General features: G+C 34.6%; 1 pseudogene across 1 annotated transcript; it reads left to right on the top strand.

Moving 5' to 3' along the window:
* The first annotated feature begins 39702 nt into the window (after positions 1–39702).
* LOC309823199 (large ribosomal subunit protein uL1m-like) lies at positions 39703–40245 on the top strand (annotated as a pseudogene). The gene has a single exon. The product of its transcript is annotated as a large ribosomal subunit protein uL1m-like (transcript).
* The last annotated feature ends 31844 nt before the right edge of the window (positions 40246–72089 follow it).

The raw sequence follows: 72089 nt of genomic DNA, 5'->3' as shown, positions 1-72089 counted from the left end.
AATTAATTCAAAATCAAATATTAAGGGAGATTTTCATTTTCCACAGACTCTTTAATGTAAGAGCTTTCTGATTTACTAGTTCATGAAATATTCACCATTAATAGCAAATTCAGAGACCATTCTAGAAGGTTAAACACTTCATTTGATTATTGGTAGCAGTCAGTACAGCAAGCATTAAGTTAAGCCTGGGTTCAACATCATTACTTTTATTTCCACAACATTAAAGAGTCAATTATTGAAAATACCTTGAAAATAATGTTACTTGTGGATAAAAATTCCTCATTGAATAGGCAAAGGACTTTGAAAGAGAAACTCTAAAAGCCAGGTATGCAACTATAATTTAAATTTAATTGAAAGAATATGCTAGTGCAGTCCTAGATGATATAGAATGTCTTATTATGTTTGAACCAAATATGAAACCCAGCTGGGGAAGAAAGTGAATGGGGGAAGTAAAAGTGTGAATCACCTACAAGCAGGCCTGATGTTTTTTTAGACAACCTATATCTTTTCCTAGATATCCCTTCTATCTGCTGACAGGTTTCTGTCTTGCTAAATCTGAGACGTAAACTGGGTTTCCTATTAACAGAGTTTTTCCAAGACATTATTCTATCATGAAATAGTAATGAATATGGTGTTTAGGAAATCTATTAGTAGGACATGCAAATAGAGTAGATATTTTCTTGTTTATATAGCTAATAATTTAGGAAAGAAACTGAAATTTGTATCCAAATTTCACCCTGTTATTTTCCTAATTCCCTACCTTGCTCTCTTACATTTGTAAAGAGCCAGTCAGTGAGTTGATTTGCAGTGTGATGGCATCGTAGTGTTCTCCTGTGTTTGAAGATGGCAGTCTTGCATCAAGTTTGAAGCACACTTTGATCTCATTAACGATAGGATTTGTGTAGCCTTGTTGGAAATATTAATAAAAACTGCACAGATTGCTTAAAGTTAATTGGTGAAACACTTCAAAATGCTGTGCCGTCTCTATAGAATGACTAGATCAAACTTGGAAAGCCAAAATTGGAACTTTCAATTCACTCTAACGGAGTCTAGCTATATATGTATTCTGACTTCAGAATTCATTGCAAACTGATTTTTCAAATGTCTTAAAAATACTGTCCAACTTAGGTCCCTTTTTGTTACCTCTTTATGTATATTTTCACCAAAAGCCTTGCAAATGCTTTCAAAAACTCACAGAAGTGCCTGGATAAAAAATAACTTTATTTTCAGCTCAGTTACTCATTTTTATTGGGCACATTTCCACTTCCAACATATCTCTAAGCACTATCTACCTGAGGATTCAACTACTTCACCTCAGACAAAAAAACAAAAATACCCTTGATAAGAAACTAAAGCACACAAGAAAACTAATTCATTCAATCTAGCCAACAAATTTGCAACGAGAACCTGTCCTGTAATAGGCCCTGTATGTGAGCCAAGGATGCGGGAATGAACAGAGGAGAGAAATTACTTGCTCCTGCGGAGTTGTCTTGTTTTTTCAGTTCAATCATCTGAGTTGGAAGTGATCTCAATAGGGGCAGGTGTGAGAAACTGCTACTCATTAAAAAAAAAATCCATGGGGAAGATCCAATTTAAAAGATAAAATTGTTCATTTTTCCACTCTTCCTTTAATTTAAATTCATATTACTTCCGTGAAATAATCCATTTTCATTAATTCAAAGAGTAACACAGAGATCATCTAATTAATATGAATTATTAATTGCATGTGATTTATATTTATATATGAATATATAATGTAAATATGTATGCTATGTTATATAAATATGCTTTTTACTATATATAATAAAATATATATTATGTACTATTTATATTTAATATTTATACAATATGTTTATAATATATTATGTAGTTATTATATATTTAATATATACTATTTACAATATAAATATATATGCATATTTATTTATATGTTTTATATTTAGATTCTGCTTTGCCTCAGGGGTCAAGCCAAGAAGACAATTAGACAAATGTTCTAAGATACAAATGCAACAATTTTTGAAATTTAGCTATTTCACAGATTCTTGAAACACAGGAAGTGAATACTTGTTCAAAACAAACATGTGGAACAAACTATCTACCATATTTAAAGTAGGATGGCTTGTAGATGACAACAAATAGGAAAAGATCAGCTTTGGGGCTAAACCTGCCAATTCAGATTCTTCTAGAGTTTGTAAAATGTATTTCCCTATAAGCATTGCCTGTTCTATCAAATACTCCAAAAATAGTGCTGTAATGATTAAAAATTAAAAAGCAGTCTACCAACTTCAGTGTATTTATTCAAAAGAATTAAAGTCAGGATCTTCAAGAGGTATCTGCACTCCCATGTTCATTGCAGCATTATTTACAATAGCCAAGACGTGAAAACAATCCAGATGTCCATCAACAGATAAATGGATTTTTAAAAGGTGGTTATACATACAGTGGAATATTATTCAGTCTTAAAATAAAAAGAAAAAAATCCTGTGCTACATGACAACATGGATGAACCTAGAGGATACTACCCTAAGTGATATAAGTCAGTCACAGAAGAACAAACACTGCTAAGTGGAAGGTGGAATGGTGGTTGCCAGGGCCTGGAGGAATGGGGGATATGAGGACATGTTGTTCAATGGGTAAAAAAAATCCTGTAATGCAGGATGAATAAGTTCTAGAGACCAGCTAAACAACGTAGCGCCTGTAGTTAACAGTACTGTATTGTGAACTTACAAATTTAAGAGGATACATCTCATGCTGTACTCTTACCACTACATCAATCAAAGGGTCACAAGGAAACTTTTAGAGGTGTTACCTCTGGCTATCACTTTGTAGTAATGGTTTTACTGGCATTTACTGGTTTATATGTCTAAACTCATCAAATGGTGAATACTAAATGTGCAGTTTTTAATATATCAATTATACCTCAATAAAGCTGTTCAAATTTTTAAAGGAAAAATAGGTAATCTTCACTAAGGTTTTAATAATGAATCACTTTACATATATTTGTAATGAACAACAAAGCAACATATCTTGTGCTCATTTTAATAGAGAGCATGAATATCAATTTATTAAAAAAAAACAAAAATTCTGTTAGAAATGTCATGCTTATTTTAGCCTGAGACTAGGAATTCAACTCAATGTGAACAAATCTAGCTATAGACCCATGGCTGCTGTCAGCCAGCACAGCAGTGTTGTCTCTCCTTGACCCTGAGTAGCATAATCAATCACCCACTCAAATGGACAAGCTCAAAAATCAACAGATGCTCTATCCAAAAAGTAAAGATCACACTAGGATTCAGCCTGTTGTTCTTCTTTTTTTCTGATGCTTAGGGGAATTAAAAAAAAAAAAAAACAATGAAAAAGAAAACAAGAAAAGGAAAGAAAATCTAAGTGAACAGTATCTAGTACCATTTATTCTCTGCAATTTACTCAACTTTGGAAACAGCTGCAGGCTTCTAACTTTGTTAGTGTTAACTGTATTTCAGTTTCACTACTCATTTATTGTCTACTTGCCCCTTTGGAATTAACAAATTTTCTACTTCCTTTAAAAAAGCCCAATGTATTATTGATGGAGTACTCTCTCTCTAATGTGGTAAAAAATACCCCAGACACAAAGATATATTTAACAGTATATTTACTCTCATGGGGAAGACAATTATTTTGATTTTGTATTCATTGCATACATTTTCCAACTAAATCTAAAAGGCTGTATAGCTTTTCTACACAAGCAGTATCTAAAGTTCTTCTAAAGCTACGTGTGTTTCAATGTTGAAACTTTTTTGCAGAATATTCACATTTCAAAAGGCAAATGTGAGTTCTATCCTATTAGGTTTAAATACTGGTAGTTGTGGTGAAGTCCCACTACACACTAGTTACTGTGCTCTTGGGGTCAGGAATCTACAAAACTCTTCAATGCCACATGCAACTTGAATGATCTTAGGCAAGTCTTTAATTTGTCTAAGCTTCAGTTATATAACGTATAAAATGATTTTAAATTCTTGGTGTTAGCTCGCTAAAGTTGCTGCCAGTAAAGTCTAAGCAAAGTGCCATATAATTAATAAACATTAGCTAACATTCTTTATTCACTGCTATTATTATTCCACTTATTGTGGTGATAACTTGTTCTTTGGTTTGAAATAAAATTTAAATAAGATTGCTCCCTGGTGAATATGTAAATTTAACATTTTATTCTCCATTAAGGAAATAGCTAAGTAACTTCCTGCCTTCACATTTCTACAAATAAGTGGCAAAAGACGATATTGGAAGTTGGTGGTGTTCTTTTTGGTAACTGTAGATTTATGAGCAAAGATCTCTACTCTTTCTTTCTAGAAGCATCCCCTTCTGGTTCCCTCCATTCCTCCTCTCTATGTAGAGGTTGTCTAAGATCTTGGTCCTGACAGGCTTAGACACTTCTCATAGAGTCTCTGAAAGAAAATAAGATAAGCCTGTAAAAGCTGACCTAAGAAAAAACATACACTGACCTTCTCTTGATGTAGTTTGCTTTATTTCCTGCACATAAAAAAAACTGAAAAGAGCATTTGTAACTCATTGTGAATTAAAATTTTCTAATAGTTTCTGTGACATTGTTCAGTTTTTATATAGCAATTACATCATAACATGGCAATAAAATATTTAATGGTATATAATATGAAGAAAATATTTAATAAATGTTAAAAAGAGCAACATAGGACCTAATCTATTTAAGGGTAGTATAACAAAGGACTTTATAGAATAGTGAGGTTTCTGACACCACAATTACAAAACAAGATGTTTTGTTGTTGTTTCATGACTTAGTCAGAAATGACATTCAGATATCTGTCAGTGAATGAAAAGGATGAATGAAAGTAAAATTTTAATTGTGTTTTTTTAAATTCTAATTTTTATTTTATTGTGGTAGGAACACTTGAGATGAGATCTCTACCCTCTTAACAAAGTTTTAAGTGTACAAAGCAAGATCGTTAACTACAGGCCCAATGTTGTACAGCAGAGTTTCACATTTATCTTGCATTAAAGAAATTTACACCCACTGAGTAACACCCTCCCCTTCCCCTAATTCCTGCTCCTGGCAACCACAGTTCTGCTCTCTGCTTCTAAAAAATTGACTATTTTAGATACCTTATATCAGTGAAATCAAACAGGATCTGTCCTTCTGTGACTGGCTTATTTCACTTAGGATAATGTCTTCCAGGTTCATTCATGTTGTCATATTTCACAGGATTTTCTTCTTTATATAAGCCTTAAAAATATTTCATTGTATGTATATACCACATTTTCTTTTCTTTTTTTTTTTTTAAAGAAGATGTTGGAGGTAGGAGTTTATTAATTAATTAATTTATTTTTGCTGTGTTGGGTCTTCGTTTCTGTGCGAGGGCTTTCTCTAGTTGTGGCAAGCGGGAGCCACTCTTCATGGTGGTGCACGGGTCTCTCACTATCGCGGCCTCTCTTGTTGCGGAGCACAGGCTCCAGACGCGCAGGCTCAGTAGTTGTGGCTCATGGGCCTAGTTGTTCCACGGCATGTGGGATCCTCCCAGACCAGGGCTCGAACCCGTGTCCCCTGCATTATCAGGCAGATTCTCAACCACTATGCCACCAGGGAAGCCCTATCACCTTTTCTTTATCCCTTCATCTGTCGATGGACATTTTAGTTGTTTCCATGGCTTGGTTATTGTGAACAGTGCAGAAATAACCACAGAAGTGCAGATATTTCTTCAAGATCTTGATTTCAATTCTTCTGGACAAATACCCAGAAGCTAGATTGCTGGATCATATAATAATTGTATTTCGAATTTACTGAGGAACTTCCATATTGTATTCTGTAGCAGCTGCACCATTTTGCATTCTGAACCAACAGTAAGCAAGGGTTCCAATTGCTCCACCTTGCCAGAAACTTGTTCTCTCTCTCTTTCTTTTTCTCTTTTTTTTTTATATATGGAGATTTTGTTAAAAACAAGAATTTCATATGAGACAGAGAGAGAGAGAAAGAAAGAAGGAAGGAAAGAAAAAGAAAGAAAGGAAGGAAGAAAGAAAGAAAGAGAAAGAAAGAAGAAAGAAAGAAAGAAAGAAAGAAAGAAAGAAAGAAAGAAAGAAAGAAAGAAAGAAAGAAAGAAAGAAAGAAAGAAAGAAAGAAAGAAAGAGAAAAAGGGGAAAAAAGGAAGAAAGAAATCCAAATTCAGTCTGTGGTGGTGTACCTGGGGGCACTAAGTTAGAGTTCTGTCACCAAGTGATGAAGGGGGGTGAAGTCGTGAGTGTCTTCTCCATCGCTACCACTTATTATTCTGTAAAAATAGCTTGAACATCTGAGTTTAACTGTAAAACAATAGCCTCCAAAATCCTAGTTGTTCAAGCAGACAAAAATGTTTTTAATTACACTTTATACCATTCCCCTTCAGACTTAATCAATATGCATTTTGACATAAATATGTTATTCTCCTTATATAAAGTAATATATTTTTATTAAATTAATATATTTTGTATACAACATTATACATGACATTACGATGTCACTTGTGTATCACAAACCAGTGACAGAGCAATGAATGTTTCTGCTGAACACAACTCTGTAAAAGATAAAAACACAAAAATCTTTCTGTATTAAGGCAACTTAGCACTGCTGAGGCAAAGAAAATTGGAGGAGGTAAATGAAAAGAAAAAGCAAATCCCATGGACCTGTGAGCTAATATTTTTATGTATATTTTCCTTCAGGGCCTTGGCTGATTCTAGACTCAGGACAAGCATCTGACGATCAGGTCAGTGACGGAATAGTAAGAAACTACTAGTGAGATACCCAAACTCTGTCGGATTTCGTCAAGACATCTGCTGAATTCTGAACCTGCACAAGCCAGAAGGCTAATTATCCAAGCAATTAGGAGTTTTGGGCAACTCTATGCTACTGAGAAGATAAAGATTAAGATTTTGGAACGGCCAAGAGGAGAGGCCATGGTGAACACTTAAAACTCTGGTTGAGCATCCCTGCAGGACAGTGCCCTCAGAGCATAATGGTGGAACTGCAAACCAGCTGCTCTTCTGCCCCATTGCTAATTGGTTTTAAGTAATCAGGTCCACCTCTATCAGTTTACTAAAGGAAAGTGTAAGTCTTCTGTGATAGTTCTCAATTGCTTCATAACAAATTACCACGCATTTACTGTTTTGAAACATTATCACAGTTCTGTTCTGTAGATCAGAAGTCTGAAATGGCATGGCTGGGCTCTCTGCTTGTGTCAAAAGCCTGAAGGCATAGTGTCAGCCTGCCTGAGTTCTTTTCTGGAGGCTCATTCTTATTGGCAGAATTTAGTTCTTGCATTTTTAAGACCGAGATGCCAGTTTTCCAGTTTTCTTACTGGCTGACCACCAGGGTCCACTCTCAGCTGCGAGAGGCCAGGTTCATGGTACTTGTCCCACTTCGTTCAAGTCAACAATGGTATATTTAGTCCTTCTTATGCTTTGAAACTCTGACTTTCTTATCTGCAACCAGCCTGGTAAATTCTGTTTTTAAAGGGTTCATGTGATTATGTCAGACTTACCTAGAGAATCTCCCTGTCTTAAGGTCAATTATGCCATCTAACAAAATCTAATGAATTGAAGTAAAATCCATTATATCTATTGTTCCAAGGATTATGCAAGGCATGTATGTACACCAGGAACATGAATCTTGGAGACATCTTAGAATTCTGCCTAACACAGGCCACATTCTGGCCTGCAATGATACTTGTGCCTCCCAAATGCAAAATACTTTTACCACAAAACCCCTTCCTATTACAACAATAGTTCAAAGTCCTAAATCTTTTCATCTCAACGGTCTGAAATTTCATCATCTAAATCATTTAAATCAGAGTACATCAGACTTCAGGGTGGAATCCATTGTGTATAACTCTTGGGACACAAGTCTTCTCCATCTATGTATCTATGAAACTAAACAGACAACTTATCTGTCCCTTGGCATCTTCTCTCTGAAGAGAAATCTCATGCAAAATTTTTCTATGCTTTTTGTACAGGGTTGCAACATTTCATCAAAAATAATCTGTTATGATAAGAAAAAGGATCATATGATCAAAAACCAGTCCTCAGATGATCAAATATGAGTTATCTGGCAAGAACTTTGAAATATTTATAATATATGTTATGTATAATGCATAATCATATATATGCCAAATGAGAGAAAATGGTTAAAATAAACAAAACATGGGAAATTTTCATCAGAGAATTGAAATATACTTGACAAATCAAATGAAATAATAGTAATGTAATGAATAAAATATTGGGAATTCAGATCTCAATAGATGAGTTTAACAATGAGCTAAAGTCATCACAACAAAGAATTTTTCGATTGGAAATAGCAATTGAAAATATTCAGATAGAATCACAAAGATCTGTGTATTTGAACAGTTTCTGCTTAGTGACTATTAGGAATGGTTCTGCACATGCTTTTTTGGAACTATGTGCACATCTCTGTTGACTACAGAGACGTTAGTGGAATTTCTTGTTCAGGCTTAGAAAATATTGCCAACAGTTTTGCAAAGTGGTTGTACAAGTTGACACGCTCATTAGGAAGGTATGGAAGCTCCATTTACTCCATATCCTCTCCCTCACTTGGCATTGTCAGGCTCTCCCCAGTCAGACACATGCCAAGATTTTCTTTCTCTCTCTCTCTTTCTTCCTTCCCTTCTTTCTCTCTCTCTCTTTCTTTCTTTCTTTCTTTTTCTTTCTTTCTTTCCCTTTCTTTCTTTCTTTCTTTCTTTCTTTCTTTCTTTCTTTCTTTCTTTCTTTCTTTCTTTCTTTCTTTCTTTCTTTCTTTCTTTCTTTCTTTCTTTCTTTCATTTTGACACTGGTATGGCCTTGTACTTTTATCCCATTGTGAATTTAATTAGAATTTCTTTGATGAGTCATGACCTTACCTTTCACATAATTATGAAAATGTTCATTTCTTATAACTTTTTAAGAAATAGAATCCCTTTATCACATTGAGAAAGTTCTTTTCTCTTCGTATTTTACCTGTCTTTAAGCAACAGTGCTGTTAACTGTTAGTTTTTTCATCATAAAAATGATTTTCTCCTTTATTATGTGAATGCTGTGAACAACATTGACTTTTGAATGTCAAACCACCCTTACTTTCATGATATATTTTCTTAACTCCACATATATGTGTATTTGAAATATTATGTACATTATATATGTATATGATATCATATGTATACATGTATATCATATTTATATATGATGTAGGCACACACATATGTATGGGTTAGATTTGCTAATATTTTTAGGATTTTCATACCTAATTGAAGTTAAACACATTATTGAGATTTACGGAGGAAATTGTCAGAAGAACTACAGCCAGAAAGGATTAAAATATCTTCTGGGCATGGCGGGATTGAAATGAGGGGAAGCTGCTAGTTTCCATGACAAGTACTTATAAAGTCCTTTATAAAATAAATGTTAACACCTATTAGAAACATTTTTGAATAAGCTTTAATCAAATCACATATTTAAACTTTTGTCTGGATTTAAATGCACAGTTAGGTAATATCTTCTTGATTAACTAAGAGTCTTCTTGATTCTTAAACTGAAATTAAGAATGATCAGAGTTATAAGCTGCTTGGTTTTTACTGTGTAAAAGCCAATTATATAGTGCATTTTCTATTAAAATTTCTAATAAAATTAATACATTTTAAAACCAATGTTTTTGCTACAGAAAGAAAAAGAGTGTTTCCAAGAACAATAGATCTTCATAACTCTATGCTGTATTGGAAAGTATACTGGATTAATATTCTATGTCCCGAATCTGGTACTTATTATCTGTAAGTTGTTTTGGAAGTAACAACATTCCAGATCCTCAGTCCACCTAAAAAATAAAACAGTAATGCTTTGCCTACTTATCTTTATAGTACAGTTGACAATAAGTTAAACACAGCATCTGGCATATAATATAGATTCAATAATTACTTATATTTGAAAACAATCAGTGAACGAAGAGATGATTTAAATGAAAGTAACCAGGTTAACAGTAAAATGTTATAGAAGGTTAAGATATTTCTAATGTCAGCTATGAAGTAACAAAAGTTATTTACATATTAGTAAATGATCAGCCATATTTTTTTTTTCTCAACGAATGGGATAAAAAGGTAAATATATATAAATCCAACCTTAAATATTTTGAGACTAGAGCTAAAATGTATTCACATATAAAATTCAACCAACAAATATTTCTTTAAAATTTTGGTTACAGTGTTTCTAACTTTAAAAAAGAAAATCAAATCTGTTGTTTATTTATAAATGAGCTTTCATGCATAGATAAAAAACAAATTCAATATTAAAATACTTGGGGAGAAAAAAATAGCATAAGTTAAGCTATGTATTTTCTAAATACTTCCATATACCTATAACTGAAATTTATTCTTATAACAGTCCCATGATATAAAGTCAGTGAATTATGTTTTAAATTTTATAATGGGTCAGGTAAGAAAATAAATGAAGTTATCTCACTAATTGGTACTGAGATCAGCTAGGCTGACTACTTCCTAAAGTGTGAAGGTGTAACAAAAATAATAATAATAATTGACACTTTAGAGTGTTTTAGAACTCCCAGTCTTTTTCAAGTGTGTTATTCCATTTATATAACTATAATGACTAGTTAATCTGCTGTGTTTTTTACCAGAGAAATCATTTAACCACCAATTCTATATTGTGTAAAGGAAAAATTGGGTCAAAATAAACTCAGTGGGAAGTGGGTACTGTTAGTCTAAATAAGTCCCCCATTAATGGATATGATTCTTATAAACTCTCACACACTGAGTAGTATCAATACATTATACCTTTCAAATTATTAAAGGAAACATGTTTAAAAAGTGTGTTACACTGTCATAAGCTCTCATGCTTAGAAACAAAGACAACATCTTGCATGAATGCCAGGCAAAACTCAGATAATCTAAGAAATTTTGATTTGAAAATAATCATATAGCCTAGGGGGAAAAATATTGAATGGGAGGAGGGAGTTGGGGAACTTCACCAGTCTCAGTTACAATAAACTCCCAGAATCAATAATTAACTTCTGTGACTTGTGATCTATTGACTTCTCTTGGAACAAATGTCATTAATTTCAAGTCATTTCTTTCAGGCTTGGAAATATAAACATTTTCTGTGTTGTTTTATGAAGGGCAGAGTATGTCTTTCCTATTTGGCAGAATTTTTTAAAATTTTCACAAAATAGCAAATTGTCGCAAAATAGCAAAATCATGAAGAAACAGGCCAAAAGAAACAAGTTTTGCATATGTAATGACAAAATTAAGAGGGCAGAAATATATTTGCCAAGACATTTCAATCAAGGCCTTTCAGACATTTTTATTTAAAATATGCATGCATGCTTCATTTATGCATGTATGGCATGGAGAAATGACCATCTCTTGATTTTCTTTCATCATACTTAAGCCTTTTAAGAACTAAACAGATTCATAAATATTATGCTAAGTGAGAGAATGCTAACAGTGAGCATGACTGCCAACTCTTTGTCACCAATGATGATAGATTTAATTTAGTTATGATCGGTAAGTTCTAGATCATTTTAGCATGATAGTTCCTTTCCTCTTATTGCTTGAAAATTGTTTTTCCTGTGTTTGAGCCAATTCCCTAGTTTTGAACAGAGTGAAGATATTTGCTAGAATCAGCCATGCTCATGGACTCTAATTGTACTACTTACTCATCAGTTACTAAAACCTTAATTTTGAATTGTTCAATATCATCATCTGAAACTTGGATTTTCTGTTAAATATTATGCTTTTGAAAAAACACTTTAAATACTTCAAGCTAGTTTGATTAAGTACATTTTGATATGAAGAAATAAAAATTTTGTGCTTAATAAACTATATATTTTGGTTCATCAAGATCTGAAATCATCACCAATACTTCCTTTACTATTATCAGTTACAGATATGTAAACCACTGCTAATACAATGTGTGTATAGATTGCCATGTATATTCAACTTTGTGAAAAATATGAATTAATAGCATTATTAATATATAAAATAATCCACTTAGTTAAAATTAATAATAAGATATTTCAGAGGCAAGTTCCAGGATTTAATAATATGATGTCTCTCTAGGAAAAAAATTACTCATTTTGTACATAAAAATAAGTGACTGAAATGTATACATAACTAACAATATCTTTTTTAGTTGTATTAGGCTGAGTTTCCCTTTGTATCCAGTTTATTAGTTACCTCTCTCACAACACTGGTAACTACACTGAAGGAATTTGTAAGGATCTTAACAAATTCTCAGAGAAAGTTTCTCAGAATGATATGTTAGACACTGTCTAAAGGAAGGTAATTTATTAGTTCTTTCAGACTTAAAGCATTTATTATTAGTGTCCTTTTTATCTGTAGTTAGTTTTTATCTATTATTTTAAATGAGTAGGGTTTCTTCCTATTTCTTTTTAATAATAGAACTGAAAATTGACTATATAATATGTTTAGCATTATCAAAATAAATGGCAGGATAAATGGAGAGCTATAGAGATGGATTGATGGATGGATGGATGGATGTGATAGGGACAGAGTAAAGGGACAAAGTAAGTGATTAAATAGATAATCCCACTAAGGGACTGTAAGTAAAGAAAAAAATATGGGAGACCACTGTAAGTTAATGATCACTCAAGAAAGCAAGTTTGCTTAACCACAAAACCAAGCAAGCTTGCTTACCAATAAAAGCATGCAATAGAGGCATGAGACATGATCCAAAACAATGAAAAAGAAATCATGGAACAAGACCCACATCCTGCCCTTTGAGTTCAGTAAGTTAATGATTCCTAGGACATGCTCCTCTGCACACACTAAAAATAAAAAAATATATATAGGGAAAAGATAATATTATACTAAGTTTACCATTTTTAGCATATGTTGCTGCCTTTTTGCTCATTTCCACTGCACTATGAAAGTCCAGGCTTGATCATGTAGGGACAAGAAAACTCCTCCGCCTGACATGGAGGAAGACGTGATAATGGAAGCTTGACATATACTCAAAAATGAGGAAGAAGATGGTCTTCTCCTCCTCCCTATTTTTCCTTTGGTTATAAAACTGTAGCCCACTAAGCACTCTCAGCATGGCATCCTCTCACCCACCTGTTTATAAACCTCACAAGCATCATATTCTAATAAATCACTTCTTATCTATCACCTTGCCTGTCGCTGCATTTTTTCTGTGCTGAGACAAAAAGCACCAGAGCTTCTTGGAGCCCCTCAAGATGCATTTCTGCAGTTTCAGATGGATGGAGGGAATGAGAAAGAGACCTCTCTAGAGAGGGAGAGAGAGATAGAGAAAGAAAGAATTAATAAAGGAGTTTCCATAATACCCATAATTTTCTCTTTTGCAGATTAAAGTGTATTTAATTATTTTTCCTCATAAAACCTCTGTTGTTTTGTAACTTTGGGAGATTCCCAGGTGAAATCTGAAACTGGCCCTCATAAGAAGACTACAGAAAGAGACCAAAGAAGGAGGCAGACCACCCCAGATTGGTAGGTGGCAGTTTTACTAAGCAAGAAATTTCACACATGAGCCTTGTCTTGGGGGACTGCAAGAGGATTAGATCTCTGCACCCATCCTCTAAAATTTAAAAAAAAAATTATAGAGACCTTTATGAGGATTATATTCTGCACAGCCCAGATGGCCTCAACAACACCTTGCTCTCTCAAGGCTACACAACTTTGGAACCGCTCCGGCTACAGGAAGGTGGGCAAACATACACCCAAAGAACAGGGGAGTAGGTGAGGAGTCTCTGATTGCCCAGGTCAACGGGTGGTCATGATCATATACTCCCTGATGACCTCTTCCAACACCATCCTTATGGTATTTTTTTAAGATACTTTTGAAAACCTATTTGGAAATTGTGGCTAAAGTACAAGGGTATAAATTATTTTTAAAAGGTTTTAAGCTAAGCAAAGTTACAAATGAAAGCTACAAACAAAGTCCCTTCTGTCTCTAGCAATGCCCAAATTTCCTATGCCAGGATGGACCTGAGGATAACAAATAAAAGACCAATATCAGACAGCATCTCTTCAGGCCTTATTCCATGGAGGAATTCTCAGGGGGCCTCAAAAATTATTGGGGTTTAATTTTAAATGTAGCCAGATCAGGCTACACTTAGCAGGATCATCCACACTAGATGCAGTGCTGACCTCTGTATGGAGTGGTTAGTACTGCTGTTATTTCTCACTGTAACTTGACCCCATGGATCTCATTCTGTTTGATCATCTGAACTTTCTGAGCAACTCCATACCTGTCTCCACCGGATATGAACTCTGCCATAGCTAGACCTGGAATTTCCATTCTTTTCTTCTCTGGGTCTTAATCTGTTTACAGAAATCAGAGAGAAGAAGATATAAATAGATGTAAAAAGACACACACATAAAAAAATTTTAAGGGTAGAAGTGTTTCCAAACACATGTCCATGTGCCTGACACACAGTGAGCTAAACCAATGAAGAAACATTGGAGTTTGGAGCAGAGACAGGGCCATGCACGGAAATATGCGTGGCTTGTGCTCAAAAAAAACAGAACTCCCTGAAGGGTTTCAGCAAAGTATTTTTAATGGTCAGGTGAGGGAGGAGGTCACAGGGTATGTGACCAGCTCCTGCATAATTCTCTGATTGGTTGATGGTGAGGTAACAGGGTGGTTAACATCTTAGGTGCCAGAAGTTCTGGGGGCTACATGTTCATGATCATCAGGTAGTTAATTTCTTCCATTTGGTGGTGGTTTTAGCACCTGAAAAACTCAGGAAATATGTATCAGATACTATTATCTCAGTACTTCAGAGAGGAGCTGCAGCAGAGGATATAGGGTGGCGTCTGTCCTGGGAAGGTCCCATGGGGTCCTGCTCGGTTACAGGAGTAGTGTGTTCAAACATAAATCAGAGATGACATGGGATAAATTCAAGGTAAATAACAATAGTATGGTAATTTGGATTAACAATTTCTTCAGAACCAGCAACCAATCCTTTTTCACTCTTTCCACTCCCATCAACAAATTTGTGTTCCTGAGAACAGCATGAATACTGAAATTCTAATGTTTTGGCCCCTGAATATTCACTACTTCCTGGTTTACCAAACTCATCATGGTGCCCCTTCTGATTGCCCCTAAATCTGTGGCCACTTAAATAATAGTCTAGGTTTATGTCAGTGTTCAAGAGGCATGAACCATTTCTATGCTGTTTCATTAGGGAGTAGTGAAGCACACATATATATTTTAAATATTTTCTTATTTTAAGAGCATTCTTAAATCATGTCAAAACTTTATTGAATGGCTTATGTAAGTCAGACACTGTGAAAATCACTTTCACTTTTATTATCTTTCATTCCTTATAGCAAACCTCTTACAAAGGTTTTTATTATCCTTGTTTTATGGATGGGGAAACAGAGAGGCATAGAATTTATTTAACACAGCAAGTATTTTACCTATGAACTCTGACTTTAAATACAATTCTTGAAGACATTCCATCCATAATATGTCAGTGACATTCAATCATAATTTTATAGTACATAAAGTTTGTAACCTGTATTAAGCAAAATGAAAATGCAGACTTTTAGTGTTTTATTAAATTATTTTCCTGAGTCCCATGAAAATAATTTAGTTTACCTTAATTTTTAAATTTTTGGTGTTGAAGTTAATATAGCCATGTGATAAATAGATGAATAATTCAAATTCCAATGATGACGATTATCCATTAGACATTATCTTATCTGCATTGCTGTGGATACTTTTTATTATGTACAATTACAAAATTTTTAAACCTTTCCAATTTCCTTTCAAATGCATGAAATTTGTCCTTGCTTCAAATTTCAGTTTTCATTTTCATCGTTCCTATGACTAGAATTTTGATTATATTAACCTATTTGTAGTCTACAATTGAATGCAAACATTAAAATTAATGAGAAGAGTTTGAGAAAAATTAATGGTTATCAATGTGCCTGCCAACTAGCTTAAGAAATATAACATTTCCAATCCACTGAATATTTTCTATATGTTCTCTATGTATTTTCTATATATTCTATATTCTTATACAACCCCAATTGCCTAAATAGCCACTCCTCTGAATTTATGTTAACCTTAAATTGCTTTTATTTATATTTTTTCCATATATATACATATTTCTATGTATATGAAAATATATATTATATTTATATTATATATAAATAATATATATGTACTACACACACATATACATGCATACATACACACACACACCAAGACAATATTGAAAGTTTTATTACTCATAATGAGGTTTTCTGAAGAGAATAAATAGGTCTGAAAATGACTTGAGGACACAAAGAGCAGGGAATGGTTTTAGCTATTATTATGGTTGGGGTGGAGCCAGGGTGAGACTTCCTGTTCAGACCAGCAGCTTACATGATTTGAACCTCTTATCAGTGCTGAAGGAGGAAGCAATTGGTCTTTATTTTGAGGTTGCCCAGAAATAAGAAGTTGAAAAGTAAAACAAATGTGTGCCTTGGTCATGACCAATGATATCTTGAACTCCAAAGCAGATAAGGGGTGTCTTGATGAAACCTTGTATTGTGGCTTTAGTGTAGGCAGAGATATGTATGATTGTGCTTTATATTTTGGGTATGTGTGAAATAAGATATTTCCAATGTTCTTTATTCCAGATGGGGCAACCCTGGATAAGGAATTGCTGTTTTGGCTATTGGCCAGATCAGATGGCCATACAATTGGAAATGGTCCAAGAGTCTGTAAAATTGTGCAGATGGGGCTGTTGTTGCTCAAGCCATCCATTACTAAGAATGGCTGTCCAAAGTTTGGCCAATTGTGCTGACCCATCTGTCTTGCTCTCAATCAGAAATACCATGGTTAATCAGAGGATGGGAGAAACTCCCCTTTTAGGGCCCTAGCACATGTAATGGTGGTGCTACCATTCATAAATTATATGAATTCCCTTTGCTGTTCTGTTAGTTAATCCCAAAGGACTCTCATGTAGCCAAGAGATTTGGTAGAGGAATGATTTCATCCAGCAACATGGCATCTAAAAGGGACTAAGTATGGGCAGGCCATCCCTCTTGCATAGCAGATATACTAAAGGGCTCAGTGTTGGTTCTATCCTATTAACACTGTTCTCATTTAGTAAGGGGCCAAGTTTATGGAGTGCTTCCTCCATGACCTAAGTTATAATGGACAGCTGGATATAGAAGGTTCCATGTCTAGTGCCTGTGAAAACTTCTATTTCAATAATACCCATGTGTATGTCCAGCAATTATTGCCCTAAAGGCAGGTAACATGCAGCCAAGAAGAGCAGTTTCTTGCATTAGGAAGCCCATGGATATTTTCTGGCCATAATAGGTGGCTCAAGGAGTCTAGGAGGTATACAAGGAACTTCCTATATGCTGTAGAGTGAAAGAGTCTCTGGGGGGGCACTGTTTGAAGTATCTATTATATTGTAATTTGGACAGACTCTAGAGTTTTTGTTGGAAGGAGGGCCATTCAAAGATGGTCAAATTATGAATAAGGGCATTTCTGGGCTTTAGCAAAATTTTAAATAAGGAATATGTTTTTTTTAAAACCCCAGAAACCCTAAAAGATATTGAGTTCATTTTAATACTGTGGGTGCCAGTTCAGCAGTTATTTCTTAACAAGTCAGGATGAAACGTCTCATCAACTGACCAAATGATGTCACAAAATGTATTGAAGTAGTGGGGACCAGTACATTATGTGTGGCAGTAGCCTGTTCTTTTTTAGAGCTCCTTTGTGAGTATTTGGATGTCCTGACTTGGTATGTCAAATGAACGTACTCACAGAAAAATGTTACTGCTGTGATGATATATCTGTGTTCCTGGAGAAAGTTGGATGCAGTTGAGCCTTTGTCTGCAAATACTGTGTGTGATGGAACAGCTATTACACCCCATGGGTTGACAGATAAAGGTGTACCATGTCTTTTTGAAGGTGAAGGCACACTATACTTGAAAGGCATAGGTCCTGAATGCAATATAGCTGAATCTATGATGGCAAGGTATCCACCCGTTGCTGATTAAATGGTGTCAGTAATTGCTTTTTTTTTTTTAACATCTTTATTGAAGTATAACTGCTTTCAAATGGTGTGTTAGTTTCTCCTGTATAACAAAGTGAATCAGCTATATGCATACATACATCCCCATATCTCATCCCTCTTGCATCTCCCTTCCATGCTCCCTATCCCACCCCTCTAGATGGTCACAAAGCACTGAGCTGATCTTCTTGAGCTGTGCGGCTGCTTCCCGATAGCTATCTATTTTACATTTGGTAGTGTAGATATGTCCATGCCACTCTCTCAATTTGTCCAGCTTAGCCTTCCCCCTCCCTGTGCCCTCAAGTCCATTCTGTGTGTCTGCATTTTGATTCCAGTCCTGCCCCTAGGTTCTTCAGAACAGTGTCTTTTTTTATTAGATTCCATATATATGTGTTAGCATACAGTATTTGTTTTTCTCTTTCTCACTTACTTCACTCTGTATGACAGTCTCTAGGTCCATCCACCTCACTACAAATAACTCCATTTCATTTATTTTATGACTGAGTAATATTCCATTGTATATATGTGCCACATCTTCTTTATCCATTCATCTGTTGATGGACACGTTGCTTCCATGTCCTGGATATTGTAAATAGTGCTGCAATGAACATTGTGGTACATGACTCTTTTTGAATTATGGTTTTCTCATGGTATATGCCCAGTTGTGGGAGTGCTGGGTCATATGGTAGCTCTATTTTTAGGTTTCTGAGGAACCTCCATACTGTTCTCCATAGTGGCTGTATCAATTTACATTCCCACCAACAGTGCAAGAGTGTTCCCTTTTCTCCACACCCTCTCCAGCACTTATAGTTTGTAGAGTTTTTGATGATGGACATTCTGACCAGTGTGAGGGGATACCTCATTGTAGTTTTGATTTGCATTTCTGTAATGATTAGTGATGTTGAGCATCCTTGCATGTGTTTGTTGGCAATCTGTATATCTTCTTTGGAGAATAATCTGTTTAGGTCTTTTGCCCATTTTTGGATTGGGTGTTTTTTTTTGTTTTTGTTTTTTTTTGATATTGAGCTGCATGAGCTGCTTATATATTTTGGAGATTAATCCTTTCTCAGTTGCTTCATTTGCAAATATTTTCTCCCATTCTGAAGGCTGTCTTTTTGTCTTTTTTATAGTTTCCTTTGCTGTGCAAAAGCTTTTAAGTTTCATTAGGTCCCATTAGTTTATTTTTGTTTTTATTTCCATTTCCCTAGGAGGTGGATGAAAAAGGATCTTGCTTTGATTTATGCCATGGAGTGTTGTGCCTATGCTTTCCTCTAAGAGTTTTATGGTGTGTGGCCTTACATTTAGGTCTTTAATCCATTTTGAGTTTATTTTTCTATATGGTGTTAGGGAGTGTTCTAGTTTCATTCTTTTATGTGTAGCTGTCCAGTTTTCCCAGCACCACTTATTTAAGAGGCTGTCTTTTCTCCACTGTATATTCTTGCCTCCTTTTTCAAAGATAAGGTGACCATATGTGCATGGGTTTATCTCCAGGCTTTCTATCCTCTTCCATTGATCTATGTTTCTGTTTTTTGTGCCAGTACCATACTGTCTTGATTATTGTAGCTTTGTAGTATAGTCTGAAGTCAGGGAGCCTGATTCCTCCACCTCCGTTTTGCGTTCTCAAGATTGATTTTGCTATTCGGGGTCCTTTGTGTTTTCATACAAATTGTGAATTTTTTTTCTTGTAGTCCTGTGAAAAATGCCATTGGTAGTTTGATAGGGATTGCATTGAATCTGTAGATGGTTTTGGGTAGTATAATCATTTTCACAATGTTGATTCTTCCAATCCAAGAACATTGTATATCTCTCTATCTCTTTGTATCATCTTTAATTTCTTCATCAGTGTCTTATAGTTTTCTGCATACAGGTCTTTTGTTTCCTTAGCTAGGTTATTCCTAGGTTTTTTTTTTTTTTTTTTCTTTTGGTTGCAATGGTAAATGGAAGTGTTTCCTTAATTTCTCTTTCAGATATTTCATCATTAGTGTGTAGGAATGCAAGAGATTTCTGAGCATTAATTTCGTATCCTGCTACTTTACCAAATTCACTGATTAGCTCTAGTAGTTTTCTGGTAGCATGTTTAGGATTCTCTATGTATAGTATCATGTCATCTGCAAACAGTGACAGTTTTACTTCTTCTTTTCCAATTTGGACTCCTTTTATTTCTTTTTCTTTTCTGAATGCTGTGGCCAAAACTTCCAAAACTATGTTGAATAATAGTGGTGACAGTGGGCAACCTTGTCTTGTTCCTTATCTTAGTGGAAATGGTTTCAATTTGTCACCATTGAGAACGATATTGTCTGTGGGTTTGTCATATATGGCCTTTGTAATGTTGAGGTAAGTTCTCTCTATGCCTACTTTCTGGAAGGTTTTTATCATAAATGGGTGTTGAATTTTGTTGAAAGCTTTTTCTGCATCTATTGATATTATCATATTTTTTTGTCCTTCAATTTGTTAATATGGTTTATCACATTGATTGATTTGCATATTTTTAAGAACCCTTGCCTTCCTGGGATAAACCCCACTTAATCATGGTATATGGTCCTTTTAATGTGCTGTTGGGTTCTGTTTGCTAGTATTTTGTTGAGCATTTTTTGCATCTACGTTCATCAGTGATATTGGCCTGTAGTTTTCTTTCTTTGTGACATCTTTGTCTGGTTTTGGTATCAGGGTAATGGTGGCCTCATAGTGTTTGGGAGTGTTCCTCCCTCTGCTATATTTTGGAAAACTTTGAGAGGGATAGGTGTTAGCTCTTCTCAGTAATCTCTCATGATCCTTTGCATTTCTACTGTGTCATTGTTACTTCTCCTTTTTCATTTCTAATTCTATTGATTTGTCTTCTCCCTTTTCTTCTTGATGAGTCTGGCTAATGGTTTATCAATTTCGTTTATCTTCTCAAAGAACCAGCTTTCAGTTTTATTGATTTTTGCTCTTGTTTCCTTCCTTTCTTTTTTCATTTATTTCTGATCTGATCTTTATGATTTCTTACCTTCTGCTAACTTTGTTTTTTTTTTGTGCTTCTTTCTCTAATTGCTTTAATTTTAAGGTAATTCTTAATTCTAGTTTAATTTAATGTAATCTATTACTACTTAGTTACTCTTCATAACTGTTTGATTTAATTTTTTGCTTGGTGAGTCAGAGTGCCTTTGTCTATGACAGAATATTTTATGACTATGATGAATTTAGGCAAAACAAGAGTTCTCATGGTTAAGGTGGAGTATACCTGTTTTCCTCTATTTTACCTTTGGTAACTCCTCTCAGATTAAAGAGGAAACTTTGTTTAAAACATTGGGATTCAGGGACTTCCCTGGTGGCACAGTGGTTAAGAATCTGCCTGCCAATGCAGGGGACATGGGTTTGATCCTTGGTCTGGGAAGATCTCACATGCCACGGAGCAACTAAGCCTGTGTGCCACACCTACTGAGCAACAAGAGAAGCCACCACAATCAGAAGCCGGCACACTGTAATGAAGACCCAATGCAGCCTAAATAAAGAAATTATTTATTTTTAAAATTTTTGAGATTCACAGAATAAACTATAATTTATGCCCTAATATTAATTAAGGCCATGAAGTTTTGCAACCTGGTAAATTTCAACACAATTTAAAATTAATTCACGGGCTTCTCTGGTGGCGCAGTGGTTGAGAGCCCACCTGCCGATGCAGGGGATGAGGGTTCGTGCCCCAGTCCGGGAGGGTCCCACATGCCATGGAGCGGCTGGGCCCGTGAGCCATGGCCGCTGAGCCTGCGCGTCCGGAGCCTGTGCTCTGCAACGGGAGAGACCGCAGCAGTGGGAGGCCTGCGTACCACAAAAAAAAAAAAGAAAAAAAAAATTAATTCACAACCTATGTTTGTGAACTATGTTGTAGAGGCAGCAAAACCATCAGTGCCATTTTATTTTTCTTTTTATATAAATTATTTTAGTAAATTTTGAATCTCGCATCGAAATTAGAAAATTGCAGACATATGACTCAGTTTTCCGTTTCTTCACCCTGTATCTAGTTTCTTTATATATATTTTTTAATAGTTCTGTATATAATGCAGGGAGTTTAGATGAGTCTTCTTCACTCTGCTTATATGTATATCTTTCCTCCTCCAGAGAATCTCAAGTAATTATTATAAAATTTAAGAGCTTCTTCTATAGTAATTGTAGCTTTACTGAGTTTAGGGATTTAGGATTAAGTCAAGTTTGAATTCATACTTTGGCTGTGCCAGGATGGTGTCTTGGATTTCTTTCTTGTAACCAGAAGGATCATGATCTTCTGGTAAAAGAGGAATAGGTAACACTTACAGAAAAGACATTTTTTAAATTTATTTATTTATTTATTTATTTTAGTGTCTTAGCAAGCCACCTGCTTTTAGAAATGTAAAAATTAGTACACCACATAGTGACTACCCTTCCTCCATAGGAGTTGGCACCCAGTGGGTCTTGCAGGGTTGTCAGTCTTCCTGTGTGCTCTACAGGATGGAAGTCTTAACCTGGCTGGGACATCAATCCAACAGTCACATGGATAGAGTATTTCTCTGGAGCCTAGTTTCAGTTACTGCTTATGATGGAATTGAGAAATGTTTCAGTCTGAGATATTAATAAATCCACATTGAGGCACTTGCCCCAGCGTCAGTGTAAAGAGACCCCTAATCCTTTAATGCTGTTCTTAAAAACTAGTATCAAGGGCTTCCCTGGTGGCACAGTGGTTGAGAGTCCACCTGCCAATGCAGGGGACACGGGTTCGTGCCCCGGTCCGGGAAGATCCCACATGCTGCTGAGTGGCTGGGCCCATAAGCCATGGCTGCTGAGCCTGTGCGTCCAGAGCCTGTGCTCCACAGCGGGAGAGGCCACAACAGTGAGAGTCCCGTGTACGACAAAAACAAAACAAAACAAAATGAAACTAGCATCAAGACTTCTGATTTAGATAAGCTACATCTGTAACAAGCTTGATGGACCTAAGTAAATTCAGCACAAAACAGCATAGTTCAAAGTGCAAAACAACTCAAAAATAAAATACTCTAGACAGCAGGAAATACAGCCAGCTAGCAAATCAAAGCAAGAGAAGAGAGACTCCCAGTGGTGGTGATCATCTATACATGGCTTTCTGAGGCAATTATCTTGTAGTTGTCACATGGAGGCAAGATGGAAACTCCCACCTAAAATCTAGTACAGATATTGAGATGCCACACTTGGACTAAGAGGTTTGAAAAGGTTTATACTCAAATAAGGTTTTCTGAAAGAGTAAGGCAGCTAACACATGGGTCCAGAAATATGTTGAAAGAACAAGGAGGGAGAACTGGCTTTGTCTGTTACTATGGTTAAAGGCTGGATTTGCCTGTATGAGGCAAATGAGTGTTTCCATGACTGATCTGGGGTTTGCAGGTTCTAGTACCATTTTCAATATTTGTGTCCCCCCTGCTCCCCTCCCAACCACCACCAAGAAATTCTCAGACACTATTTAGGGGTCCTACAATTCAACTCAATTCTGATACTATCTGCCCAGAGGTAGCATCAGATTCCACAGATTGAGGGCTTAATCCCACAAGACAGCTCCCCCCCATTCAGAGCCCATCACAAGTTTAGTTTGTGACCTTTCTTCTGACCAATGAGCTGTAAGTCAGAGGTCCCCACCACCCCCTCCTTTGGTTTGATTCACTTGCTAGTGTGCCTCACAGAATTCAGGAAGATGGTTTACTCATTAGATTCCTGATTCATTACAAAGGATATCAAAAGATGTGAATCAACAGCCAGATGAAGAGGTATATAAGGTGAGGTCCTGAACAGAGGAGCTTCTGTCTTCATGGAATTTGGGGCCTGGTATGGTAGCACGTGGAAGCAGTCTGCTTTTCCGACCTGGAAACTCTTTGAACCCCATTCTTTTCTGTTTTTACAGAGGCTTCATTATATAAGCATGATTGATTGAATCATAAGCCCTGGCAGTTGATTCAGCCTCCAGACCCTCCTCTGTCCCCAGAGGTTAAGGGGATGAGATTAAAAGTTCAAATCCTCTAATCACATGATTGGTTCTCCTGGTAACAAGCCGAAACCTTTAACTGTGGTTCCAAAGTCACTTCATTAACATAACAAAAGACACCTTAATTATTCTCGCCACTGGAGATTCCAAGGGTTTTAGGAGCTGTGTGCCATAAGACAAAATATATATTTCCTATTATAAATTACAGTATTACAAAGCTGAACTTCCCACTGGCACCAAAGGAGGGAGAACCTGGGCTTTTTTATTGATTTGTTCAGATTTGGTCAAGAAGGGTGAGGGAGGAGCTGTCAGCACTCAAATGTCAAAAATGGAATCAAAAAAAAAAAAAAAAAGGAATCAGACTCCTTAATACCTTTTTAAAAATTATCAGGTTTAGGGCTTCCCTGGTGGCACAGTGGTTAAGAATCCGCCTGCCAAGGCAGGGGACACAGGTTCGAGCCCTGGTCCAGGAAGATCCCACATGCTGCAGAGCAACTAGGCCTGTGTACCACAACTACTGAGCCTGCGCTCTACAGCCTGCACTCTAGAGCTTGTGATCCACAACTACTGAAGCCCTCGTGCCTAGAGCCCATGCTCCGCAACAAGAGAGGCCACCACAATGAGAAGCCTGCACACTACAATGAAGAGTAGCCCCTGCTCGCCGCAACTAGAGGAAGCGTACACTCATCAACGAAGACCCAACACAGCCAAAAATATACAAATAAAATAGATAAATTTATAAAAAAAGAATTATCAGGTTTATTAATTTATTTTAATTGCCATATAACATTCTTTTGAACAAATGTAACATGATTTATCCATTCTATTATTGATATAAGTTAGAGTTGTTTCACTTTTCTTAAGAAAATCAGCTGCTGTAAGAATTTCTGAAATGCTGCTCCTCCAGCTCTCTAGGCAATCACGTTCCAGCAACTTTGCATATGCTCTTTCCTCTGCCTGGAATCCTGGTTCACAGACATGCATAGCTGCCTCATTCACCTCATTCAGATCTTTTCTCAAACTGCCATTTCTAAAGAAAACGTCTCATCAATTTCCACTATTGATGTACCCTTTTTTGCTTTTTCTTATCAACATCAGAATTATTTTACCTACTCGGTTTAATATTTGTCTCTTCCCACTTGAATGTAGGCTCCATGAATGCAGGGAACTTTGTTTTGTTCACTGTTACATCTTCAATATCTTGATCAGTGCCTGGTGCAATGTAGAAATTCAAACAATTTTCAGGGAATGAAAATATATTTTTGTGTAAATGAGCAAGAGTTTCTCAAGACATATACCTAACAAAGAAGTTTCTGGGTAGTAGTGTATAGTCATGTTTATCTTAATAGGTAATGCTAGTTTTAAAAAGTTGTACCAAATAAGAGCTCCGAACGCTCACAAATACAGGTTAATGACCATTTTTCCCCTTTTTTATCCTCTTTATCTCCTCCTCCTCCTCTTCTTTCTTCTCACTCTTTTTCTTGTTATCATTTGTCAATCTGAAGATTGCAAAATTATATCTTTGTGGTTTTAATTTGTATTTTCCTAAAAATCAATATGGTTCCTTGCTAATAAAAGTATAGTTCATATGTTTTGCCTTTTTTTTTTCCAGATATTTTTCATCTCAGTGCATTATAATTGTTATATATTCTGGACATTAAATTTGTAGCTATAATTATTATTGGAAATATGTATTATACATTTCTTTTAAGTCTTATAATTTTCACCTTAAAGATTTTAAACAACTTCAGATTTATTTCTAAATATATCACATTCTATCAATATTTTAAATGGAATATTTTTAAAAGGACATTTTAAATATTCATTGTTAGTATATAATATGCACTTTTTTACACTGATTTTATATAAAACATTGATAAACATTTTTATTATAATAAATTAATATAACTATATTGTTACATTAACTTTGGATATGGCAGTCTGATTTTCTTCTTTGCAAAGCATATGTTCTATTCTTTAACTTTCTGATATTGATGCACTGGTTACTATCTCTGGTTCAGTGTTGGATAGAAGTCATAATAGTAGGCAACATACCACTGAGTATAATGTCTATTGTGCTTTTGGTTTATTATTTTTATTGTTGAACAGATTTAGGAAATTCCTCTCTATTTCTGTTTCATAGGAACTTTAATCAGATGTGTCTAATTAGGTACATCAGATTATTTTTTCTACATGCATTTTTATGATCATATAAGATTCAATAAAATAAATATAAAAATGTAAACCATAATAGAATATCATCAAATCTGAATCAGAAACTTTGTTGTCCAATTTTTCTTTTCTAATAATCTTCCCTCTTCAACAACCCTTCATGACATGTGTTCATCAGGACTCCTGGCTTCATTGAGAGATACTGATACCTTCTTGGGAGCATTAAACATTCTTTTGTTAGCTTATTACATCTGACTTTCCTTGATGTAATGATAATTGTCTTTGGTTATTTAGTTTTCTATTACTTGTTTTTCAAGACCTTCTGTGCCTTCTGTGACAGTGTGAAAGGTTGTTTGGATGAAGCTAGTATTTTTAGAGTATTTCTGTAGGTAATACTTGAGACATATTGTAATAGTAGTGTACACATCTATATTTGTGTCTACGTGAAAACTTTCTAGGAAATATTTTTCCCAAACAATATTATATTATTGACAACAAGGAAAACATGATGAGTGAATGATTATTAAATCCTTTACTTCACTGTATTCTTAATAGAGGAGTTTCCTGAAATATAATTACGGATAGGCAGAGTCTGTTCACTGAATGTGTGGAATGTGCTAACAGACAATCTGATAATTATGTCTTCAATCATTTGTCTCCCTCCATGGTCTTTACACATATTTTATCAGAATTCCCTTTTCCATCCCTTGTCTATAGATCTCACACATTACATGGTTTCATAGTTTTCTAGTACCTTTTAGCTTAAGTTCAATGTCATTTTCAGGTATGTGAAAGACAGTCCAATCTAAAATGATGCTTTAATCTTGTATTCAATTTTAAGTTTCTTCCATCCTCTAGGTTAAGCCTGGCCCATGACCTGTATGGGGAGGTCATCAAGGAGATGTGGTCACTGCTCATCTTTGGTTTACCCTCTCTCCTTCCTATCCTGCTACTCTGGATACTCAAGGCTTGAGGAAAGGAAAGGGATTGGTAGAGAAAAGTAACAGTGTCCTTTACTTGGTTGTAGGTTCTCTGATCTGTCAGAGGACTCCCTCAGAGAATAGGCTCAAATTTGAATCCTTTGTTATGTGCTCTTTGGAGAAGAAGGTGAAAAGTAGACACTAGTCTCTACTTTCCCTGAATTCCTGAAAACTCATGATGGTTTCCCAAAGTTTTTGAGTACCCTGCTAAATGCCTGAGTTCATATAACCATACAGACAACACATGTCGTGTTTAACTCAGCAACTTCCAGATAGGGAAAGAGAGAGATGCTTTTCCCATTTTCTTGTAAAAATTTGCAAACATGTCTCCTCAAGGACTAAAAATGGGAGGATTCTTCACAAAATCTTCCATTGTAATGAACGTTTACCTTTCTTTTTGTAAAGGCTAAACATAAGTGACTAATGTGGTCACTTCTTAATAAGACCTTAATTGTATTTCTGGGTTTTTTGTTTGTTTGGTTGTTTTTCTGTTTTGTTTTTGTTTTTGTTTTTTTGTGGTATGCGGACCTCTCACTGTTGTGGCCTCTCCCGTTGTGGAGCCCAGGCTCCGGACGTGCAGGCTCAGCGGCCATGGCTCAAGGGCGCAGCCGCTCCACGGTGTGTGGGATCTTCCTGGACCGGGACACGAACCCGTGTCCCCTGCATCGGCAGGTGGACTCTCAACCACTGCGCCACCAGGGAAGCCCTGTTTTTTTGTTAAATAATATGGGAGTTACTTGTTTCCTTTCTTCTCTGCTTTAGGATTTAGGCAAAATCCTGGAAGACCAAAAAGCAAAACAAAACAAAACAGCAACAACAGATTTCTATTCCAAATTCTGTTTTATAGCTATGGAGGGTGTGTGTAGACTAGTTTTGCTGGGTATTTAATTTCTTTAGTAATTCAAGTGTCTACCTCAAGGAAAAAAAAAACCTTTCCTTTTCCAGGTGTGGGTACAAATGAAAAAGAAAGGTAAGATAAACAAAGTTCATGAAAATTTCATTTTTACTATCCCAAACATATAGTGAAAATTATAACTTATAAAGAGTAAAGCACTGTGAGAAATATTGCATCTGTATTGCTTATTTTTTAACCTGATGGCCAAAAATAAAATGCTAGGATTTGTTTCCACAAGAAAATAGTAACCTTACCAAAATGAACTGTACTATAAGTTATGTAAATACTGAGATATAGAGGCAAACAAATAGATATAATTTTATATTATTGAGTAACTTGCAAAGATGAGTGTGGTCATATTATACTTGTGTTGTACAACTGGGGATTTTTTGGAACTCCAGAGAAAAAACTTTGATTGTTATTGATCATTCCTATTATCCTCCAGCCATTATTGGAAAATTTTAACTATTAAGTGCTGGGGCCATAAAGTTAGTTATCACTAAGCTCGAAAGTGTTATGTTTTATATTTGTGAGTTACTTTCTCAAATTAGGACAAAAACTCTGCAACTGATTTCATGAACACATGCTCTTTTCCCCTTCTTTCTTCTAGCATCAATGCTTCTGTGTTGCAGTTAATTTAATTAGTGCTTTAGTGAATTGCTCTCCATGTCAACTTGGACAATTTCTTCCCTATATGTTTTTATTTCTAATTGTAATTTGGCTTAGACTTTATAGACATTATATGGAAATTTCCAGCTAACTACATGACACCATGTTTTTTGGGGAAGGAAGAAAACAACAAATGAAAGAAAAAAAATCATTAATCCCTGTAGATAATTTACTTTATATAAAAGTTTTTTTAAATGGTTTTCCCACTGCCTATGTGTGAAACTAGCATCATTACATCAGTCTGTTTCAATCATTGTGTCTGTGTCTGTGAATCAATAATTATTCAATTACTTTAAATAATTTTGAAAGAATCTCTCATTTGGGACTATCAGGAAGCTAATTTTATAGAAATTGAACTGACAAAATATTTTGTCCCTTCCTACCTGATGTATAAGTAAAAAAAAAAAATCAATAAAAATAAATTGAAATGTGTTTTCAATTCAAACAGTCATATTATTATTCCAGCTGCTGCAGTACAGAAGATTATTTTACATAGAAGCAACTGTGCCTGTATGTGTGTTTGTATACTGCATCCATATGTAAATAGGAAGGAAACAATGACTAACACAGATCCTACAAGCTGATGATGTCTTTCCTCCATAAGCTCTTTGGTTGCAAATACTATTTATCATTTTGTTTTACAAGAATCAAGGAACATTTGGAAATCTTAAAATGAATAGTAAATTTGGATTTAACAGATTTGCAACATATGTAATGTATGCACATTTACCATCACCCATATAACATTGACTAAGAAGTTAATGGGCAATACTGACCAAACCTAATGCTTCAGGAAGAACCTTTTAAAGTTTAACAGACATTGTCATGACACTTCACACAAGGAGATATATTTCCAGCTCTGTCTTTAGTCAGGAGGTTACACTTCCTGCTCAAGAAATTTAGAATATCTTTACCATCACCTCATCCTATAGAGTGAAGACACATACAGAGCCATCTTGCATGCAACAACCATCCCCAAGTTTAATGAACAAAGACTGAGCATCATTTGTAACTGAGCAGAGCAGACTGCTTTATGTGACAACCTGGCCAAGTCAGAATATATACTTACCCACAAGTTAAAACGTATCAGGTTTCATTTAATAAAAAGGACCTGGGACATTAATTAGAGCTCTTCGGTGTTTTGTAGTTCTGAGGACCTAGTTGTGAAGATCACATAATGGATCTGAAGTCACACTGACTAGATAAGGATATGATAGTCAAGATGGAAACAGAGGGGCAAAGGAATAGGAGGAGAAGAGGAATTGACATATGATTACAGAGATCCCAATTTTATTTTTATTTCAAGGATTAATACATTATGAAAAATAACTAATGAAAAAAATAAGGTCATGATTGAGCTGTTGTGATTCATGGCAAAACAATCATGACAATCTAAAAATAGAAGAAATATCATTGGTAATAATATATTATTATTATATTACTATAGTAAGAAGTACATGGTAAAATGAAAAATCTTAGCATAGTTGGAGAATAGATACCTACAAGCAATTATTTCCTAGGGTATTAGGTCATTAAAAGAAAGGGGATGTGATTAAGCTAATAAACACATATCATTGAAAAAAAAGTCAAAGTCTCTCTCTCTTTTTTTTTAGTTTAATGAATTTTACTAAAATTTCATGATTTGGCAGGTGAGAAAAATCCAAACTCACCATTAAGGGCCTACTGAAAAACACACCTGCCTCATCCTTTCAGCAAAGGTGCATCATTATCACACGGCTCCTATGCAAATTTTGAAACTGGAGAGGGGTAATAACCTTATTAGTATATCAAAATCTTGAAGCCATTCAAAGTTCTGCAATTAGAGACAAAGGAAATACTAAATAAGTTTTTTAATACTTTTTTTACATGCACTATAAAATAGAAAATATATGACAGAATATCCTGGATAGAGAGAAAAGTCTGTTTTATCTGAAAATTCAACAACATAAACATTCTGTAAAACATGAAAATAATATGAATTTGTTTTTTTTATCTCTTGATTTATCCTGAGTTAATTGTAATCAACAAGTATTGTACTTTACATAATTACAAATAAACATTTTGTCTTCCTCTTCCTAAGAAAGATTGGAAGACTGTTTCAGTTCCTTAGTGGAAAAAGCATACAGACATTGCAGGCCGGTGTATGTTGATGTGCCTATGAAAGACATGGGATGACTTGTTCAGTCTTTTCATACATACAAGTTATACTACCTCTATTAGGCTTTAGATAGAGAATTTATGTACAAATATATGGCATATACATAATGCATATAATCATATCTATGTATTAAAATAAATGCAGATCCTACTACATATGAAACACTAGGATTAGTGTTTTAAATACTATATTAAAAAGTCTAATCTGCATAGCAATCTAAGCAGTCTAAGATGAATGATATTATACTACTGGTTTATGTTTTTCAAAATGTCTCTAGAAGTTTGGACATGGTAAAAAATATCACAGGCATCAGAACATAAACTTAGTGGAAATCAAACCCAGCAATTTATGAGTTCAATTTTATATTTTCCCTAGTATTATTTAGAATATCTATAGGTGTTATTGTTCTTTCTCATTGTCAATATCCTTAAGTGTTAAAATATGATTTTATCAGTTTATGAATAACATATAATTATAACCCCACTGTTTTAGATATTTAATGTAAAATCTGGCATTGAACAATTCATTCCGTCATTTGCTAAGAGGCTATTGTATTTCAGGATTACAGCAAAAGAAAAATGTATGAATGTGTTCATATGTAATATATAATAAATATACATTATATAAAGATAAAGCCAAAAGTTAAGTCAAAAATTGTCTAGTCCAATAGTAAAATGCATGTAATCAATAAAATTACTACATGTATAACTTACATATAATGTGTCTCTCTATATATATGTATCTATCTATTTATCTATCTATATATGTCTTTAATATTTTTTTAAGAAAAATATTGTTTAGCAGTTATAGAAAAAATTTGCTTGTCTGGAAATATATTTTGGGGGAATACCTTTGATGTTCTTTCAAAGTAGACCCTCAAAAAATTGACAACATACTATAAAAATTCTGAGCTGTAAAGTTCATTTTACAATACTTTGAAATGTATCACCACTTATCTTCATGCCAAGTGACCATTTAGAAATTACAAGTTTCATTCTTTTTCTCCAAAATAAATAAATAGAATTATAGAACATTACATAGAATTATTTTACTTATTCAGATAAGTAGAGATTCATCAGAGTGGGAACTAAGAATTTAAATTTATATACATAATTATTCTACTGGACTTACTGACATTGTCAATAGCTTTAAAAAATCCATTGAAAAACTAGTGTTCAGTAGAAATATTGACAACAAAGAATACTTTTTTTAAAATTTTATTTATTTATTTTTAGTTGTGCTGGGTCTTCATTGCTGCGCGTGGGCTTTCTTTAATTGTGGCGAGCCGGGGCTACTCTTTGTTGCGGTGCGCAGGCTTCTTATTGCAGTGGCTTCTCTTGTTGTGGAGCACAGGCTCTAGGTGTGCGGGCTTCAGTAGTTGTGGCTTGCAGGCTCAGTAGTTGTGGCTCGTGGGCTCTAGAGCACAGGCTCAGTAGTTGTGGCACACAGACTTAGTTGCTCTTTGGCATGTGGGTTCTTCCCGGACCGGGGCTTGAACCCATGTCCCCTGTACTGGCAGGTGGATTCCTAACCACTGTGCCACCAAGGGAGTCCCAAGAATAATTATTTTAAAGAGTACATTCATGAACATTTTGAATGTTATGAAACAAGATAGAGAACTAAATAATGTAAAAGCACTTCTGAAAGTCATTAAAATGAAGAGGTTTCCTAGTGAAATTTGTTGGAACCAAGATTGAGTAAAATTCTTAATGTAATTTATTTTCATTTTATTATTACAAAATATTAACTTGTTTTTTGTCTACTAAAAATAATATTGGTCTCTAGACTACTGTTAAGAGATGGTCTACCCTAACATGATAAAGGCTGAAGCTTCATTAAAGCTCTGAAATTTCATAATTTAGAGAAAGAGATATTTTTGTTGGGGTGAATAGGGTATGACTATATTTTTCCAAAACCTTTTTAATACTGTTAATCTCAATGAAAAAAGTAATACTATATATTTCATTTTAAAACGTTTTGCATTAAAGTTAAATTTAGTACTAGTCACAAGAAGAATCAAATATTTATACTAAAGAGAATTTAATATGGTAAAATAAATTGAATTTTAAATTGTATCCAGTTATAATATGGAACATTATTCATTTTTAGAGATTCTTATAAAAATCAATTAAGAAATGAAAATATAAAATGCTAATGCACTTAGATGTAATATCTCATTTCAACTCAAATATTTGACTCTGTGAATATTGTATACATACACACAAAATTTGTGTTTTCATTTTTCTGAGGGTATTGCAATTATGAAATTATATATATATATTACACACACACAAATACACATATCCATGTGTGTATTTTTAATATAAATATGTGTGTATAAATGTAACCACAGAAAAATTATCTTAAGTATATTATATACAGAATAGATGTGAGGATGAAATCCACATATAATTCTTAAATATTTTTATCTGTTGCTTTAAATTTTCTCTGCAAGTAAATTTTTAAAAAGTTATTTTATCTTTAATAATTACCACCATTTTATTACAGTATGAACTTGTTTGAATAAGACATCTCAATACCCTTTCTTGAATGTGTGTATTCCTATGAGCAGACAGCCACTTTTACATCACCCCCAATAAGTTTCTGCTCATGTGGAATATTCAGACATCTCTCCACTTTTTTTATGAGTTCCCAAATGGCAACTACTATAATCATATTCCCCCAGATCCAGTTGTCACCTGCCATATATTTTTTCTCTGCCTCAAGACTCCCCTTAGTCAATGCATCACTTGTAAAACTATGCAAAGGAACCTCACCATTGCTAAGGCCAGTAGACAATTTTCCTTGACACTTCTGATTTGAAATCACTAAGAACTTTCTTTCAAAACCCTGCAAGCAAAAACTGGATAACTTGATATAAACATTAGAAAAATCACCACAACAGATCATGTATGGACAGCCTCAGTGCCTACTATTCATGGGTTGCTCATAAAATTCACTGGAATACGAGATGCCATTGCCAGACATTTGATCTGTAAACCAGGAAATTTATCAGATTGCCACTACTATCCTCAGTCCACCACTGAAAGATGCTTAGAGTCCAATATCTAAAAATTTTCTAGACTGACTGCCATGTGAACTAAAAACTGAGTTTTCTACAACCATGAATTTTAATTTTTTCTTTTGTTTCCATAGAAATGGCCCTCATTAAATGCCTGATTGGTAGCACCATAAAAAGGCCTAATTTAGATACCCTCACCCTACTTTCATTTACAGCACTTCCCCTTGAAATAAGACACTACTGTTTAACTCAACTGACCTATTCTCAAGACTAAGACTGTTTCAGTGAGGTTTGGAACAATCCATCAACTCTGTTTCTGGATGGCAAAATTTCTTGGGGAAATTTCAAAAGTGGAGTGGGGGGCAGGAATGAAGGATAGCAGAGTATGCCACCCTCAGAAATGCTACTTTGGCATGAAGATTATTTTGAGCTAAAGGTACATGAAAAACAGCAGATAAAAGAAGAATGTTTTGACCTCCCCTTTCCCTTCTGAAAACAGAAGACAAAACTCCCACGTGAAAGAAATCTTCCCTATACCAGGAGGAAAGAAACATCCGTAGTATCAGAGATGGAACTCAAATCCCAGAGAATTTTTCTGGTGAATTAGAAGCTAAGATGAGCATAGGATAATCTGATATTATCATCTTCTGTACCGTAGGAAACTGTGAGCCTGATTATTGAAGTAGTTTATGAACTTCCATATGAAACATCCTTACAGTATCGATTTACTTACCTCTCTCCTGTTCTCTCTCTCTGTTACTCACTATTTAAAAAAAAAAAATTTAACTTATCTTAAGTTATCCATGTCAGTGTTGCATGCTGAGATCATCAGTGGGAAATACCCAGAAGTTTCTCAGTTTCCCAGCACCATCTAGTAGAGTTTTTAAGGCTCATCCCTTCAGTGTTACAATCTAAAAACATCTTTTTGTCTGTAGGATCCTTGCTCCACTAATGACTGTGTGTCCCTCTCTTTTCCTCTATTAAAGCCTTTCATACTACAACAAATAGGAGTTCTATTTTCTTGTCTAATCCCTAATAAATACCCAAGGCTATTCAATTGTTTCAGTAAGAAATAAATGGCAGCTGAATGTATGGAAGTGATGCTAACTAAAATATAACAGCATAAATTTGAAGATAGGAAATTGAATTGACAAGAATTGCTGGTTTATTTCTATAACCAGACCACTTTCTCTGGGACTATGCTTGGTTTACCCATTTTTCTTCTTATGTGGTTAATGCATAACAAAGCAGAGTTAATGGGACTATTTTTCTGCATTTTTTAAAAATATGCTCAGAGGTTTAACAGTTTTTTAAACTTACTGTCTCCTTTGACAATGCTCTAGTCATTCAAACTAATTGCTTTTAGTCTCTATGAACATTTTGACAATTGAATCAAACATGGAGTGGAGTTTACCACTGAGAATTTCTTGGGTTTCCATTATCTACACTTTTTTTTTTCCCTTCTTCTCCTCTACTTCTTCTACACCAACCCCAAAAGAAAACTAAGCTAAAAAAAAAATGTAAACAAAGAAAACAACACAACCACCCCCCCCAAAAAAAAATAAAAGAAAACACACACACACCAAAAAAATCAAAGGGATAACTCTCATGAATATTTAAATATTATTTACAGAGATAAGGATGTGGCTTAGTCCATCCAGGCTGCTATAACAAAATACCACAGACTGGGAATCTTATAAACAGCAGAAATTTATTTCTCCCAGTTCTGGAGACTGGAATTCCAAGAGTAGGATTCCAGCACGGTCTGGGGAGGGCCACTGTCCAGGTCACAAATTTCTTGTTGTATTTTCATGTGGTAAAAAGGTCTAGGGAGCTCCCTCAGGCCTTTTGTAATCTCATTTATGAGGGCAGGGTCCTCATGATCTAATCACTTTCCAGAAGTTTCACCTCCTAATGTCATTACATTGGGCATTAGGATTTCAACATGTGAATTTGAGACAAACATTCAGACCATAGTAGAACTAATCCTTGAACATCAGTGTTCTAAAGGAAAGTATGTGAATTGGGAAGAAAAGATAATCTATTTGGCACAGCAAAGATGCAGTTTTAGCAGATACAACAATAATGGCCATGGGGAATGTCTGAAATCATTCTTGCTTGTCATCACTGGAGATATGAAGGTGCTACTGGTATCTATTGGGTAGAGGCCAGGGCTACTGCTAAACATTCTACAGTACACAGGACAGCTTCCACAACAACAAAAACAACAAAATTCTATTGTCCAAGATGTTGACTATAAATGTTGAGAAAGATTAGATCACTCCCTAACACCATACACACAAAAAAGCTCAAAATGGATTAAAGACCTAAATGTAAGGCCACAAACTATCAAACACCTAGAGGAAAACATAGGCAGAACACTCTGTGACATAAATCACAGCAAGATCCTTTTTGACCCACCTCCTAGAGAAATGGAAATAAAAACAAAAATAAACAAATGGGACCTAATGAAACTTCAAAGCTTTTGCACAGCAAAGGAAACCATAAACAAGACCAAAAGACAACCCTCAGAATGGGAGAAAATATTTGTAAATGAAGCAACTGACAAAGGATTAATTTCCAAAATTTACAAGCAGCTCATGCAGCTCAATAACAAAAAAACAAACAACCCAATCCAAAAATTAGCAGAAGACCTAAATAGACATTTCTCCAAAGAAGATATACAGACTGCCAACAAACACATGAAAGAATGCTCAACATCATTAATCACTAGAGAAATGTAAATCAAAACTACAATGAGCTATCATCTCACACCAGTCAGAATGGCCATCATCAAAAAATCTAGAAACAATAAATGCTGGAGAGGGTGTGGAAAAAAGGGAACCCTCTTGCACTGTTGGTGGGAATGTAAATTGATACAGCCACTGTGGAGAACAGTATGGAGGTTCCTTAAAAAACTACAAATAGAACTACCATATGACCCAGCAATCCCACTAGTGGGCATATACCCTGAGAAAACCATAATTCAAAAAGAGTCATGTACCAAAATGCTCATTGCAGCTCTATTTACAATAGCCCATAGATGGAAACAACCTAAGTACCCATCATCGGATGAATGGATAAAGAAGATGTGGCACATATATACAATGGAATATTACTCAGCCATAAAAAGAAACGAAACTGAGCAATTTGTAGTGAGGTGGATAGACCTAGAGTCTATCATACAGAGTGAAGTAAGTCAGAAAGAGAAAGACAAATACCGTATGCTAACACATATGTATGGAATTTAAGAAAAATAAAAATGTCATGAGGAACCTAGGGGTAAGACAGGAATAAAGACACAGACCTACTAGAGAATGGACTTGAGAATACAGGGAGAGGGAAGGGTGATCTGTGACAAAGCAAGAGAGAGGCATGGACATATATACACTACCAATCATAAGGTAGATAGCTAGTGGGAAGCAGCAGCATAGCACAGGGCAATCAGCTGGGTGCTTTGTGACCGCCTGGAGAGGTGAGATAAGGAGGGTGGGAGGGAGGGAGAGGCAAGAGGGAAGAGATATGGGAACATATGTATATGTATAACTGATTCACTTTGTTATAAAGCAGAAACTAACACACCACTGTAAAGCAATTATACCCCAATAAAGATGTTAAAAAAATAAATAAATAAAAATTAAAAAAAAAAAAAGAGTAAAAGCAAATAATAGAGGATGATCTATTTTATTTGGGGAGCACTTCTACTATGGAGAAAGTAGCTTTCTCATTGAGAGTTCCCTTATTTATAAAATAAAATGGAGAATTCTAACCCTTGGGTTAGAATAAGAAAAATACCTGTCTATGAAATCATACGTTCTTTAACTGGACCAAGGAAAGTAAAAGAATCTCCTTGGATAAAGTAATTTTTTTTTCTTAAGTTTTCAAGCCAATACACCTCACAAAAACCTCTAAAACAGTATTAGAAACAGGCTTAATGACATGCAGACTATAAATCTGATAGGTGGATTTAAGAGATTTTTCCGTCTAGAAGAAAAGGTGTTTTATATGTTAAGGCATTTCTAGTGCTGTGAAAGCCATATAAAGAGGCACCTCTGGGGACCTTCTCTACCCTTTCAGCTGACAGTAATAATTATGTATGTGCTGAATGCTTAGTCACCAATGGCTTGTTATTAATGACTGGAGTGCAGGTTTATTTGTGGCCTTAACAATTACAGTGTGTATTCCCCTCCTCATTCTAATCATCAAACACCAAAATGCAGTAAGCTTAATGGGGAAAAGACAAAATACCAGATCTTATCTTAACAATTTAAATGATTTTGCATTCCTGGTATGCTATTAAGTCAGTTAATTGTGCTTAGAGATACTACATAGAATTCTTGCTCATTGGTTTCTTGTTACTATGGTGGGAGGTTTCACTGATATGACCAGAATCAGTGTTATTATGGACAATGAATTTAAATTCTACACTTAAATGGAGACAATGGTATATAACATAGAAAAGCGAAACAAAAAAAAATTAAAATATATTTATAGGAAGCAAGATGATTTTTAATATATATGTGCAAAAGTCAAAATGTGAAACGGATTTGGGGCAACCAAGAAGAATTTAATTGTTCATATGAGGTAACAAAGAGAAAAACCTTTTCTGATCATTATAAATCCATTGTAAGTTAAAAGAGTAGAAAAGATTAACTTAGGGATTTGTGGGGCCATTTCTCAAATAAAATTAGGAGAAAAGAAGGAAACTTTAATTTTAGTGTTGAATGAAACCAATAAATCCTTTAAAGAGTATGTGTGTGTGTGTGTGTGTGTGTGTGTGTGTGTGTGCATATATAATTCCCCCCCGAGAAACAGTGCTATGGTTTCATGCTTCACCAAAACAACAAATTTGAATATATATATATATATATATATATATTTGAATTTTAAACAGGTCAGGTACCAGATTACTTTCCAATAATACATAGTATCCAATTAAATGTTATGTCCCCTTTCAGTGCACTCCACTCTCACCATCCTCTTGGCATAACACTAGTCTATTCCTTGCTTATTAAAATGTACCATATCAAACTCACAGAATATGAAGTTCAAGAAAAATTACAGTAGCAAATGTAACATATAAAATAAAAGAAAACACCATTCCATGGCAATGTGAGAAAGAAGTCCAATTATTTTTCTGTTATCTTGTAGAGTTTACATGTCTACATAGTGTTGCTGATAGAGAGAACAGTAGCAGAGTAACTAATATTAGCCATACTTTTTTAGCCTCAAAATCTTCTTAAAGATGTGCTTCTAAGGATGGCTAGAGAACTGAGAAAAATGGTGTCATTTCTGATAGGAATTATTGGAATGGTCAAGTTATGCAAAATTCATCAAATCAGCCACATCCTCATTCTATTTCATCAATATAAAGAGAAGAACATAAATTGTTTTTAACCTGGAGTTTTTCATACAGCAATATCACCATAATAATAGTAAAAAATCTCTAAAAGTTAAAATTAGAATGCATAATAAAGTGTTATTTGCTTTGGCAAATTTGAAAATAAAAAGGTTATAGGTCAACATAATTCAGAATGGTCAACATGATGACATCCCTATGACACCTCAGCAGACTCTTGATACATCATCAAAGCCATAGTCTTTTCAAAGATGGTTTATCAGTTATCTCTTTATTCTTGTCCTGTAAACATTCACATGCTCAACAGACCTTGCGTTGCTGCTATAAAGTCTGCAAATTTTTTTAAAGGTTAAAAAACATAAAAATGGTGCCAAAGGAAAAGCATCAGATTGAAAAAAATAAAAGATGAGTTAAAAAAAAGTCATACCACTATATGAAAATAAATCCTGAGTGTATGCATTTAAAACACTTGTACCCACAGCAAATATACAAGGTTAATAAAGCTATTCACTTACTTAAGAAATTTCAAATTCTGGACTCTATTAATCCAAAGCAAGGTGTTTATCTTGATTTGACACTGGATACAGTACATGAGGAAAAGAAAAAAGTGGAGTCATTTGCCAGTGTTCTTTGTTTTCCATATCCATTGGTTTCAGAAACCAATAAAGTTGCTATATTTACAAGGAATGCATCAAAGATTAAAATAGCAGAAGAAAATGCAGCTGCATTTGCAGAAGGAACTAATCTGATTCAGAAGATTTTGAATTATAAAATTCATGCAGATTTTTAAGTGGCTGTTCCTGAAGGAATGCCTGAGATTAATCCATTAAAAAAGAAACTGAAAAAAAAAGATTTTCCAAGCTTATTCAAAATTCCATTGGCCATTACATCCCCCAAATTTGAGTTACTTAAAAATGGGCATAAAATTAAGGTAGATGAAGAAAGAGAGAACTTTCTGGAGACCATAATAGCAACATTGGATCAAATGACCAGATAGCTGCAGTGTGCAAACAATTATCAGTGAAGTTTGTAGGACAGACCTCTGAGTTGGGGATCCTCTGTGGTACATGCTTTACTTCATAGTCCAAGTGAAGACTTTTACTAAGATGGAGTCTTTGATGTCTAAACAAGCAAAAATCAACGAAAGAAAAATAAATGTTGCCTAGAAGTGTTGGTTTATGAAATTACTTTCAGTAGATTAAGGAGCAAGAGAGAAAATAATAAAACTATGAAATTTCTATATTTGGTGCCTTGTTATTTCTTGATCTGCACAGTTGAAAGTGAATTTTAACACCAAAAAATAAAGTCTTATAATTGCAAAAATAAGAAAATAAAAATTTCTGTGTCCAAACCTTAATAAAAAGAAGTCAGGATATTGAAAAGGACCCAAATGTCAACACTTATTTTGTTGATGTTTTGAAACTGTGAGAAAAATCATTATAAACTACATGCAGCCCCTGGGGAATCCATATGTATTTAAATTTTAATTCCCATTTTTTATTGAGAATCTATAAACTATGTCCTGCAACATAACAACCTAATCCCTCCAACAACTGCCCAGCTCAGACTTTGCCCTACTCTCACAGGTCACCATGAACCTTTGTGTATAATTTAGCATGCATAACATTTCACACTTATATTATCAATGTTTGGCAAGCAGTGATTTTGCCTTGTCATTTTTAGTCCCCAGCAAATAATTTTGAGGAAATGGATTAATTTGTCCCCAAATAAGTTCTAGGAGTCAGTAGGTTTCAACACAGCTTTTTATTGTTAATATCACATATTTCTGAGAAATTTCAGCATCACTTGTCATTTGGTATATTCTATTTGTATTGGAATTTAAACTACATCCTTTTTAGAAACAATATCTTCATTTTATATGTCTCTGCACCACAGCTGATAAAGTAAAAATGTTTTGTTAATATCTTGCATCTTAGTCTGCTCTGGCTGCCATAACAAAATACCATAGACTAGGTAGCTTAAATGACAGAAATTTATTTTCTAACAGTTTTGGAGGCTGGTAATCTGATATCAGGGCGTCAGCATGACTGGGTTCTGGTGAAAGCACTCTTTCTGGCTTTCAGGTGGCCACTTTCTATGTGTTTGCTAGAAGAAAGAAAAAGATATCTCTCTCTTTCTCTTCTTATAAGACTACCAACCCTATTAGAATAGGACCCTGCCCTTGCAATCTCATTTAACCTTATATACCTCTTAGAAGCCCTATCTCAAAAAATAGTCACATTGGGGATTAAGGATTCAACATACGAGTTTGGGGGGGAACATAATTCAGTCCATAGCATCTTCACAAAAGAAAAAAAAATATTTTGCAAGATCATAGAGATTCCAATTTTGTTTAATTTTACAGGTCCCAAAAGATACCTCATTTACTTTATACTGTCGACTGAAACAAATGCACAACCTAAAACTGCAGAATTATGTTTTATTTGGCAGACAAAAGTGAGGACTTAAGCTTAGGACGCAGTCTCTCAGCTCTGAGAGACTGCTCTGAAGAGGTTAGGGGGAAACCAGGATATATAGGAGTTTTTGCAACAAAGACCAGCTAGCCAGAACTTCAAAAATTTACTGTTAAAAAATTAAAGAAAAACAGATATTTCAAGTTGATGAATTTAACACTTTTCTATGTATGGGAAGATATGAAAGTCTGGGCTCACTGAAAAATTCCTTTGATATGCACCTTAGCTATCTGGGACCAGTATCCTGTTCTTTCCCATCCTGAATCCCCTCAGGGTGTACAGTTGCCAGTGGCTACAGTGGTTGAGGGCTTTGCAGTGGGCAGCGCGTTTGTCTGTCCTAAGTTCTCCCAGGGCTCCCCTGCCTGGTGTCTTTAGTGGCTTGATGGCTGTAACATCCTTTGTTTACTGATATGGTATGCAACATTTTTCATCCACAATACCTAGTTTATTTATTTAATTTTGTATGTATCTATTTATTTTTTCAGTTTTATCTAGAGGTTAGCTAGGACAAGAAATTGTTATAAAATAGTATCTAAGAAATTCTCCCTTTAAAATCTACATGACAATTTTCTCAGGAAAAGACAATAGCATTAAGCATATTGATTCAATCAAATAGTTTATCATTCTTTCATCTCACTTACCTTGATCATTAAGAAAATAAGACTGAAATCTTTACTTTAGTAGATAAGTTTGAGTCGTCCTTTTTTAAAATTTTATTTATCTGTGAAGTTCTTTGTGAATAGAATTAAAAGGCAAAAGGAAAAAAGCACATTTGCAAAATAACAAAATAAATATAGAATTCTTGAAATAAATAAAGAATTCTGCTGTCATAGCAGGTCTTATCAATAAAATCACTAGATTGAAGGGAGGCAAGAAAAAATGCCTTGTTCCAAAAATCTTATTTTGTGAAATCTCGATGAGATCAGACCATCACTATCTCAGACAACATCAGTTATAGTAAAGAAAATAATAATATTGTATGAAATCAAGTGTAATTACTCTCTCTGGAATGAGGATCAACAGAAGCAAAACAATGCTTGCTGCCAATTACCTTTCAGCAACAATTGCCCAACCAGAGTTCTGACATTCTATTAGCATTTTGCAGTTTGCAGTAAGGGACCTGAGCTCCTCGTCATTTTTATCTAATCCTACCCGCATGCCTTAGTGGCAAACACAGATTTACCAGCCAAAATGTACATTGAACCCAGGGTTGTAGTAAAAATTAGATTATTTTGCTTCTTAGTTCATGCAGTTGTTATTTCTGAACAAATTCTTATCATTCTCTTAACAATTTATACACAATTATTGTAGAAATAATTTAAATTGTGCAATAATCAGGAAAATAAAGAAACAAAACCCCTATCATAAGAAAATAAACATTTTATTATTCTCTTAAACTGGTCTTTTTCTAAGCACATATCTATTTTTATCTATGGCCAGATTTTATGTTGAAAGTTGAATACTAAGTTTTCATTATATTTCAATATAATTTGTAATGTTTTTTGAATTTTCATCTATCTGTGCATTATCATATTAACACTTGTTTAATATTAAACAATTCATTAATTAAACCTCAGTCAGTTGTGGCAGATTAATCTTTTAGTTTATTGCTTAATTTAGTTAAGATTTTAAATCTACTAATGTAAGAGAACTTACTACTTTTCTTTTCTTTTTTTTTTTTTTTTGTGATTTGTGAAGCTTTTGTGAGGCTTTAAAATCTAACATATACTAGCTCCTTAAACAAATCTGATGGCTTTTCAATCCTTTAAAAATTACTTTAAACAATTTATATGTCAATGGATCTATCTGCTTAAAAAAAAAAAAAAAAGAACTCTTCCATGTTATTTTTAAGTAAATTTAGGTCAGATTCCATAATATTTGTTATATGTTTTTCTCAACTATACAGTTTTATACTGTATCTGTCCAATACATGGCATGAAATGCACCAAAATACTATTAATAATACTATTATGAGTATCACTCTGTAATCACGGGTCCTTGGAGTTTTGAGGGCAGTTTGCCAGCTCTATTTATTAATAACAGTAAGACTGATGACTTACACAGTCAAATGCAAAACAAACCCAGGCTTAGATAAGGAGAGACTGTAGTCAAAAAGAAAGTTTCTAGAGGGAGAAGAGGTCTATTGTAATAAGGCAATGTGGACAATTAGAATAAGGGGAACACTTAGATCAGAAGGTCTGCAAGCCTCTCAATGGTCAGGCAGAAAGGAATTTTCTCTCTTAAAGAGGAGAAAACAGGTCTAAAAAGCATCAGACATGGAGGAGTGTTCTGTGCCACCACATAATCAGACAATTAAACATGAAAGTTTAGTGTATTTTTTTTCCCCTTTTCTAGAATTTAGGTCAGTAGATTCTAGAGAAGGGTCTTTCTGGAGGGATTGTTCTTCAATCCAATGCTTGCTTAAAGGGTAGTCAAAGTTCAGGGGGCTGTTGAGGAAGCAGAGAAGCTTAACTAAAGTCAAATAAGTCAAGTTTGCAGGTATGTTGCCCAGATTGGTCAGTGAGTACAAACATTTCAGCAAATCATTCTGAGAGAAAAAAAAATGGAATTTGGAGTGTCCATGCATGGCCTTGTCATAGATAAACTAAGCGTCACCCACAAGTCTTATCTTAAGTCACATAGGGAAAGATAGGTCTTTGCAATAGCCATTTCCAGGAACACAAAAGGATAGGGGATGCTCTAACCTTGGTTGTTTTCCAGGAGCACAGGACTCAGGGAAAGTTTAACATTATTAGCATGAGTTTTCCATAAGACTCTCAGAGGCCTGTGGCTTTCAGGCTAGTTATATAGCAAGAAACATGCCTACATGGCCCACAGTGTGAGAAATTCTTGTTGAGACTCCATTCTAAGCTCTTGATTCTAAAGTGTTCTGTGCATATCTCAGGGGTTCATTATTCAAGAGATAAAATGCATCCTGGTACAGACCTTATAATGGACCTGGTTCAGGCCTTTCTGAAACCCTTTACTGTGACAGCTTTGGGCTTTGATGTGTATTCTTATTTTAATACTGTTCCTGTATTCTTGTACTGTAAGAAACCATAGATTAGTAAGCACTGACATTTTAGATCCTGTGAGTTTTCTGTAGCAATTGAACTTTGTCCATCTGTCACTGTGACTACAATCCCTTGGTTCTTGGAGGTTTTGTCTTTTTCACAACTGTGACTAGGTATCATAGGAACAAATATATTTTTTCTCTGCTTGCAACGTGAACTTAATACAGCAATAATGTTTTCTTTTCCACAAAAACTCTTCTTGATATGCCAGTGCTTTCTCTTCAAGATTACTTATTCTTGCCATATAGAGGCAACAGAGGAAAAATTTAAAAAGCATCTGAAGGCCAGAAATTCAGAACTTCTGTGGTGAAGGGAGATGGAGTGCTAATAAGATCTGTGGGAGCCACCATAGCAAATTGTTCTGTTGAATGGAGCTTACCAGTGTCTCTGGTCATTGTCCTTAGAATCTGGCTTTACCTTTTTTCAGTCCTTTGTGTGGAGTGGCCACTTGCCAAAGAGCAAATGCAAGACTTACTATATGCCACTGCATATATTTAAATGCCATCTATTCATGAGCTGGAGTGAAAATACTTGTTAGTTTCTCACTCACCTCTCTGCTCAGGGTTATGGCCTATCTGCCTGTCAGGCCATTTCATCTAACAAAGTGTCATTGGAAGAGTTTGTGGGAGAAATATCAGGGCTCCTTCCTGTACAGACACTGCCTCATGTGTACCTGTTAATGGAGCGGAAGGATGAGTCAAAGAAGACCTTACGTTTGTTTGCTAAGGCTGCCATAATAAAATACCACAGACTGGGTGGCTGAGATCACAGAAATTTATTTTCTCACAGTTCTGGGGGCTGGAAGTCCAAGATCAAGTGCCAGTAGGGTTGATTTCCTCTGAGGCTTCTCTCCTTGGCTTGCAGATGGCTGCCCTCTTGCTGCCTCTTCACATGTTGGTCCCTTCGTGTTATGTGCATCCCTGGTATTCTCCTACTGTCTTTTTTTAATGTTTATCCCATTATTTTATTATTATTATTTATTGAATTTATTCTTAATTGAAGTATAGTTGACTTACAATGTTGTGTTACTTTCTGGTGTACAGCAAAGTGACTCAGTTTTTTATATATATATATATATATATATATATATATATATAAAAATAATTTCAGATTATTTTCTATTATAGATTATTACAAGATATTGAATATAGCTCCCTGTGCTATACATTAGGACCTTGTTGTTTATCTATTTTATATAAAGAAGTATGTATCTGTTAATCCCAAGCTCCAGGTTTGTCCTTCCCCCCATTTCCCTTCTTTTAATCTCTCCCCTTCTTATAAGGGTAGCAGTCAGCCTGGATTAAGCCCTTCTGCCCAGTAGCATCATTTTACTTAATTACCTCTTTAAAGTACCTAGCTCCAAATACAGTCACATTCTGAGGTACTGGTAGTAAGGACTTCAACCTGAAAATTGGAAGGAATACAATTCAGCCCATAATTGCCCCCGATGTCTCTCCAATTTATTTCCACCTGAAAGAGGCAAAAGCACCTCACATCTTCCAGCTTTGGAAAATTATCTATTTTTATTTTTTCAAGTATTGTTTTCTCATAATTAATATATTCTGATGAATATTTATCAGAATATAACAGTAGGACTATTGTTACTTGATGATCAACAGTCATTAGCCTGGTGTCAAGGGCACAGTTGGGGCTTCCCTGTCACCCTGATTGAATCTCAATCTTAAGCAGGGACTATTTTCTGGAGTCTTGGGTGTACAGCATTACCATGATCCTGCTCTGCTCCCAGCTATAGGTCAAGGTCCAGGACTTATTCCTGCTCTCCCATGCATGTAGAAGGTTTTGCTTTGTTTTGTTTTGTTTTTGTTTTCTGTTCTTTTCCTCCAGTTGCAATAGAATTTTACCAGTAACCTAAAGGTGACAGTGGTACTTGCCCTTCATCCAGCATTTTAAGGTTTTTCTTCCATAATAGAGTTAGAAGGGAAGGATCCAGGGATCCAGGGTTGACTTCTGTCTTCCTTGTTGCTGCATCTTCCCTAAGCCAGCACCACCTCTTGCCCTGACTCTAATCCTTTTTGAAAGCACTGATGAAGCCAATGGTAAAGAACCTGTGAATGAGTGCAAATTTCCCTCGTATATCCAGCCCTCAGAGGTTCATATATTCTTGCTACTCCACATTTAATTTTAGCAATTTATTTAAAAATTCAGCTAAACTCTTTTTATCAATGCTCAGTGACATCTTTCACAGGTAAGCAAATGCTCCTCTCTTATTTATTTTAGAGTGACTTGTCTTATATTCAGGGTTAACTGTCTGCCCTGCAACTTCAGCTTTCTGATGGATTCAAGAACAGTTATGAATATGCAGATTCCCCTTGCTTTCCTTGTTGTTGTTGTTTTGTAAGGGAGAGATTCTTTCCAAGTCTCCACATCCTCAAAGTCCAATTCATATATTCTTTTCTTTTTTCTTTAATGAATAGACAGATTATGTTTAGAGCAGTTTATGTTTACAGAAAATTTGAAGGAAAGGTACAAAGAGCTCCTATATACCACACACCCACCCATCACACACTGTTTTCCTTATTTTTAAAAGTTTGCATTAGTATGGTGTGTTTGTTAAAATTGATCAATCAATATTGAAACATTATTATTAAATAAAGTCCATAGTTTACCTAAGGATACACTCTGTGTTGTATGTTCTATGGATTTTAACAGATCCATATTGACACATACCCATTATTATAGTATCATACGGAAGAGTTTCACTGCCCTAATAATCTCCTGTATGCCATCCGTTCTTCGCTCCCTCCCTCTCACTGAACTCTGGCAACAACTGATTATTTTACTGTCTTCATAGTTTTGCCTTTTCCAGAAGGTCATAGAGTTGGAATTATACAGTATGTAGCCTTTTCAGATTGGCTTCTTTCACTTAACACTATGTACTTAGGTTTCTTCCATGTCTTTTCATTGTTCCTCCATGTTTTTTAATGACTTGTTTCTTTTTTTTTCTGCTGAATTATACTCCATTACCACTCACCTATTTATCCACTCACCTATAGAAGGGCATCTTGGTTGCTTCCAAGTTTTGGGAATTATCAATAAAGCTGCTGTAAACATCCATGTGCAGATTTTTGTGTGGACATAAGTTTTCAACTCCTTTGAGTAAATACCAAGGAGCACAATTGCTGGATCATATAGGAAGTACATGCTTAGTTTTGTAAAAAAGTCTGTTAAATTGTCTTCCAAAGTATCTGAATTATTTTACATTCCCATAAGCAATTAATGGGAGTTTTGTTTGCTCTACATCCTCTCTAGTATTTCCTGTTCTCACTGTTTTGGAATTTAGCCATCCTCAAAGGTATGTGGAGGTGTATTATTATTATTATTTGAAATTCTCTAGTGACATATGATGTTGAGCATCTCTTCATATGTTTGTTTGCCACCTTGTATCTATTCTTTGGGGAATTTTTTGTTCGATCTTTTACCATTTTTTATTTGGGTTATTTGTTTTCTTATTGTTGAATTTTAACTGTTCTTTGTATATTTGGATATTAGTTATTCAGCATATGTTTTGCTAATAATTTCTTACAGTCTGTGGTTTGTCTTTTTATTTTCTTAATAATGTCTTTCCTAGAGCAGAATTTTTTTTTAATGAGGTCCAAATTATTTTTTCTTTCAATGATTGTGCTTCTGGTGTTGTATCTAAAAGCTATCACCAAACCTAAAGTTACCTAGATTTTCTCCTAAGTTATCTTTTAGGACTTTTATAGTTTTTCATTTTACACTTAGGTCTATAAGCCTTTTTGAGTTAATTTTTGTGAAAGGTATAAGATCTGGGTATAGATTCATTTTTTGTGTGTGTAGATGTCCAGTTTTTCCAGTAGATTAGTTGACTATATTTGTGTGACTCTATTTCTGGGGTCTCTATTCTTCTATATTGATCTACTTGTCTGTTCTTTCACTAATACTACACTGTCTTGATTACTATAGCTTTATACTAGGAAGTCTTGAGGTCAGCTTGTGTCAGTCCTCTGACTTGATCTTTTCCTTGAATGTTGTGTTGGCTATTCTGAGTTTTTGCCTCTCCATATACATTATAGAATCATTTTGTTGACATCCACAAAATAAGTTACTGAAATTTTTATTAGGATTGCCTTGAACTTATAGATCAAGTTGGGGAAGACTCTGGAATATCTCTTTATTTAGTTAGTTATTGATTTGTTTCATCAGAGTTTTGTAGTTTTCCTAATACAGATTTTTTTTCTGATTTCTACCTATGTATTTTATTTTTTGTGTATGAATGCATATGGTATTGCACTCCTAACTTCAGATTCCAATTTTTCATTGCTGATATATAAGAAAGTGATTGACCTTTATACATTAACTTTACATGCTGAAAACTTTCTGTAATCACTTATAAGTTCTGGGACTTATTTTGTTGATTCTTTGTAATTTTCTGCAAAACAATCATGTCATGTGCAAACAAAGACAGTTTTATTTCTTCCTTTCAGATATGTATACCTTTTATTTACTTTTCTTCACCTATTCTTTTTAAGTCTTTATGATACCTCTTCTCTATCAGGTAGTTTCTTATTTCTTCCTTTTTTCTCGCTAAATCCTGTGGCACATCTAACATGACGTTGCAGTTACCTGTGTATTACCTTTCACTTTCTCTCTACAATAGCATGTGCATTTTCTTCTTATGAACTGAATCCCTCATTATATCAAGTCTCTCAAAATCCAGAAATATGTATTACTATATGTCCCTCCCTACTACCTAGACAAATGACCTGTTACAATGCAGACAGACAGACATTGTTAGGTGAATGAAGAAAGAAGTGAAGCTTCACTTGAATAAGCAAATTTAAGGCAAAGGAGAGTAGAAAATTTCCTTCTAGAGTCTGTCATACAGAGTGAAGTAAGTCAGAAAGAGAAAAACAAATACCATATGCTAACACATATATACAGAATCTTAAAAAAAAAGGTACTGATGAAACTAGTTGCAGGGCAGGAATAAAGAGGTAGACATAGAGAATGGACTTGAGGACATGGGGTGGGAGGGGGAAGCTGGGGCTAAGTGAGAGTAGCATCGACATATATATACTACCAAATGTAAAATAGTTGGCCAGTGGAAAGCAGCAGCATAACACAGGGAGATGGGCTTGTGCTTTGCCATGACCTAGAGGGGTGGGATGGGGAGGATAATAGGGAGGTTCAAGAGGAAGGGGTTATGGGGACATGTGTATGCATATGCCTGATTCGCTTTGCTGTACAACAGAAACTAACACAGTTTTGTGAAGCAATTATGCTCCAATAAAGATCTATTAAAATAAAAATAAATAAAATAATTAGAAACAAATCAAGTCTTTAACTATATTTACTAAATTTCTTTAATCTTGATTTTTGCCTCAGGTTTATTAAGCAAAGATTAGGAGAGAATATACAACCAAATGTGTAAGACATTTTAAGATATCATTTGCAGTTTAATATACATAATAAATTGAAACTAAGTTAAACATTCAACCAAATCTAAAGACTGCAAACTTTGGTGTCACATAGACATTCCTTTCATATTTTGGATAATATGATATAAATAGTATATTTAAACCATATAAATTAGCATAGAGTTAACTAGTTAGAAAAGTATATATGTTATTAAGCTTATATTTTGATAAATAAGAGAAAATTTCACAGTAAATTACTCAAACATATGACCTGACCTGTGTAGTTAATAAGGCTATTTATCAAAGACAAGCATTTGTACTTAAGTTCTGGGTTGTATCCACAAGTGAAATCAGTTGTAAGAGTTTATGATTCTGTTCAATATGGTAGCTACAAAGTAAAATATAGCAATGATTGCTTGTGACTACCAGCAAGGAAAATTAGTACTGATATCAAATCTCTGAACTATATATAGTCATACCTTGGAGATATTGAGGGTTTGGTTTCAGACCACTGTAATATAGTTAATATCACAATAAAGCAAATCGCATGAATTCTTTGGTTTCCCAGTTAATATAAAAGTTATGTTTGTACTATACTACAGTCTATTACATGTGCAATAGCATTGTGTCTAAAAAAAGTTTACATACCTTAATTTAAAAATATTTTATTGCAAGAAAATGCTAACCATCATCTGAGCCTTCAGTGAGTCATAATCTTTTTGTTGTGGGAGGGTTAGAAATACTGTAAGAATTACCAAAATGTCAAACAGAGACACAAAGTGAGTGAATGCTGTTGAAAAAATGGTGCCAATAGATTTGCTCAACACGTGGTTGCCACAAACCTTCAATTTGTAAAAACAATGCAATAACTGTGAATCACAATTAAATGAGGTATGCTTGTATCCAGTTTCCACAGATTAAATACTTTCTGTTTCTTTTTTTAAAGCTTATTTCAAGATCTCTGATGTATGTTTCAATTGCTAGAATTAATAAACTTGAACTACCACTATCAGTGTAAAAACACGAACAATGTTATGCTATAGTTGAGATAGAGCTCCCTTGGAGACAATCTAAATCCACATGAAGATATTACAGTCCCTGGCACTGTACTCATGTTGTACTATGGACTGGATGTTTTTACCCATGTTCTACTATGGATTGGATGATTTTACCCTCCCAAAATTCTTATGTTGAAACTTAATCCAAATGAAATTGTATTAGAAGGTGTGGTTATTGGGAGGTGATTAGGTTATGAGGTGGGAGCCCTAAAGAGTGGGATCTGTGTCCTCATAAAAGAGGGTCAAGACAGCTTCCTTGACCCTTCCACCACTTGAAGTTAGAGAGAAAATGGCCATAGATGAACCAGGTAGCCAATTCTCACCAGACACCAATTCTGCTTGTACCTTGTTCTTAAACTTCCCAGACTTCAGAGCCATGAAAAAAAAATGAATATTTGTTTTTTAAGCCATTCAGTCCATGGTAGTTTGACATAGAAGTCCTAAAAGGCTAAGACACGTTGCTTAGTGTTGAGATGTTGCTTTAATAATAAGGTTCATGAGAATTCCTTGTAAATAAGCCCTCTAGGGCAGGTTAAAGGCAGATCCCATTTATAGGAAATCCAACAAGTTTGGATTTTTTTCAGTTAAGGTGCTTTGCTATTATAGTTAGATTACTTTATGAATTACAAAAATATTAATTACTACATATAATAAATATATAGTTAAAATATTTTGGAGTGTTCCTAGTTCTGTTAGGCAAGAGAAACAAGTATACATTTTTTAAGAGGGATACATGGTATTAATACTCTTCCTAGAAACTGTCTATATCTAACTCTAAGTCTATAATGTCAAATTACATTTTATTAACACATACTCATTGAAATAAATACTCTGATGTAACACTAGGGTATCTTGCCCATCTAGTCCTTAGCAAAGTGATTTTATTATTGTTTCTATCGCTTAATATGCTCTTCCATCCTCTCTCTTTTAAAAATTATAATACACATGTAATATGTCTCCATAATAATAAGTTAGAGATCAATAATAAAAGGGATAGATAGAATAAAAAGAGATAATGCAGGTCTTCATTCAAATACTAAATTCATTCAAATACTAACAGCCATAAAAGGGGAAATTGACAGCAACACATTCATAGTAGGGGACTTTAACACCCCACTTTCACCAATGGACAGATTATCCAGAGTGAAAATAAATAAGGAAACACAAGCTTTAAATGATACATTAAACAAGATGGACTTAATTGATATTTATAGGACATTCCATCCAAAAACAACAGAATAAACATTTTTCTCAAGTGCTCATGGAACATTCTCCAGGGTAGATCATATCTTGGGTCACAAATCAAGCCTTGCTAAATTTAAGAAAGTTGAAATTGTATCAAGTATCTTTTCCAACCACAATACTATGAGACTAGATATCAATTACAGGAAAAGATCTGTAAAAAAGACAAACACATGGAGGCTAAACAATACACTACTTAATAACGAAGTGATTACTGAAGAAATCAAAGAGGAAATTAAAAAAAAAAACTTAGAAACAAATGACAATGGAGACATGACCACCCAAAACCTATGGGATGCAGCAAAAGCAGTTCAAGAGGGAAGTTTATAGCAATACAATCCTACCTTAAAAAACAGGAAACATCTCGAATAAACAACCTAACCTTGCACTTAAAGCAATTAGAGAAAGAAGAACAAAAAAACAAAAACCCAAAGTTAGCAGAAGGAAAGAAATTATAAAAAAAAAGAAAAGAAATAAACGAAAAAGAAATGAAGGAAATGATAGCAAAGATCAATAAAACTAAAAGCTGGTTCTTTGAGAAGATAAACAAAATTGATAAACCATTAGCAAGACTCATCAAGAAAAAAAGAGAGAAGACTCAAATCAATAGAATTAGAAATGAAAAAGGAGAAGTAACAACTGACACTGCAGAATACAAAGGATCATGAGAGATTACTACAAGCAATTCTATGCCAATAAAATGGACAACCTGGAAGAAATGGACAAATTCTTAGAAATGCACAACTTGCCAAGACTGAATCAGAAAGAAATAGAAAATACGAACAGACCAATCACAAGCACTGAAATTGAAACTGTGATTAAAAATCATCGAAGAAACAAAAGCCCAGGACCAGATGGCTTTACAGGCGAATTCTGTCAAACATTTAGAGAAGAGCTAACACCTGTCCTCCTCAAACTCTTCCAAAATATAGCAGAGGGAGGAACACTCCCAAACTCATTCTACGAGGCCACCATCACCTTGATACAAAAGCCAGACAAGGATGTCACAAAGAAAGAAAACTACAATCCAATACCACTGATGAACATAGATGCCAAAATCCTTAACAAAATACTAGGAAACAGAATCCAACAGCACATTAAAAGGATCATAAAACATGATCAAGTGGGGTTTATTCCAGGAATGCAAGGATTCTTCAATATACACAATATACACAAATCAATCAACGTGACACACCATATTAACAAATTGAAGGAGAAAAAACATATGATCATCTCAATAGATGCAGAGAAAGCTTTCGACAAAATTCAACACCCATTTATGATAAAAACCCTGCAGAAAGTAGGCATAGAGGGAACTTTCCTCAACATAATAAAGGCCATATATGACAAACCCACAGCCAACATCATCCTGAATGGTGAAAAACTGAAAGCATTTCCACTAAGAACAGGAACAAACAAGGTTGCCCACTCTCACCACTCTTATTCAACATAGTTTTGGAAGTTTTAGCCACAGCAATCAGAGAAGAAAAGGAAACTAAAGGAATCCAAATTGGAAAAGAAGAAGTAAAGCTGTCACTGTTTGCAGATGACATGATACTATACATAGAGAATCCTAAAGATGCTACCAGAAAACACTAGGGCTAATCAATGAATTTGGTAAAGTAGCAGGATACAAAATTAATGCACAGAAATCTCAGGCATTCCTATGCACTAATGATGAAGAATCTGAAAGTGAAATCAAGAAAACACTCCCCTTTACCATTGCAACAAAAAGAATAAAATACCTAGGAATAAACTTACCTAAGGAGACAAAAGACCTGTATGCAGAAAATTATAAGACACTGATGAAAGAAATTAAAGATGATACAAATAGATGGAGAGATATACCATGTTCTTGGATTGGAAGAATCAACTTTGTGAAAATGACTCTACTACCCAAAGCAATCTACATATTCAAGGCAATCCCTAATAAATTACAACTGGCATTTTCACAGAACTAGAACAAAAACATTCACAATTTGTATGAAAACACAAAAGATCCTGGATAGCCAAAGCAATCTTGAGAACGCAAAACAGAGCTGGAGGAATCAGGCTCCCTGACTTCAGACTATACTAGAAAGCTACAGTAATCAAGGCAGTATGGTACTGGCACAAAAATAGAAAGATTGATCAATGGAACAGGATAGAAAGCCCAGATATAAACCCATGCACATATGGTCCCCTTATCTTTGATAAAGGGGGCAGGAATGTACAGTGGAGAAAGGACAGCCTCTTCAATAAGTGGTGCTGGGAAAACTGGACAGGTACATGTAAAAGTATGAGATTAGATCACTCCCTAACACCATACAAAACAATAAGCTCAAAATGGATTAAAGACCTACATGTAAGGCCAGAAACTATCAAACTCTTAGAGGAGAACATAGGCAGAACACTCTATGACATAAATCACAGGAAGGTCCTTTTTGACCCACCCTCTAGAGAAATGGAAATAAAAACAAAAATAAACAAATGGGACCTAATGAAACTTCAAAGCTTTTGCACTGCAAAGGAAACCATAAACAAGACCAAAAGACAACCCTCAGAATGAGAGAAAATATTTGCAAATGAAGCAACTGACAAAGGATTAATCTCCAAAATTTATAAGCAGCTCTTGCAGCTCAATAACAAAAATCAAGCAACCCAATCCCAAAATGGGCAGAAGATCTAAATGGACATTTCTCCAAAGAAGATATACAGACTGCCAACAAACACATGAAAGAATGCTCAACGTCATTAATCATGAGCGAAATGCAAATCAAAACTACAATGAGATATCATCTCACACCAGTCAGAATGGCTATCATCAAAAAATCTATAAATAATAAATGCTGGAGAGGGTATGGAGAAAAGGGAACACTCTTGCACTGCTGGTGGGAATGTGAATTTGTACAGCCACTATGGAGAACAGTATGGAGGTTCCTTAAAAAAACTTCAAAAGAACGACCGTATGACCCAGCAATCCCACTAGTGAGCATATACCCTGAGAAAACCATAATTCAAAAAGAGTCATGTACCAAAATGTTCATTGCAGCTCTATTTACAATAGCCTGGAGATCAAAACAACCTAAGTGTCCATCATCGGATGAATGGATAAAGAAGATGTAGCACATATATACAATGCAATATTACTCATCCATAAAAAGAAACTAAATTGGGCTATTTGTAATGAGGTGGATAGACCTAGAGTCTGTCATACAGAGTAAAGTAAGTCAGAAAGAGAAAGACAAATACCGTATGCTAACAAATATATATGGAATTTAAGGAAAAAAATGTCAAGAAGAACCTGGGGTAAGACAGGAATAAAGACACAGACCTACTAGAGAATGGACTTGAGGATATCGGGAGGGGGAAGGGTAAGCTCTGACAAAGCAAGAGAGATGCATGGACATATATACACTACGAAACATAAGGTAGATAGCTAGTGGGAAGCAGCCACATAGCACAGTGGGATCAGCTCTGTGCTTTGTGACCGCCTCGAGGGGTGGTATGGGGAGGGTGGGAGGGAGGGAGACGCAAGAGGGAAGAGATATGGGAACATATGTATATGTATAACTGATTCACTTTGTTATAAAGCAGAAACTAACACACCATTGTAAATCAATTATACTCCAAAAAAGATGTAAAAAGAAAGTACTTAATATGACACTATGAAATCAGAAAATAAGGATGAGTTGCATGTAAAGAAAATAAGTTTTATAAATAGATTTTCTTTTTAATACTGTCACATTTTTCTTTAACTTCTCTTGGGAAGTTTTAAATCCCCATTATGCTCAGATAGAGCAAGAACATTATGCCAGGAGGGGTCAGATACTCTCACCACACTTACTAGAAAGAAAGGTCCCCATGCTGCATGCCAGTTATTGCTAGATATGCTGTCTGTCAGCAAGTGCTGAACGAAATGAAAATTTTCCCTGAATTCATGTTGTGCCTATTTTCTCTACTCCCCAGTGCCTTTCCTCCTCTGGGAATTATAGGAATAAGAATCTCTCCCTTTTATAATAAACACTTTAGAGCTCACAGGAGGAGCACATCATCTGCCCTCCCTCTGGGGAGTCATTTATCTTCTCTGAAGCTTATGTTTATATTTTGTTGTAAAGAGCAAGGTTTGGGTGCATGTAACCCATTCAGTTATTGGGGCAGAAGCAATTGTTTTCTTATCCATTAGTGCATGTCTTTCCCACATGATGAGTGCCTTATAAATGTTGCATTCTGTGTTTTATGACTTTACTACCTATCCATTTAGAGAAAACTGTTATTAATGCAAATGCACACTGCAAACCTTGTAGAAATCCATTGAAAATTATTTTTACTGACAATGCTTCAATTACCTGAAATGGAAAGAAGGGAAATTGGGTGGTCCATGCAGTTCTTGAAACCTCATTTTCCCAGCATTGAAAAGAAAGTTGCCCTGGTTATCACCAACATTAAGGGATGGAGAAGAATCCCACCTGGTGATACACTCAGGTCACTGGAACAGACTGTAGTCCAAGAGCAAGTCTTAAAATCTATAGCAGTCCTCTCATGCTGGGCAAAGCTGCTTCCTTAAAAAAGAAAGACGTCCCATAACCATGCTGGAAGAGCCCAAGATACCTCCTGGGCTCTCTCTCCTGTTTATCCTTCAGAACTTGTTTGTTCAGACTTAGCACTTTTTTCTGTCCTCATATTGTGAGTGTCTCTCTCTCTCTTCTCTCTCTCTTTCACCTCCATCTCTTCCTGTCTTTCTGCTTAGTACCATTATATTGGTGATTCTGTTGGACTTCTGGAATATTCTGGATCTGCCACTGGACAGTATCCTTGAGATCATCCTCTTGCAAATGCTCTCTGATCTTGCAAATTTGTATTATGTATTTATTATGTATAACTTCTTACACTAAAGCTGAAAATGGAATGAAAACCCAGATATGACTGGACCTATCAGACACCATGTTATTTTAAGCCTTTACACAGCAAGTAATTTTCTTTTTACTAATATACTTAGAATTGTTACTTAATTATTTTAACTGATAAAAAAATCAAGATTTTTAGGCAAACAAGTCTATCAAGTTTTGCACTTTGTTAAAAAATAATACAGGTAGAATTTTTTAAATCACTATCTTATTTATTACACCACTGAGAAATTGAGTTGGAGACTAGATGGTGACACAGTCCAATCTGAAACCAACTTCTCAGTTGCCTGAAAAAAAGAAAAAATAATCAAAGATAATTCTCAAAGATAATTCAAGTCTCAGGAATGCATTTACTTGCTTTCTAAATATGTGGCATCCCATCTCTGTGGGTTTCTTTACCACTTTGTAGGACTTAACCTTGTTTGTTATGGGATGTCCACAGATATCAGTTCATTTCCTGTTCTATGCTAAACAAATACCTTGGTGAGAAACTGAAGTAGAATTGACACCACAGCATTTAGGGTCTTTGGATCTGTGAGGTATCACATAGTTATTTTTCTCTGACGGTAGAGAGGCCCACCCTTATGTGTGTCATTATCTCTGATCCCACTGTCAAGTAAACTTGTTTTCACACCTTTTACTTTTTTCTTAGGATTCCAAGTCAAAAAATTAATAATTTAGATGATTGAATTCTTCTTCAAAACATTTTCTACATGTTTACAAGAACATGGCACTCTAGTGTCAAGTCAAAGAATTGCTTGTTGGTTACAGTTCTTCTCTATAAGCTTCTTCTAAATTTCTTTATGTCATGTTGATATTTCAAAATATGTAGAATGTTGGTGAGACTTTTCTAATTTTACTCTAGATGAGAATTTGATCTCTTTCTTTGTTTTTGTTTTTTTTTTAATTTAGGTACATTACAAAGGAAGAGTTCTAAATATATGAAATAACTCTTCACCTTCCGAGATGATATCCCAGTGCATTACATTTCTATTATAGACTAATGCCAATGAATTGTAACTTCTTTTGTCTTATAATATAAACTTTCTAGCAATGTTAAGATTTTAGGTACAATTGGGAGATATTTAACTTGCTATTCCACTGAAATGGAAACTTTTCTTAGGGGTTAGTTCTCTTTGACAGCAGAGAAGTATACAAATTATGCTGGAAAATATGGGAAGCTTTTTCCCTCAGGACTGAATGAAATGAGACGGCTGTTGCAGAAAAGTACAATCCTGCTACAAACCTAGAAGGCTTTAGAGGCACACATTTGATTTTCCCATCTTGCTAAGTAGTCTTCAAGTAATATATTAGTTTTCCCTAACTGTCACTTATAATGAAGAAGAATGATGCTCAAGATGACCTGAAGAAGTAAACTGACTCTGATGTTATATAAAAGGAATGTATATAAAACAACTGTTCATAGAGAAGCATCTGTTCTGGCAGATGAGACCTAGAGGAAACACTACCTTCTGTGCTGCTCTGAGAAGATAAATCGTGAACCAGCATTCTCAGGAGAATTTCCAGCTGCTTCTTTTGAAACAAACACATCAACCCAGAAGTGGCTTCCCAACTCACACCTTTGCTGGCCATACAGCCTCACTTCTCTTCCTCCTTTGTGTTGTCATTTTCCCAAGTAACCCTCTACTTTTGCTGGGTTTTTCTTTCCCTTCACTGTATGCCCTCAGTAGAACAGGTAATAGGAACAGGACTGAAATCCAACTTTTAGAGATGCTTTTATTGAAAACATAATTGTCTTCCTTAGCTATGTGTCATATAAAATATATACTAACTCTAAAATAATTGTCAGAAAACTCAACCTTTCTATTAAGTGATATTTTCACAAAAATATCAGATATCAATTTAAAAATAGTTTGACCTTTCTGCATGTACTTAGGTCACCCACTGAATAACTAATCATTGATTGTGAATATTTTTTTTCCTGCTCTGACCCTATGGCTAAAGTGCCAGCTATCACCTCTCCCCTTGGAAATATGGACTTTCCCATAAAAAATACACAGCTGTCCAATCAAGAAATGCCATGTGCCTTGTGAAGAGGACTTTAGCTTTTTCCATATCTCTGTGTGTTTATGTGTGTGTGTATGTAAAAATGGATTTATTATTACTCATTATAGAGGCAAAAGTTGTAAAGATTTAAACACTTTTACATAAATTGAATTCATGTTTATGTGAGATTTTGAAATTGAAGGAACATATAAAGAAAAAATCATAAAAAATCCTAAGTAGAAATAACTCTTTGGATATTTTCTCACCTATTTACCCATTCTGTCTGTGTTCTCTCTAGTCTCACTTCTGTTCATGTCGAATTTATATTAAACATAAACATCTTATGTATTGATTATTCGTCTCAAATTCAATTTAAAGACTACACATTCTGTACGGAATAACAAACAACTAAATTTTTTCAAGCCCTCAGTTTTAGACATTTTAAGGTTATTTTCATTGTAAAAATAATTTTTGAAGACAAATGACTAACAATCACTCTGAATATGAGCATAATCATTTTGTGAGTGCATGAACTCAGTATGTAGGAATCCAACTCCTCTCTGGCTGATACAAAATGTTAACCAAAATAATTCCAATTAAGTATTTAAATAAAAATCGGATTAAATATATCAGATTAAATAGGTAAATTTAAATATGTAACATAACAATGCTAAATCTTATGCTAGTACTCTTTAGACTGAAGATATGCTAGGAAAATTAAAGTGCCACAAGAAGGAATTATTTTCAACACTTTATGAAACATAATTCAATTTGAGAGTACTATTTTTATAATGAAAGTTAAGTAATCTACTGCAAATCTTGCATTTCAATGAATTCGAAGGTAACCTACTTTAGCGAGACAAATGCAAATTTTGTATTGTGACAGCAATGATCATGAGTTTCAGTACTGTACTTTCCTTTGGGTAATTTGATCAAATTTCTTTGATTCTCTAAGGATCAGTTTCCTCATATGGATATCTAACTGAATACTTCTTATGAGAATAAAATTCAAAAAAATTCTGAATACTTAAAAAAGGCTTTCTTCATTGACTGTATATTTGGTTTATTCACTCAAAGAAGATGATTCATGACACACAAGAAAACAAAACAACTCTAGTTCTTGTACCCTGTATTCATAGATATTTCAGATAACTCTTTTTTATTGAATTATCCAGTTCAATCTCGCAAGACTTCCTTTCGCATTTATGATGTATGCTAATCTTTGTAGATGTATACCTTTGAAAACATTTTATCATATTTGTTGATTCAAGAACAAATCAGTGTCATGAATAACACATGTATTTGCCATATTTTCCACTTGGATAAGTACATTTACTTTTCATGTGGCCTCAGATAGTGTTCTGCTTGTCTACCCCTGGGGAAATATTAGTGCCTGCTGCTTCTGTCTAAGAAAGGACAAGATATTGATAAATGGAAAGAAATAGAGTTCATAGTAAGTAGTTTTCATGTACCATATTTTAGGAATTGATTTCTACTGGTGTTTTTTAGTTATAATATCAGCAATAGTTTATGTATTTTAAATGTAATGCTAAATATAATTTTTAGAATAAATTAGTTTTTCTATTACAACTGTTGACTGGAGGGGTGGTTATTTACACACTTAGACATAGGAAAAAAACATTTCCAGTATTATAGTGATCTAAAGGTGCTGAAACTGATCTTACTAACATTGTGTTTCTGCCCTCTGTTGTGTCATAAACTGAACATGAGTATATAAAATATAGACACACTTGGGCCTCTGGACAACTAAAGAAGTCATATATATATATATATATATATATATATATGCACACATGTATATATGGTCTCTTTTGATTATTTGTGGTAGCAATGTTCTGTAGAGTCTTTATGAATACCAAATTAGTGAATTGCTATTAATGGTAAACTTAAACATGTCAATATCTTACAATCCAGAAATGTTTCTCCTTAGTATTTCACTCAAGAACTCTTGCATATTTATATACATTCATTTATATAAAGTCCATAAACAAACAACATATATATATATATATATATGTTTTATGTACATATATACATATACATTTCTTGAGGGAACACATACATCAGTGTCAAAAGTTCAAAAAAGAGAAGAATAATGCTTAATAGATAATTCAGATTCAGAATAGCATTTATCCTTGGGGGTACAAGAGTGGAGAAGGAAAAAGAAAGAACTGCTAGCATAGAATTAGTTCTAAATGGGGCTTGAACTGTTATATATTTAATGTAAGTCGGTCTAGTTTAGTGGTTAGAAGGATTATCTGTGTTTGTGTCTTAGTCTGATTGGGCTGCTATAACAAAATACAATAGACTGGTGGCTCATAAACAAATAAATCTATTTCTCACAGTTCTAGACACTGGAAGATTAAGGCCCCAACATGGATATTCTTGGTTTGCAACTGACACCTTCTCTGTGTCCTTCATAGTGCATGGGGTTAGGGATTTTTCTGTAGTCTCTTTTATAAGGTGCTAATCCCACACATAAGGGCTCCACACTCATGGCTTAAGAACTTCCCAAAGTCCTCACCTACTAATTCCATTACATCAGGCATTAGAATTTCAATATAGGAATTTTGAAGGACACAAACATTCAGACCATAGTAGTTTATATTTCAGCTTTGGTTCAATAAATGTCGGTTGTCAGAGTGATTAATATGTTATAGGTGTGAATCCAAAATATATCCTTGGGATGTATCAAATTTACAATCTTTTCCAATGTAAACATCTTGAAATGCTAAGACAGATATTGATGAAATTAAGAGAATTTCAGCATATGCTTTGTTGATAATTTTAGAGTGAGGGTGAAGTTTGTGACTTTTTTTTTTCCTTAAAAAAATACTTAGGGGCTTCCCTGGTGGCACAGTGGTTGAGAGTTCGCCTGCCGATGCAGGGGACACAGGTTCGTGCCCTGGTCCGGGAAGATCCCACATGCCGCGGAGCGGCTGGGCTTGTGAGCCATGGCCACTGAGCCTGCGCGTCCGGAGCCTGTGCTCCGCAGCGGGAGAGGCCACAACAGTGAGAGGCCCGCGTACCGCAAAAAAAAAAAAAAAAAAAAAATACTTAGGAGCAGATAAACTGCAGATTTTCTTTGCTGTTCTTTAGCTTCTATTGGAAACTCATTTAATGTAAGCTTGGAAAAAGAAAATGCAGTTAAAGGAAGAGTACTTGGGTATCATTTTGGCTTCAGAATTTTTTTTAATACTTAAATCAATCTTTTATTTGTTTCCACACATGGTGAAATTTCCTGATGTCCCATTTTCACAGACACGGAGGCATGGCTCACAGTGTTTTTAAGAGCCTTACATTTTACTTATAGATACTACATCAAAATAGACAAAGAAATTGCTTACACCTGTGTTCATAAGCATATTATTTCAGTTTTAAAAATAAATTTTAAATGTATTTATTACAATAAAAATGACATAGCAATCATTAATTGAAAGATTGCTCAAAAATCTTAATTTTTATAGAGTATTTCTATCTGCTCTGATAGAAATTTAACAATATCTAGCTCAAGGAAAGGACATTCAAATTCAAAAAGATAGACTAATATAAGCTATATTAGTCTTTAGCTTTATTTATTTTTTATTTTTATTAAGGACTATGAAAAGATTCATTTGGCATGGTAGAAAAAATATATATCATATCTTTCCTGAAGAAAGCTTAACACTTAATAAAACATTGTTTTTACTTTGAGAAAGAAAGCATACATCATGCAATGTTAGCTCTTCTCGAATTCATCCTTTTTCTGTGACGTTTTTGGATATATTATCTTTTTTGGTGGTTTCTATCAAAATTTATACATAAATCCATGGTGATCCTTAAATTCTTATTCATAACTATATTATATGCTGTTCCGTGTTTTACTCCTTAAAATTTAGAATTGTAAAATAAAGTTTAAAAAAAATGTAAAATTCTAAAATGTAAGATCTTGTTATTTAAAGCTTTGTCCCTGGGAGGTTCATATTGTATTGGATAAAATTGGATTCTCCTCTAATTCCTCTAATTCCTCATTCTTTGCATCAGAACTTTGTGATCAATGTCATGCTTTTCCTTCATCTCTTAAATTAAATTCACCAACCATTGCTGTGGTTGTTTTCTACTTTTCAGATTTTTTTTTCCTACGGTAGCATCAAGTAAAGCATGCGCTTAAAAAATTAGACACATTCATGGATCTGGATCTCAGTTCTTATAACTATTCCCTTACCTCATAACTCACCTACAGGACCTGAGCATCAGAGCCGCTAAAGAAACATCTGCGGAAATAATGAGTTTGCTCTAAGCTCCTTTCGATCATCTTTAGATTGAGGCTTTTTGATTAACAACACTGTGTAATATTTTCCAGGAATAATTTCAGATAATGGGCTCCAGCCTTTGATGTTTTTACCCTTTTCAACTCTATTGTCCCTGCCTTGCTGGGTTGAGCTCAGTGTATCTGCCATCCATCCTAGAATTTGGTTTGAGGCATTAGAAAAATAGTTACATCTCCTCCCAAATTATACACAAATATGTTTTTTTAACAAACTGTCCACCTAAAACATATCACTTTACTTTTTGGAAACCTTTAAGTCCTTATACCAATATTTAGCAGTAGAGAAATGTTTTAGGCATAGCTTTTCCAGTATTGATTTTTGTTTCAAAACATATTATTTTGTGAAAAAGATGGTCAAGAAATAGTCAGATTCGCTTTTAATTGGGTGATATTCAATTGAGAAAAAGTAAAGGTGGTCAGTAAAGAATACCTCAAACATCTCCCTGCCCCAATCCCCAAACTTGCCACTTGATAAATATTTATGTCTTGTGGAGACATAGAACTTCTCTGGATTTCTAAGTGCTCTTGTAACAAGCTGTGGTTCCCTAAGACTCTTCTTATAGAATGAGAATTATATCTGTAGTGATTTGTCTAGTTATTTGCTTTGATCCAAATGGATTATAAAACTTCTCTTATCTCTGAGAGGACCAAGTGGTTGCAGCCTGGACTAGGTCTCCAGGTGAAGCTACACATGACTGGGTGACTTGTGTGCTATCTGCCTGGGTCCTTACGTGTCAGGAAGGAAGATGCCCTAGACCTGGAAGACATCTCTAGGTTGTAAAAGTCAAGACTTACAGAGTTATCTGGCTCCTGGAGAGATTTTATTTACCTAAACAGGGTTTTAGGTAAGGAAGAAATATTTTCAGGAAGGGAGAGGGATAGTTTCCTCTTTCTACTTTGCAAGCAGAGGAAATCATTTTTTCTCACTTCTCTTATGTGTGAGGTCCCACTACTCAAAAACCAGCTTCCAACCTCTCTGGCTGGTGGTTTTCCTTATGTTACATGGTCTGAAGGGAAAGCCCTTAGGCAAAGAAGTTAGGGTATAACATGCTTATTATTTTACTGCAAGGTAATTAGTAAGAAATTTGATTCAGAATACCTCTGCACACATTCAGGATAAAACTAATAATGTGTAATATTAAATACTCAACACATATCTCTTCAAATACTGTGTCTTCAGTAAAAAATTTTATCCATCCTATCTAAAATAACCCTTACCCATATTCATTTATCCTCAGTCCTCTTTCTCTCTTTCATTTTTTTAGCGCTTATCTAAAATTATGTAATTTATTTATTTTTTCTTATTTTCTGTATTCTCCACAGAAGTGTAAACTCCATGACGCCTAGGTCTTGTTTTTTTACTCTATCACTAGTACAAACAAAGCTGCCTTGTCTGGCAATACAGGGTTCAGACACTCTCTCAGATTTCCAGAAGTATTATCAACCTTATTCCAACTCACCTGAGCACATATTCAAATGGTTGATTTTGATTATATAGATATTTGTCAGAAAATATAATAACCAAATATATCCATATATACATTTGAAGAAATAATATTAAAGGAGGTTTTTGAAGGAGACAAAACTAAATGATCCCTTTACTTATGCTAACGTGTATATTTATACATGGAGAAGGGATTTGCTACAGACTGAATGTTTGTCACCCCAAAATTTGTATACTGAAAACTATTTCCCAGTGTGATGGGATTTGCAACTGGAGCCTTCAAGAGATGAATTGGTCATGAGTGTATAATTCAAACTGCATGTTTGCAATCTCTCTATTGAATGAATGAGATAGTTATGTGCTCCCACTGTTGGGGCCTTTAAGATTTATTTTAATTTACACACACTTTAGCAATGAATCATTAGCTCTTGGGGGAACATCCTGAGAAATCCAGCTATAAAACCCACCATTGTATTTACTTTAATGAAACCTACAGGACTTTGTCCAGCGTGTTTTCTTTGAGAAATGTCTCAGGCTACACTGTACGTTTAATTCTGATTAATAGGTGAATATTGGAAATCAGGTAATATAAAAAGTTATTTTTTTGTTTGATAGCTGTGGAGAGGTCATTATCAGTTATTTCAAGCACATAGGTAGAATAATTTTGTATATGTTTTCAACAGTAGCTTAAATTTATTACATCAATGAGGCCTAGTTAAACATAGGAAATACTCTCTAAACATCTAACATAATGTTCTATTTTACTGAGATAACTGCCTACAACATATTGATGCATCCCTATAATGTATAAAGTCCATGGACATCGTCTACATTCTTCACTGCTGCATTCCTAAGAACCAGAAGAGAACCTGGCATATGCTAAGTTCTAAGTAAGTATTTGTTGAATGAATGAAAAAAAAAGTCTCTTGCATTATAACTTAAATGCCTAATGCGTTCTAAATATTGCTAAGAAACTTCCAAACAAATAGGTGATAAATAAACCTTCTAAAGGTATGATAGCTCTCATCTTCTACACGAGGAAATTGAGATGCAAAAGTTATCTGGGGTCACACACTTCATACAATAGTGTATGTCTCAAAAATCTGTGAAATGCTCATTTTTCCATTATTCTATGTTGCCAAATGATGAATGATGTCATTATAATTATAATTTATATACTATGTGTTTATGGAAGTGATTGCAACCATTTTAGATCTTTTCTGCACAGTAATATAAAATATGAAAAAGGGGGAGAATGAGAGAGAGAGAGATGGAAGGATGGATGGAAGGAAGGAAGGAAGGAAGGAAGGAAGGAAGGAAGGAAGGAAGGAAGGAAGGAAAAAGGAAGGAAAAAGGAAGGAAAGAAGGAAGGAAGGGAAGGAGGGAGGGAAGGAGGGAAGAAGGAAGGAAAGGAGAAAGAAATTCCACCCATGAATCCAGAGTCATGCTCCATAGAGAGCACATGCTCCGAGCAAAATAATAAAGCAAAAAACAGTACCTGGATGCCAGGATTCATGGTAATTAGAAACTGAACATTCGGGAAACACATAAACCTATGTATTTTATTTTTTGATAGTTCTTTCAATTTTATTAAGTTGACTAAATTCTCCAATTTATATAGGAAAAAAGTGTTCTGCAGAGCCTCTAATTGTTATTTAACATGCCCAGCTGTTTCTCTGTCCAGTATAGAATTCCTATTTAGAAACATAGAGGCTTAATATAATTTTCCTATAAAATTTCTAGATTACCAATATTAATATGAATGTCAAATTCTAAGTAAAATAAAATAGCTAATATAGTTTGGTTTCACTCTAAAGTAAGATTTTTAATATAAATGTATATTTCTAAATAACAGGTGTCTTTAGAGTTACTGTAAACTTTTTCCCAATTATACAACATGAAAACCAAAAGGCATTCTGTGATACACGTTCAGGAGAAAAAAAATGACTACTGTTTCCTTTTTACTATTTATGTAGAAATATTTATAATTCATTAATTTAGTAAGTAAAGTAAAATAGTATCATATATATATATATATATATATATATAAATCACCTATGATCTAACCAATTAGAGTAACCCATAGTAATGTAGTATATTTCCTTCTAAAATGATGCACATGCATATATTCACATGCAGAGGGTATCATATTGTATATAAGGTGTGTAATCCTCATATCATTCATGATTGTAATCTGATCATTGTTTTGGGTAAAAGTACCTCTATAAAATATCCATTATTAAACATCTACTGGTATAAAAGTTATTAAATATATAAAATAAATAATTGTAGAATATAAAATTGTTAATTTAATTATTGCCAAGTTTGAGATATCTGAATCTGTGTTCATTTATCATGCAATCTTACAATATTAAAATAAACCCTTATATGAAAATATTTGTGAATGTCTATAATTATTTTACTAGAATCATTTACAAAATTAGGAATGTACAGATAAATGTATGAACACTATAAAAACATTTGAATTTGTATAATTCAATAAAATTTATAAATTTATCACTATATACTCCAGAAACCTCCCACAGCTGAATGCTTTCTATAATAAAGGATCTGACATTGTTTTTGATGCTTGACTGCTAGCAGCTTTCAAGCTCCACCCCTCTCCCTTCCCCTTTGCTCCACACCTGGATAAGCCAGTTTACCGCAAGCCCCTGAGCTCCCTCCATTGGTAGCTTTGGGAAATTCAGATCGTTCAAACACAGGCCCAGAAAAGCTTCACCTTGGCTCCAACATCTAACCACAATAAAAGCCAGAGCCAACTGCCCGACCCCCGACTTTTGTTTTATTCAGGATTTGACCTGGTGGGTTCTTTTTGGGGAATCATTTTTGCTATTTACTCTGTGAACAAAAAACTTATTTCACATCCATTGGTGCCTGTAAGTCATTCTTCCTGACCTATTCCTGAGGAGGGGTGTAGGAGGCTGCAGGATGTCCATCCAGGATGTCAGGCCCTCAAATAAAACATTTACATTAAGGACCTATTTTACTACAATTTTGTGAATTTGATGAGTGTAAATAGCTTTTAATTATTTTAAATGGCTAAGGAAGTGTAATTTATGACTGTAGCTACCATGTAACATTTCAAACAAACTCACCTATTAGATGAGATGTAGACTGTTTTAAAATAAATGTACTGAAGAAACAATCTATTTTCATATGTAATATGTGAGGGACATAGCCTTCAAGCTACCATTTCTACTCATAGCAACTGTGCTTATTTAATGAGAGTCTATTTGATCTGAATGATGTGGATAATTGCTTCAATCTCTCATTTCATTGTCATTTTGCAAGCACATTTTTAAAAAGACAAAATGAAAATGAATTGGCCTTATTTGGGGAAAAAAATTGGGGCCTACTTTTTTCTTCAACCACACTCAATTTCAGCAACACTTTGCTTTCAGTAATCAATGTTTGTCTTAGGAAGAAGAACATATCCATTTCTGATATGCAAAATGCAACAGTTACCACATCCTCTCCAGCATTTGTTGTTGTCTCATTTTTTTTTTTCCACTACTGGGCATATACCTTGAGAAAACCGTAATTCAAAAAGAGACATGTACCACAATGTTCACTGCAGCACTATTTACAATAACCAGGACATGGAAACAACCTAAATGTCCATAAACATATGACTGGATAAAGAAGATGTGGCACATATGTACAATAGAATATTACTTACCCATGAAAAGGAACAGAATTGAGTTATTTGTAGTGAGGTGGATGGACCTAGAGTCTGTCATACAGAGTGAAGTATGTCAGAAAGAGAAAAACAAATACTGTATGCTAACACATATATATATATGGAATCTAAAAAAAAAACAAAAACAAACAAATGGTTGTGATGAACCTAGGGGCAGGACAGGAATAAAGATGCAGATGTAGAGAATGGACTTGGGGACATGAGGAGGGGGAAGGGTAAGCTGGGACAAAGTGAGCGATTAGCATTGACATATATACGCTACCAAATGTAAAATAGATAGCTAGTGGGAAGCAGCTGCATAACACAAGGAGATCAGCTTGGTGCTTTGCGACGACCTAGAGGGGTGGGATAGGGAGGCTGGGAGGGAGGCTCAAGAGGGAGGGGATATGGGGATATATGTATTCATATGGCTGATTCACTTTGTTGTACAACAGAAACTAACACAGAATTTTGAAGCAGTTATACTCCAATAAAGATGTATAAAAACAATTTTTTTAATGTTCACTAAGCTTAATCATTCTAATACATATTGTTGTCAAATAGTATGAATGGCAACACTGAATCTCATTGATTGTTCTTTCATCATTTGCAGCATAATAAACCACTGATGATGTTTGCAAAGCTGAAGATCCCATACTATTCTGGAAGGGTGGGAGGGAGGGATAGTTAGGGAGTGTGAAATTGACATGTACCAACTGCTATATATAAAATGGATAACCAACAAGGACACTGTATAACACAGGGAATTCTGCTGAATATTATGTAACAACCTAAATGGGAAAATAATTTGGAAAAGAATAGATATATATATAATGTATGTATAAGTGAATCACTTTGTTGTACACCTGAAACTATCACAGCATTGTTAATCAACTATTTTCCAATATAAAATAAAAAGTTGAAAAAAACCCAAAATGCAACAGTTACAATTGTTAACATTGCAGTTTTTAATTTAGAAAAAAAAATCATGTCTCTTTGCAAAGTTTAATTAAAGGGGAAATAGAGAGTTAATGGCTTTAAGTATGAAAATATTGTTATCAGAAGAAAAGAATAAAAATCATCAAGGAAAATTGAAAAAAGTTTAGGTTGAGTCTCCGTAGTATGAGAGTGAATCCTCAAGGGAAAAGGGGGGAAGATTGACAATAACAAGGTCTTGGATCAATCAAATTTCGGATGTGTTTTGTAGTGATTTCAACATAATTGAGAATAGGTTTGAAGAAGCTAAACTCCTGAAACTTATGAGTCATCCCTTAGTCCCTACCTTAAGATGCATTTGAATCCAGAAGGAGAGCCTGAAGCTTTAGAGGTCTGTTATGGACTGAATATTTGTTTCCCCACTTAAAATTTATATGTTGAAGCCCTAACTCACAATCTGCTGGTATTTGGAGATGGAGACTTTGGGACGTAATTAGGGTAAGATAAAGTCACAAAGATGGAGCCCCTATCATGAGATTTGTGCTCTTATAAGAAGAGATACCAGAGTTTGCTTCTGCCATGTAAGTACATAGTGAGCAGGTGGCAGTCTGCAAGCCAGGAAAAGAGCTCTCACCAGAACCCAAATATACTGGAACCCTAATCTCCAACTTCCAGCCTCCAGAACTGTGAGGAAATAAGCTTCTGTTGTTTAAGCCACCTAGTTTATGGTATTTTGTTACAGAAATTTGAGCTGATTAATTCAAGGTCTGACTCTAGGATCTGGGTCACCTGCAAATGAATTTTAATAGCAGGAAAGAAACTGGACTCTTATCAAAGATTTCAGGGCTTCAAGATTGGAGAATGATATAAGAAAAAAAAAGTTGTTGTAAATTAATTTTTGACAGTTGGAGGTACTTATTATCCTATATAAATATATAGAAAATAATTGTGTGGTAATTTTAGAAATTATAGAGTGCTAAGATTTATTTCACAATATTTAATTGTTATAGCATCATTAAGTTTATGGTATAAGTTATATTTCATAGCAAGTGCTTGAAAATATAAACTATAACGTAAGCATATGTTTGTTTTGTAAACAGCTGTTGTTTCAACTTTAAATTTTTAAGCCAGTAGCTATATATTTTTGAGATTCAAAAAACTTCACATTTCTAGTTCCATATTTCTATGAATTTCTGTAAACAGAAAGTTAATGGTTAATTCAAAGCTTATTTTATAAAACTATTTTAGCATTTCTGTGTAATCCAAACTAAAGTTATGCAAATAAGCAATAACAGAGCTTATATTATAGCTACCATGTAGCTTCTTCATAGCTTCTACATTCTGTGGAAGTGTTTAAAAACTCACAAATAGACTACAGAATTTTGGGTAATTCTTAACTTTAGATTCAGTCTAATGCATTGGTTACGTGTACAAACTACAGAGTTAGATTGACAAGGTTTAAATTCTGGCTCTGCTACCTGATAGCTTTAAGACTTTGATATATTTCAGAATTTAATTAAGTAATTTAACCTCTCAAATTGCTCAACTCCCTCATCTTTAAAATAAGAACAATAAGAGGCACTCTCTCAAAGAGTTGATTTTTGGCTAAAATAAAGCACTTAGAATTGTGTTTCATACATGGTAATAATTTGATAATTAGCATGTATTTTACCCTTTTAACTCATTCTTCTGTGTGAATATACTTTAAGACTTTTAGCAAACTCAGTTGCATTAGATTCTGCAAGGGTCTAGAGTAGATCTCTGCCTCCCTGTTCCTATACATAGGTTTATTGTTTAATCGTGGAGAAAATTTCAAGAAAGATTAAAATATATGTGGAAATAAATGAAGACCAAGCAGAGACTATTTATTCAGAGCTTGCTGTAGCAAAGGAGTCCACCACCACCATTTTGATTTTGCCAGAGACTCAAAGACAAGCAGAGGAGTTTATGGTGGAAGAAGTGAAGGCTGCAGGTGTACCCTGATTGGAGGCTGTTGGCATGGAGAAGCTGGAGGTGGGCTGACTAGAACCAGGCATCCTATGTAATTGGTTTGGGGTGCACATTTGTCTTTTCTTGGTTAGTCTTATGTTGGAGACAGGGACAAAACTAAGGAAGCTGTCAGGTGTTAGTTAGGTCCTGGCAATTTGAGCCCCCATGTCACAGAGGTTTTTATTTGGATTCCTGGATTATTACTAGAGATAGTGGTCTTATTTACTACTAGTCTGACTTATAAATAGAAGGCTGGTTTCCTGTAGATAATGAGTTATTTTCCTAGTCTGGTTGCTGCATGT

This window comes from Grampus griseus, assembly GCF_964374135.1.
Source record: "Grampus griseus genome assembly, chromosome: 5".
NCBI classification, from domain to species: Eukaryota; Metazoa; Chordata; class Mammalia; order Artiodactyla; family Delphinidae; genus Grampus; species Grampus griseus.
Note: the sequence above shows the minus strand (reverse complement) of the source record. Positions and strands in the feature narration are given on the sequence as shown.